The sequence below is a fragment of the Triticum dicoccoides genome, chromosome 6A (genome assembly GCF_002162155.2).
Source record: "Triticum dicoccoides isolate Atlit2015 ecotype Zavitan chromosome 6A, WEW_v2.0, whole genome shotgun sequence".
Lineage (NCBI taxonomy): Eukaryota > Viridiplantae > Streptophyta > Magnoliopsida > Poales > Poaceae > Triticum > Triticum dicoccoides.
In genome coordinates, this window is record NC_041390.1 from 188837276 (window position 1) to 188909364 (window position 72089).

Consider the following 72089-nt stretch of genomic DNA (forward strand, 5'->3'; position numbering starts at 1 on the left):
GCGGCCTCAGGGCCGTCAGTGCGATCGCCAGATCCCCCGCCAGCTTCCTCGGCGGCAACCTTGGCGGCCTCTTCACCGGCAGGCACATCGGCACCAGCTCCGTCTTCGGCGGCCGCGGCATCATCAGTGTTGCCGCGCGCTTCCTCTCCGCCGCCCGCCTCGGTCTCCATCGGATCCGCGGAGGGTGGACCTGATGACCGGAGAAGAATGAGAAGTCAAACAAGCACTCAAGAAGAAAAATCAGCAGAAGAATACAAAGAAAGTTTCGGGCAGGAAGGATTACCTGTGCTGGGATCCGCTGTCATAAGCTCCACCACCGACGGATCGTTAGCGCTGTCCCTTGCCGGAGACTCCTCCCTTGCCGGAGGCTCCTCCCTTACCGGAGAACGCTCCCTTGCCGGGGAGTCCGCCCTTGGCGGCGTAGTCGAAGCAGATGACGAGTCGGAGGTGATCACCACGCCCTCCTGATGAAGCTGTTCTGCTCCTGCACAAACAAACCAGTGATCAGATGTCAACAAAGGAAAAGAGCAACCACGCGCACCTAGAAGCAGAAAGTAAACCATATGCTTACGCTGGGGGCTGCGCTGGGGCTGCTCTGCGAAGTGATGGCCGGATCCGGCAAGGTGGTCTCGGGCGCGCCTCCTGTCGTCGCAGTGGGCTCGTCCTCGATGATCACCACCTCAGCCTTGGCCCTCTTCGCCGCCCTCTGGGCCAGAGTCCCAAAAAGGGAGAGTCCAGGGTGGGTCAGATCAGATGCAAGACAGGAATGGCAAGTTGAAGAACTACGAGAATAACAAGGGAATCTTACTCTTCTTCCTCTTCCTCGTCGGAGCTGAGCGCGGAGAGGTCGAAGTTCGGCCCACCTCCGGCGCGACGAGGTGGAGGGGTGGGATCCCTTGGCCGCTTGGCGGGGACTGCGGCGCCAGCCAGAGATGACCCCGCCCCAGTTGCCACTGCGGCGGGAGGCGCACCCGCAGCAACCGTACTTGCCGCGGCGGAGCGCGTCGTGCGGCGCTGCGGCTGTTGACCAGCTTGCCGCCCTGCTGCGTCCCCGATCCTGCGGAGGCGCCTTCTTGGCTGCGCTGGGGGCTGCATTCTGGGCCCTGTTCCCGGCAAGCTCCCCGGAGATGGCGGGCCACTCGCACCCTCGGCGGGCTCACTCAACTCGGCGTCGGGCACGGCAAGCTCTTCTTCGTTTTCGGGCCACTCCCGCTCAACAAGACTCATCGCTGATGCCGCGTCCGCTTCCTCCATCGTGAACCCAAATTCACCCGCGGCTGCGGCTGCCACCGCCTCTTCCTCCCTGGTGGCGATGCGTTCCATCTCTTGATCGGTGGTGTCGCGGGTGAGGAGCTTCTTGTCGTCAGCATTGACTGCTACTTCCACTAGGATGTCGAAGAACTGCTGCACAACGTCTCCGGCAGGCTCTTGCCAAGTTGGAGCGATCCCGTGCGAATCACACAACGGCATCATGGTGCAGATGCGGTCGCGCGAGGAGTTGTTGCACAGAGGAACGACGCCTGCCGGCAACCTGAACCACTCGGGATGCTGCGGGTCATGCTTGAATATCTCCTTGAGTATCCCGTCCAACTCTATGACGGTGAAATTGAAGTAGAGGCCTGGGCGCAACCTCATGATATCTGTCGGGCCTCCAAATTCCCAGGCGGGTCTCCCCCTCGCCTGCAGAGGGGCGATGCGCCGGCGAAGGAAATCTGCACCGACAGCTCCTACAGTCAGCCCAGCAAGCCTGAGATGCAAGATCCGAGTGGTGGCGATCTTCAGCTTGTCGTCGTCCATAGACAGAGCGCTCCAGCCATTGCCACACACTGCTGGGGCTTGGCGCAGGGCGGTGAATGGCTGCGGGCTCTCTTCTACAACCCAGCACCAATCTGCTCTCCACTCGTCCCACTTGCTGCGAAGCTCCCCCTCCAGATAGGTCTCCTTCTTGCAGGCCCGCGAGATCCAGGCGATCCCGCCAGCAAGAGGTTCCCCTCTCTCGACACGAGGCATAAAGAAATGGCGGAAGAGAGCTACGTTGGGGTGGACTCCGACAAAGTTTTCGCATAGATGGGCGAAAACTGCCATGGTCAGAACGGCGTTGGGGGTGAAGTCAAGGAGGTGGAGCCCATAGGTGTTCATGACGTCACAAAAGAAATCAGAGAATGGCGGGTAGAGCCTGCAGTAGAAGAACACGGCGAAGAAAGGATATCCGCCAACTGGAGCTGCTTGCGAGGCGACGGCGGAGAGTACCTTCGTGCGCGGATGCGCCCGCGTCTCCGTCGACCAGAAGAGATAGTACCACTCCCTCAGCTCCTTCGCGGAGATCTCGGGGGGGAAAGTGGCCCGCTCCTTCCGCAGCGCCTCAAGCCGCTGCGCTTCGATCGACTTCACAGCTTTCGCGGCCGCGGCCTTCGTGGCCTTCCCCTTCCCGGGCTTCAGAGGCATGGCGGAGGCGGTGGGGGAGATCGACGGTGCTGGTGGTGGCGGCAGCGACGGGGGCGGAGCGCTGCCCTCTTTCAACTCTGCAAGCGGAGGAGGGCGGCGGAGATTTCTGAGATTGCAGCAGCGAAGGGCGAAGGTGGGGGAAATGCCCCTGTTTCCCCTGCTTATAAAGAGGGACGGGGCGGACATTTCGGCCTTCCAAATAAACAACCACCCACGATCTCTCCCACGACTCCGCGATTGACGCGTGCTGTTACGGGGGGCACGGTGGATACGGAGTTAGATTCGGCATAACCCAGGCTCCGCGCGTGCCCGTGCCCTGTTTTGGGCCTGGCCCAACAGCGCTCGGCACCGTGTGTGGCCCAGGCCCGGGGGCTCCTGTCGGTGTACTAGAGTAGGGGTACCCTAGTATCCCGAACTTGTGCACGGGTAGTTGCAGCGCCGCGCGGCAAGGCTTGCCGGACGACCGCCAGAGTCCTCCGTGGGTTCCTTTGGAGCCATTCAAGAACAAAGCATTCAAGATGAAGAGACAAGGCCCCGGCAAGAGGATCTTGCCGGGAAGAGACAAGACCCCGGCAAGAGGAGCTTGCCGGGAAGGCCAACCACGGCACTTCAAGAAACTTGCCGCGATGCACCGCACGTCCCGGCAAGGTCCGGTGAGCGACAAGCTTCTGGACTCGACAAGACGATGACCCCGACAAGGTACTCGCCGGGGCCCACTGCCACTCTGTACCCACGCTCCAGCACACCCACCCGCGTGTCGCCATGAGGCTTCCTCAGGGGCGCGTGGCGGGAGCCTGTGCAGCCAGGGTTATGCGGTGGCAAGCGGAGATGAAGAGAAGGCCATCGTGGCAAATGGTGGCGCTCCTAACGGTCACTTTTTGCACTGTTTAGGCAACTCAGACGGGCATTCAATGACCTTGTCCCCTGCCGTCAGAGTTAGGTAGGGTGCACTGTGTCCACAGTGGCGGTAGCTGCACCTACCGCATCCTTTTCCATTTTTACCCTTCTAGTCTACGTTGCCACCTATCGGTGACCCCTTGAAAGTATAAAAGGAGGCCCAAGCGCAACGTAGAAGTGGTTCGGCTCATTCGAAACATCAGGAACACTCTCACGCTCGGTCTGGCAGCGTCCATCGCTCCTGAGCAAGAATTCAATACACACAAACAAGCAGCAGTAGGGTTTTACGCATCCGTGCGGCCCGAAGCTGGGTAAAACTGCTCGCGTGTACCGCCTCGATCCGCTCTTTGCGCGGCCTCCGCCCCCCTCCGAACCGAAAGGGGCCCGGTCCCCATAGGTGTTGGTGGATCAGTTTCCCCGACACCGCCGCACCGATACATCGGCCCCAACGGTTCATCGAGGGGACGCACGACGATCTGCTCGCTCCCACAGTACGCTCTCGTAGACTGCCGTCCTCGAGCCGCGTCGCCACCGCTGGCGACGTTCTTGTGGAGGCGCACGGTTGTCAGCACAACCACCGCTGGCGATGTTTGTGTGGAGACGCACGGTGGTCAGCTTCTCCCATGATACGCGCATTCTAGACCGAGGCCCTGTGCATGTTGGTGTAGCATTGAATGTTAGCTGATAGACGCTGTTAATCTCACTGTTTGCCGAAGTAGTTTACAGTCAATATGCTCTGCTTAAGAAGCTTCCTTGCCCTGTTCTGCACTCAATCTGCTTAGCTGAGATGGCATGCCAAGCCCGATTAGTTGCTAAAATATCCTGCCATATATTTATTGTGACATAGATTGCCATGGTCTAGTAGCCAATCTGTTAGGTGAAATAGCTCTACACCGTTTTATACTCGATCTTTGTTGCTACGATGGCCTCCGATAGTTCGATGGCCGTGTGCTCGGCCTCATTGACTGTTGAAACAGCCTCCCATAATTTAGCACTCAAATCTGTTTGCTGAATTAGCTTTAAATATATTTCGTTACTTAGATCTGCTCGTCCAAATATCTTGCCATAGCTTTAGACATCGACCTAGATATTTTTTCTAGACTTCATAAAAAAGCATAAATGTTTTTCCTGTAATATCTAGTAGAAGAACTAATTTGTATGTCTAACAGATGGACATGACTTGGATAACTTCTGCTCGAAGATTCTCAACTGCATATGTCGAGGGGGTTGAAAACTTCATGAACTTTATTAGAGATGAGTACAGTGGTCCGAACTTAGATGTGCTCTGCCCGTGTAGCAGTTGTATGAATTCAGTTACAAGACCCTAGTCAACTGTGCAAAATCATCTACACTTGTATGGGATGTCGGTCACATATACTAGGTGGGTTCATCATGGTGAAGTTGTGAATGTGAATGTTACTGACTACGTGGAAGCAGCAGATCACCATCTTGATCTGTCTGATGCTCAGGTGGAAGAGGAGGAGGAAGAGGTGGTGGCGGAGCCAGTGAGTTTGACCAACATTGAAACAATGCTACGAAATGCTCGTGCATTTCGTGAACTTTCACCCGTAGAAGAAAAACGGTGGGCCCGCATGTTGGAACAATGCAACGTGGCTGTCACCCCGGGAAATATGATGTCAGTATTCTCAGCTATGGTCACCCTTCTTCAGGTGAAGACATCTGAGTGGATGACCAACAAATCATTCAATGCGATGTTCGCTGCTTTCCACAAAGCTTTCCCAGATGCGTCTGAGCTGCCACACATCTACAGTAAAATGAAGAATTTCCTTCGTGCAGTTGGAATTGCATATGATATGATCCATGTTTGTAAGAATAATTGTGTTTTGTTCCTGAAGGATTATGCCAACTTAAGTGAATGCCCGAAATACAAATCATCAAGATGGAAAGATGGCGATGCTGTGAAGAGGATTCCTCATAATGTTCTGAGACATTTTCCAGTTACACCAAGATTGTAGAGGTTGTTTCATGATGTTGAAACAAGAGAGGATGTACTGTGGCATTCTAGGAACCAGGAGTACAGAGATCAGAATGCAATGAGCCATCCATCACATGGTAGTGAGTAGAAAAGCTTCAATCAGAAGCACGAAAAGTTTCCTGCTGACCCGAGAAACATTAGACTTGGCTTAGCTTCAGATGGATTTAACCCATTTGGCCACCAGAGCACCACATATAGCATGTGGCCAGTGCTTGTTATCCCTTACAACATGCCTCCAAATGTCTGCACCAAAGAATCAAACTACATGATGGCCTTGCTCATCCCAGGTCCAAAAAGTCCTGGAAAGGATTTTGATTTATTCATGGAGCCTCTTGTGGAGGAACTTCAACAGCTATGGAGGGGTGTTCTCACTCAAGACCTATATAGCAGCCCACGAGCTGATTTCTTTCTGCGTGCTGTTATAATTTGGTGCTTCCATGATTTTCCGGCTTTGGGCACTATGTCAGGGAAAACGACACATGGTTACAATGCATGTGTTCGCCGTGACAGGAATCCGCTGTCATACACAATACTAAGCAAGATCTGTTACATTGGACACCGCCGTTTCCTTGCCAAGGACAAGCTGTTGTTGACACACGAACACGTCACGTGTACCCTCCACGCCGGGGGTGATGCACCGCATCTCACGTCGAAGGAGACCCGACCGACAGCGCGATACGCAAGACAGTCGATGGGCGCTTTTGCAGACCCGAAAACCCTACACCCCCGGGAGGACCCCGTCAGGGAGTGCGGCGGCTATGGGCTGCCCTAGGTCGATTCGCTTGCCCCTAGAGCCATGGGATTCGCAGTTCTCAAACACGAAGAACAGCGAAGAACGAGAGAGAAAAACGGTGGAGAGATAAAACGTAGATGAAAAAGTAGTATATTGATTTGTTCGATTGTGTGTTGTTCAATCGGCCATCACCACCAACATATATAAGAGGCGGCTGGACATCCCGTACAAGCAAAGGATTCATCTAGGCTTTCCTTACAAAAAATTACATCAATTCACGTCCTAGAGTCCTAGTTCTATTCCAACTCGGATTCAGTCTGAATCTGGCCCAACTTCTGTCTTCCTCCTTGCGCGGGCCGCCGAGCTTGCATATGACCTCCGATCAAGACGACCCAAACATGAAACTTGTGCGCCTCAACGAGACGAACAATCCTTATGTTGAACACTTTTCTAAATAAGACCATCTTGAATATTCTACGAAGCCATCTTTAATATCCAGTCGGACTCGGTCATGTAACGAACTGGATTGTCCGAGTCTCATAGTGAACTTACAGGCCATATACTATCTCATATGATAATGACTCCAAAACCAAAGTTCACCGTTTTGACGATGCGCATGACTTCCGTGTTGATCACTTTTCCATCCGAGGTCATCTGGATTACCTTTCGGGCACATCTTCAGTTTCACTCGGATCCGAGCTCATCCACTCGGATATTAGAGTTTTTCGTCTGACTGGACCTTTTCACTCGGATGTTAGAGTATTTCACTCGGAAGACAATCTTTCACTCGGACGACTATAATTTCACTCGGAAGACAATCTTTCACTCGGATGACTATATTTCGCTCAGAAGGCAATATCTTACTCGAACGTCAAGTTTTCATTCCGATGGTAATCTTTTCACTCGGAATAACTTCACTCAGATGATAATTTCACTCGGATTACTATATTTTCACTCGGAAGCCAATCTTTTACTCGATTGATAAGTTTTTCACTCGACCTTTTACTCGATCGGTAGGTTTTCACTCGAATGGTAAACTTTTCACTCGGATTTCCCGACTGAAAACACAGCCTGATCTTGATTTGCCTCTCCAGGTTGCATACGACCTTGGATTGAGACAAATTTTATATGAAAGACGATCCGCTCGACGAGACAAAACTTTTTCGTGTTGAAGGTTTTTCGATTCAAGGTCGTCTTGAAGGCCGAATTACTCGTGCAACCTATCAGACAAGTGTCTGGCACCTCATGCCATATTTCCGTTGAGGTTCGGTCTGCAGTGTATTGCTTCTAACTTTTGCATATGAACTCGGATTGAGATGATTTATCTATCACAATCGATTGCCTCGACGAGACGAAGACAATTCCTTAAGAGTGCTCCTTCATCCGAGGTAATCTTGAAGACGTGATTGGCCAAAAACCACTCGGAACATTGAATTATGCCACTCGGAGTATAGTTTCGGTCCGTAAGATAAAGTCGAATGAATATAGCCGAAACATCAAAGTGGTTCCACTCGGTGACATGAATCTTTTCATGCTGAAAACCCGTTCACTCGAGACCATCTTCATTGCAATCTGTATCTTGCGAAAATCAGGTGTCAACATATGCATAGTGTTTGTTATAAGAACGATATCAACACTCCATCGGCCATTTATTTTTCTCAGGGCAATAATTATGTATCGGCCATGTTTGTGCTAAGGGCGATAATCGTATATCGGCCATTGTCTACTTAGGCATCCTGCAACACACTCGGGTGGTACTTCTTCTAATATTTGCCATTGAGAGCTCAAGGTAACAACGCCCCTTGTATTGATTCCACCAAATATGAATTTCCGGGAACAACTCTTGTAATTCTAAAAGGACCTTCCTAACTTGGAGACCACTTCCAGAATTTTCTATCTCTTGAACCAATCGGCAGAATCACTTTCCAGACGAGATGACCAACTTGAAAATTCTTCAACTTAACTTTCTTATTGTAAGCTCTTGCAACCCTCAACTTGTCTCTCTCTATGGACTTCAAAGCAACCAAACGTTTATCGGCAACCTCATCAATATTATCCATCATCAAGTTATATAAGTCTACTGCCGACAAATCATTTTGTTTGGCTATTCTCAAAGCATTCAAATTTACTTCCACTGGTAAAACGGCCTCTTGACCATATACTAGCTCATATGGGGTCACCATCGTAGCATCATGCCTTGAAATTCTATGTGCCCACAAAGCTTCAGACAACAACTCATGCCATCTCCTTGGATTATCTTCAATCTTTTTCTTGATGAGTTTGATTAAAATTTTATTGCTAGACTCAGCTTGTCCATTAGCTTGGGCATAATATGGAGAGGAATTGAGGAACTTTATGTTATAAGATCCGGCAAACTCTCTGACTTGGTGTGACATGAAAGATGAACCTTGATCTGTTGTTAACATTTGAGGAATACCGAATCTATGAATAATGTGCTCGGTTATGAATTGAATTACCTTTGTATGTGTCATGTTCTTGAGAGGTACTGCTTCAGAACATTTAGTGAAATAATCAGTTTCCACCAATATGAACCGATGCCCCTTTGAGGAAGATGGATGAATTTGCCCAATAAAGTCTAAACCCCATCCTCTGAAAGGCCACGGCTTGATAATAGGATGCAACATAGCAGCAGGAGCCAATTGGATATCACCAAATTTTTGACAAGCTTCGCACCCTTTATAATGTCTGAAGCAATCATTAATCATAGTCGGCCAATAAAACCCAGCACGTCGCAATAACCATTTCATCTTGGGAGCCGACTGGTGAGTGCCACAAATGCCTTCATGTACCTCTCCCATAGCAACTCTTGCCTGGTCCTCATCCAAACACTTTAGAAGAACATCATCGACTGTTCGGCGATAAAGACCATCATCTCTCATTGTATACTTGAAAGCCATACGCCGAACAGCCATGTCCACCCTTTCACTAGGATTGCACAAGTAATCAACAATGGGCTTCCTCCAGTCGGGATTGTCACCTGCACTAGACTTTTTGTTAATGGCCGAATCAGTGGGTTCAGGTTCGGCCTCTCCCATATTGGCAAGACAAGACATTGGTCTTTGAGAGATATGAAACATGCCATGATCAACATGATATCCGGATGCTTGTTGTGCCAATTTATTTGCTTTCCAATTGTCATGTCTAGATATATGAGCAATGCTAAAGCAATCCAAAGTAGAAATTATATCTAGACATTTATCAAGATAAACATTAAGTGATTCGTCCAAACACTGAAAGACTTTGGATATTTGCTGCACCACTAGTAACGAATCACCATAAGCCTCAATATGTGTAACACCTATAGCAAGTAACATCTCTAGGCTGAATAATAATGCTTCATATTCAGCTTGATTGTTTGTACAAAAATATTCTAAGCGGCATGAGGCTTCAAAAACAGCACCATGAGGAGATATGTAAACAATACCAACACCTTGGCCATTGGTACAAATTGAACCATCAAAATATAATCTCCATGGTACTATTGAGACAAGGTTTATATCAACATCATGTTTGTCATCAATCCGATGTTCAACAATAAAATTAGCAACGATTTGGCCTTTCATGGATTTTAGAGATTCATAGGCCAAATCATATTCAATCAGAGCATAAGCCCACTTGCCAATTCTACCACTAAGAATTGCTCTATGCAACATGTATTTAATGACATTGGTCTGACAAGCTACTATGCAAGCACTCGGTACTAAATAATATCTCAATTTTGTGCAAGCATAATATAAACATAGACATAATTTTTCAATAAATGTATATCTTGTCTCTGCGTCCAATAGGCGGCGGCTCAAATAAGTGATGGCATGCTCTTTTCCTTCGGTCTCTTGACTTAGAACAACACCAATAACTCCTTCCTCTGCTGCAATGTAAAGTCTAAAGGGTTCCCTATGCTTGGGTGCTTTCATCACCGGAGGAGTGCACAAATAATTCTTGATCATATCAAATGCTTCTTGCTATTTTTCCCCCAAGTGAAATCAGCATCATTCTTTAACCGAAGGATAGGGGTAAATGCATCAACTTTCCCTGATAGATTAGCTATGAACCTTCTCAAATAATTGACCTTGCCAAGAAACTTTTGCATATCTCTCTTGCATGTTGGAGACTCCACTTTATGTATGGCCTCTATCTTTTTGGGATCAATCTCTATGCTATGTTCATGAATAATAAAACCCAAAAACTTGCCAGCTGATACACCGAATGCACACTTTAAAGGATTCATCTTCAGTCCATACTTTTTCATTCTTTCGAAAGCTAAACGCAAATCGGCCAAGTGAGATTCAAAAGCATCCGATTTGACAACAATATCATCAATATAAACTTCAAGTATGACACTGAGTAAATCATGAAAAATTAAATTCATAGCCCTTTCATACGTGGCTCCAGCATTTTTTAATCCGAATGTCATCACTATCCACTCGAATAAATCAAGGAAACCAGGACATCGGAAAGCCGTTTTGTACATGTCCTCCTCGGCCATAAAAATTGGATTGTATCCGGCATTACCATCTAGAAAGCTAATAACCTTATGTCCAGAAGCATCATTAATAAGCATATCGGCTATTGGCATAGGATACTCATCTTTGGGTGTAGCCCTATTCAAATCTCTGAAATCAATGCACACCCTCAACTTGCCAGATCCTTTCTTCTCTACTTGGACAATGTTAGAAATCCACTCGGCATACCTGCAAGGTCGAATGAAATTAGCTTCAAGTAGTCGACCGATCTCTTCCTTGATCCGGTCATATGTTTTCGGATTAAATTTTCTGGTCGACTGTTTATAAGGTCTAAAACCGGCCTTTATAGGCAGCCGATGTTCCACTAGCTCTCGGCTTAACCCTGGCATCTCATGATATTCCCATGCAAAGCCACAAACATATTCTTTCAATAGCTCGATTAACTTAGCCTTATAATCGGCTTTCAAAATTTTGTTTATAAATGTCGGTTGAGTGATTGAACCATCTCTAATATCTACCTCTTCTAACGGATCGGCTGATGTAAAACCTTGTCCAAGTTTATCCATGTCATCCAACTCCTCTATAGACTCATATATATCGGTCTCATTGGACCGATACTTTACAAGACGTTTTTGTAACCACTCAGAATTAGGATCCATTTAAACATATCATACCTTGGAGCCGATTGCATTCATTCGGCTTTAAAGAGACGGGCACAAAACCATTCTTGGTCGCGCTGAGAACAAATTCTGATAAGTCACGTCCCGTCAAGCAAGTAGCATTGGGATGTTGCCAATCCACCGATGCATCGGCCAAAGCAACATAGGCCGAGTTATCCACATGAATAACTTCTACTTCATCATCAACCCATTGAATCAAAAACTGGTGCATAGTGGATGGCACGCACTAGTTTGCATGAACCCAACCGCGGCCTAGTATGACGTTGTACTTACCTTGCACCTCAGCGACAAAGAATGCAGTAGCCAAAGTTTTGCTTCCGACTGTAAGCTCCACATACATCACACCTTTGGCTTCAGTTTTCTCTCTGCCTTCAAATCCGTTGAGCACCATATTGGTCTTGATCAATTCTTCATCAGGCAAACCCAATTTCTTGAAGACCGAATAGGGCATAAGATTTACCACAGCACCACCATCAACAAGCATCCGAGTGAGCGGCGACCCAATGATATGACCTCTGAGATATAATGGTTTGAGATGCGTTACTAGTTCTTTTGGCTTCTCGAATATTGCGTTTTAGGGCCAAAATCCAGCCGAGCCACCTCCCCTTCTTCATCTACAGCACGAAACTCAGCAGGTAAGTAATACACCATATTGATATCCATACCTTCATGAACTGGCATAGACTCATAGTCCAACATATCAGCCTCCTCCTCGAGTGTATCCACAGATTCCGAAATTTGTCCGAGTGAAGGAGAAGCAAGAATTGTCGCAGACGATGTCATATATGTTGCACCGTCCTCCTTTGGTGATGTAGGTATTGCTGTGATAGATGTAGAAGTTGATGTATCTTGTATTTGTTTAGGCCTCCACACTTGTTTTGGCGGAACCATGGGTTGAGTGTCATTGAACAACTTATCCCTTTGTTTCTTGGCCTCCTGTTCTGCCATCTCTTGACTCCTTAACCTCTGTAGTTTCCTCTTTTGTGTCTTTGTTAGCCCTGGAGGACACCACTTTGGCTGAGTGTATTTAGGATCTCTCGTTTTTACCTGGCTGGTGCTTGCCTCATGGTCATTAGCCGAGTGCTTTGGCGCGATAGCAAGTATCGGCTCACTCGGATTGCTATGCACAATCGGCTGCTGTATGGCGAATGTTTCGGTGCCCAAGATAAGTGAGTCGACATCCATTTTCTCCTTGTCTTTTCCCGACTCAACTACTGCAACACTTGGTGATTTAACACGCCATTCTTTTCGACTTTCCAGATGCATGAAATTTCCACTCGGGCGCACCTTTTTACTCTGATGGAATCCACTCGGATGGATATCACTCGGATGGGATTTAGTCGGATGGAATCTACTCGGCCACATTTTTTCACTCGGATAGCTTCCATCTGGGTGCATTCTTACACTCGGATAATTTCCATCCGGTCGCATGTTTTGACCAGCCGACCGATAGTTACCAATGTTCAGTCGGCCATTATATGAGTATTCAAGTCGACCCCAAATAGTTTGCCTTTGCTCTTCTGGAAACAACGCCTTTGGTCCACTCAGTTTCATATACTGACTGAACATATCATCTGATGGTGACCTTGGTCGCTTCAAGTATGATGGCTGGTTAGAGGTGGGACCAGCCGACTGATTAACATATTTGGATAGCAACATATCAAAAGTTGGCTTGATCCTCTTGCGTTGCACTTTGGCTTCATTCTTCTTCCACTTGCCAACTTCTGGACTCTTGGGTTTGACAAATTTAACTCGAGTATTTTCTTGCACTTGCGGTTGCCCCCCGAGTGTAGGATTCTTGATGGTGATTTCGATTACTTCGTTGCCAGCGGGCTGCTTATCAAGCACAACATGTCTCCCCAAGATCGTGCTACCTTCCTTGTCTTTCCTGGCTCACCAATAATGATATTAGCTTTATTAGAAGATTCGGCTACCTTAGGCCGAATGAGTAGCTTCTTCCCTCCAAATCCATGGTATTCATTGGAAAAGGTTGTTTATCAACTTGCATCTCAGAAAAGTTCAATCGTCCGTCATTAATGGCCGATTGTATCTGTCGTCGAAAAACATTGCAATCGTTAGTAGCATGAGAAAAAGAATTATGATACTTGCAATAAGCACGCTGTTTTAGCTCTTTAAACGGCGGTAAAGTATGAGATATTCTAATAATCTTAGCCTGGAGCAAAGCATCAAATATTCTATCACACTTAGCAATGTTAAAAGTAAACTTCATATCTTCATCATGATTCTTATGAATCGGTTTCAGATCATTGCAAGTAAAGGGTTTGGCCTTAGATGGCCAAACAAATTCAGTAGCAAAAACATCACCCTCATCGTCCGAGTGATCACTATCATATTCCACCATATTCATCTTTGGACGACCGGCTTTGTATCTATGCACTTCATTGAGATCTTTGCTTCGGCTTTCCTGAGCCAAAGCCCTTTGTAAGACTTGGTTGATATTTAAGAACTCATAACCTTCTAGATTTTCTCTAATGGGAGTTCTCAAACCACTCAGCACTAGGTCTGCCAAGTCTCTCTCGGTTATCACCAAACTAAAACACCGGTTTTTTGTTTCTCTGAATCTCTAAAACACCGATGTTAGATGTGATAACTTGCGTTCATTGTCACCGCTATAAAAGTGATTATGAAATTTATGCTCTAGCTGCAACCAAACCCGAATAAAACCATGTGGTAAAGAAGAAAACCATGAAAATGCAGTACCAGTTAAATATAAAGGAAACAAACACACTTTCAACTCATTTAGTGAGCCTGCTTCACCTAGTTGTGCTAAGTATTGACTAACATGCTACCATGTGCTTTTTGTGCCCTCTCCATTGAACTTAACAAAATCTGGAATGTTATATCCCGGAGGGCACTGGATGGCATCAAAGTACTCGGGGTACGGCTTTTGGTAAATCCGATTCTGAGGTAACTCAATTCCAAAATTCTCTCTAAGAATCTTAGCCATCTCCTCTCTAAGATTAGCTAGACCATCATCCATAGTGGACGATGAAGCTTGTGGCAGTGACATAGGAAGAGTATGGTTACTAGCTGTAGGTAGGAATTGTGGCATGTATGTCGACCCATAATTTGGTAGTGGTCGAGTGGTTGTAGCTGTAGGTAGAGTTTGGTTCGGCGTTGCCACCGAACCTGTCATGCTCATAGTAGGATTAATGGGTGTAGCCACAATCTGATTTGTTTGGGTACGATAATAAGTCATCAGCACAGGAGGCGCCGATGCAATAGGTAAAGCCATATTAGGGTTTTGCACACTAGCAGCTATACCATTATTACCACTAGACGATTGAGATATATTCTTCTGAGCATTAGTATTTTCTATAAAAGTTTGATAGACTAGATTGTTACCATTAGCAATACGACTTTCAATCTCAGCCCACTGCTTAGGAGAAAAGGCAGTACTTACAGAGGGTTTAACCTGTTCAGTTTGAAGAGGAGGGAACTTGATTTCTTCAATCGGAGTGATGTTGCCTTGGCGATCTTACTTGAATTTTGCAAGGAACTCGTGCAGGTCCTTCTCCTCGCGCGCCTTCTTGTCCTCCTCATAGACTTGGCGATGATCGGTCGATATCTCATCAAGGCTGGGCTTAATGATGTTATCGGCGTCTACCTCAGATGGCTTGGGAAGATCGGACATGGTGGATGATGATGATTGATCTTCGATGCCCAACGGAGTCACCAAAAAGTGTGTTGACACATGAACACGTCACGTGTACCCTCGACGCTGGGGGTGATGCACCGCAGCTCACGTCGAAGGAGACCCGACCGACAGCGCAATACGGAAGATAGTCGACGGACGTTTTTGCAGACCCAAAAATCCTACACCCCCGGGAGGGACCCCGTCAGGGAGTGCGGTGGCTATGGGCTGCCCTAGGTCGATTCGCTCACCCCTAGAGCCTCGGGATTCGCAGTTCTCAAACACAAAGAACAGCGAAGAATGAGAGAGAAAAACGGTGGAGAGATAAAACGTAGATGAAAAAGTAGTATATTGATTTGTTCGATTGTGTGTTGTTCAATCGGCCATCACCCCCAACATATATCAGAGGTGGCTGGACTTACCGTACAAGCAAAGGATTCATCTAGGCTTTCCTTACAAAAAATTGCATCAATTCACGTCCTAGAGTCCTAGTTCTATTCCAACTCGGATTCAGTCTGAATCTGGCCCAACTTTTGTCTTCCTCCTTGTGCGGGCCGCCGAGCTTGCATATGACCTCCGATCAAGACGGCCCAAACATGAAACTTGTGCGCCTCGACGAGACGAACAATCCTTATGTTGAACACTTTTCCAAATAAGACCATCTTGAATATTCTACGAAGCCATCTTTAATATCCAGTCGGACTCGGTCATGTAACGGACGGGATTGTCCGAGTATCGTAGTGAACTTACAGGACGTATACAATCTCATATGATAGTGACTCCAAAACCAAAGTTCACCGTTTTGACGATGCGCACAACTTCCCTGTTGATCACTGTTGGAAATATGCCCTAGAGGCAATAATAAAAGTGTTATTATTATATTTCTTTGTTCATGATAATAGTCTTTTATTCATGCTATAACTGTATTATCCGGAAATCATAATACACGTGTGAATACATAGACCACAATATGTCCCTAGTGAGCCTCTAGTTGACTAGCTCGTTGTGATCAACAGATAGTCATGGTTTCCTGGCTATGGACATTGGATGTCGTTGATAACAGGATCACATCATTAGGAGAATGATGTGATGGACAAGACCCAATCCTAAGCCTAGCACAAAGATCGTGTAGTTCGTATGCTAAAGCTTTTCTAATGTCAAGTATTTTTTCCTTAGACCATGAGATTGTGCAACTCCCGGATACCGTAGGAATGCTTTGGGTGTACCAAACGTCACAACGTAACTGGGTGGCTATAAAGGTGCATTACAGGTATCTCCGAAAGTGTCTGTTGGGTTGGCACGAATCGAGACTGGGATTTGTCACTCCGTGTAAGCGGAGAGGTATCTCTGGGCCCACTCGGTAGGACATCATCATAATGTGCACAATGTGACCAAGGGGTTGATCACGGGATGATGTGTTACGGAACGAGTAAAGAGACTTGCCGGTAACGAGATTGAACAAGGTATCGGTATACCGACGATCGAATCTCGGGCAAGTAAAATACCGCTAGACAAAGGGAATTGAATACGGGATTGATTAAGTCCTTGACATCGTGGTTCATCCGATGAGATCATCGTGGAACATGTGGGAGCCAACATGGGTATCCAGATCCCGCTGTTGGTTATTGACCGGAGAACGTCTCGGTCATGTCTGCATGTCTCCCGAACCCGTAGGGTCTACACACTTAAGGTTCGATGACGCTAGGGTTATAAAGGAAGTTTGTATGTGGTTACCGAATGTTGTTCGGAGTCTCGGATGAGATCTCGGACGTCACGAGGAGTTTCAGAATGGTCCGGAGGTAAAGATTTATATATGGGAAGTCCTGTTCTGGTCACCGGAAAAGTTTCGGGCGATATCGGTAATGTACCGGGACCACCGGGAGGGTCCCGGGGGTCCACCAAGTGGGGCCACCTGCCCCAGAAGGTTGCGTGGGCCAAGTGTGGGAGGGGACCAGCCCCTAGGAGGGCTGGTGCGCCCCCCACAAGGGTGCAAGGTGCAAGGGGGAGTGGGAGGGGGCAAACCCTAGTCCAGATGGGCCTTAAGGCCCATATTGGTGCGCCTCCCTCTCCTCTCCCCCCTTGGCCGCGTCCCCTTTGCCATCTAGGGCTGGTCGCACCCCTTGGGGGTGGGAAACCCTAAAGGGGGCGCAGCCCCCCCTTCCCCCTATATATAGATGAGGTTTGGGGCTACCATACACATGAGTTCTCTTCCTCTTGGTGCAGCCCTGCCTCTCCTCCTCCTCCTCTCCCATGGTGCTTGGCGAAGCCCTGCGGGATTGCCACGCTCCTCCACCACCACCACGCCGTTGTGCTGCTGCTGGATGGAGTCTTCCTCAACCTCTCCCTCTCTCCTTGCTGGATCAAGGCGTGGGAGACGTCACCGGGCTGTACGTGTGTTGAACGCGGAGGTGCCGTGCGTTCGGCACTTGATCATCGGTGATTTGAATCACGACGAGTACGACTTCATCAACCTCGTTCACTTGAACGCTTCCGCTTAGCGATCTACAAGGGTATGTAGATGCACTCTCCTTCCCCTCGTTGCTGGTTTCTCCATAGATAGATCTTGGTGACACGTAGGAAAATTTTGAATTTCTGCTACGTTCCCCAACAGTGGTATCATGAGCTAGGTCTATTGCGTAGATTCTTTGCATGAGTAGAACACAATGTAGTTGTGGGCGTTGATGTTGTTCAATATGCTTACCGTTACTAGTCCAATCTTGTTTCGACGGTATTGTGGGATGAAGCGGCCCGGACCGACCTTACACGTACTCTTACGTGAGACAGGTTCCACCGATTGACATGCACTTGGTGCATAAGGTGGCTAGCGGGTGCCAGTCTCTCCCACTTTATTCGGAACGGATTTGATGAAAAGGGTCCTTATGAAGGGTAAATATCAATTGGCATATCACGTTGTGGTCTTGCGTAGGTAAGAAACGTTCTTGCTAGAAACCCATAGCAGCCACGTAAAACATGCAACAACAATTAGAGGACGTCTAACTTGTTTTTGCAGGGTATGCTATGTGATGTGATATGGCCAAAAGGATGTGATGAATGATATATGTGATGTATGAGATTGATCATGTTCTTGTAATAGGATTCACGACTTGCATGTCGATGAGTATGACAACCGGCAGGAGCCATAGGAGTTGTCTTTATTTATTATTATGACCTACGTGTCATTGAAGAACGCCATGTAAACTACTTTACTTTATTGCTAAACGCGTTAGTCATAGAAGTAGAAGTAGTCATTGGCGTGACAACTTCATGAAGACACGATGATAGAGATCATGATGATGGAGATCATGGTGTCAAGCCGGTGACAAGATGATCATGGAGCCCCGGAGATGGAGATCAATGGAGCTATATGATATTGGCCATATCATGTCACAACTATATAATTGCATGTGATGTTTATTATGATTATGCATCTTGTTTACTTAGGACGACGGTAGTAAATAAGATGATCCCTTACAAAATTTCAAGAAGTGTTCTCCCCTAACTGTGCACCGTTGCTACAGTTTGTCGCTTCTAAGCACCACGTGATGATCGGGTGTGATGGATTCTTACGTTCACATACAACGGGTGTAAGACAGTTTTACACAGCGAAAACACTTAGGGTTAACTTGACGAGCCTAGCATGTGCAGACATGGCCTCGGAACACGGAGACCGAAAGGTCGAGCATGAGTCGTATAGCAGATACGATCAACATGAAGATGTTCACCGATGATGACTAGTCCGTCTCACGTGATGATCAGACACGGCCTAGTTGACTCGGATCATGTAATCACTTAGATGACCAGAGGGATGTCTATCTGAATGGGAGTTCATAAGATGAACTTAATTATCTTGAACATAGTCAAAAGACCTTTTTGCAAATTATGTCGTAGCTCGCGCTTTAGTTCTACTGTTTTAGATATGTTCCTAGAGAAAATATAGTTGAAAGTTGACAGTAGCGATTATGCGATCAGTAGAAAGCTTATGTCCTTAATGCACCGCTTAGTGTGCTGAACCCCAAACATCGTTTGTGGATGTTTCGAACATCGAACATACACGTTTTGATAACTACGTGATAGTTCAGTTAAATGGTTTAAGTAGAGGCACCAAAGACGTTTTTGAAACGTCACGGAACATATGAGATGTTTCGAGGGCTGAAATTGGGATTTCAGGCTCGTGCCCACGTCAAGAGGTATAAGACCTCCGACGATTTTCTTAGCCTGCAAACTAAGGAGAGAAGCTCAATTGTTGAGCTTGTGCTCAGATTGTCTGAGTGCAACAATCACTTGAATCAAGTGGGAGTTGATCTTCCAGATGAAATAGTGATAGTTCGTCCGAAGTCATTACCACCAAGCTGCTAGAGCTTCGTGATGAACTATAATATATTAAGGACATATATGATGATCCTTGAGATATTCACAATGTTTGACTCCGCGAAAGTAGAAATCAAAAGGGAGCATCAATCGTTGATGGTTAGTAAAACCACTAGTTTCAAGAAGGGCAAGGGCAAGAAGGGATACTTCATGAAACGGCAAATCAGCTGCTGCTCTAATGAAGAAACCCGAGGTTAAACCCAAACCCGAGACTAAGTGCTTCTGTAATAAGGGGAACAACCACTGGAGCTAGATTACCCTAGATACTTGGTGGATGAGAAGGCTGGCAAGGTCGATAGAAGTATATTGGATATACATTATGTTAATGTGTACTTTACTAGTACTCCTAGTAGCACCAGGGTATTAAGATACCGGTTCAGTTGCTAAGTGTTAGTAACTCGAAATAAAAAAGGCTACGAAATAAAAGGAGACTAGCTAAAGGTGAGCTGACGATATGTGTTGGAAGTGTTTCCAAGGTTGATGTGATCAAGCATCGCACGCTCCCTCTACCACCGAGATTGGTGTTTGCGTTGAGCATAGACATGATTGGATTATGTCTATCGCAATACGGTTATTCATTTAAGGAGAATAATGGTTACTCTATTTATTTGAATAATACCTTCGATGGTCTTGCACCTAAATAAATGGTTTATTGAATCTCGATCGTAGTGATACACATTTTCATGCCAAAAGATATAAGATAGTAATGATAGTACCACTTACTTGTGGCACTGCCATGTAAGTCATATTGGTGTAAAACGCATGAAGAAGCTCCATGTTGATGGATCTTTGGACTCACTCGTTTTTGAAAAGTTTGAGACATGCAAACCATGTCCATTGGTGTATACGCATGAAGAAACTCCATATAGATGGATCATTTGGACTCACTTGATTTTGAACCACTTGAGATATGCAAATCATACCACATGGGCAAGATGACTGAAAAGCCTCGTTTTCAGTAAGATGGAACAAGATAGCAACTTGTTGGAAGTAACACATTTTGATGTGTCCAGTCCAATGAGTGCTGAGGTATGCAGTGAATATCATTATGTTCTTACTTCACAGATGATTCGAGTAGATGTTGAGAATATTTACTTGATGAAACACAAGTCTGAATTATTGAATGGTTCAAGTAATTTCAGAGTGAAGTAGCAGATCATTGTGACAAGAGGATAAAATGTCTATGATATGATCATAGAGATGAATATCTGAGTTACGAGTTTTGGCACACAATTAAGACATTGTGGAAATTGTTTCGCAATTAATACCGCCTGGAACACCATAATGTGATGGTGTGTCCGAACATCATAGTTGCACCCTATTGGATATGGTGCGTACCATGATGTCTCTTATCGAATTACCACTATCGTTCATGGGTTAGGCATTAGAGACAACCACATTCACTTTAAATAGGGCACCACGTAATTCTGATGAGATGACACCGTATGAATTATGGTTTAGAGAAACCTAAGTTGTCGTTTCTTAAAAGTTTGGGGCTGCGACACTTATATGAAAAAGTTTCAGGTTGATAAGCTCGAACCCAAAGCGGATAAAATGCATCTTCATAGGAAACCCAAAACAGTTGGGTATACCTCCTAATTCAGATCCGAAAGCAATATGGATTGTTTCTAGAATCGGGTCCTTTCTCGAGGAAAAGTTTCTCTCGAAAGAATTGAGTGGGAGGATGGTGGAGACTTGATGAGGTTATTGAACCGTCTCTTCAACTAGTGTGTGACAAGGCACAGGGAGTTGTTCCTGTGGCACCTACACCAATTGAAGTGGAAGCTTATGATATTGATCATGAAACTTCGGATCAAGTCACTCCCAAACCTCGTAGGATGACAAGGATGCGTACTACTTCAGAGTGGTACGTAATCCTGTCTTGAAGGTCATGTTGCTAGACAACAATGAACCTACGAGCTATGGAGAAGCGATGGTGGGCCCGGATTCCGATAAATGGCTTGAGGCCATAAAATCCGAGAGAGGATCCATGTATGAAAACAGAGTGTAGACTTTGGCAGAACGGCTCGATGGTCGTAAGGCTAATGAGTACAGATGGATTTCAAAAGGAAGACGGACAATGATGGTAAATGTCACCATTAAGAAAGCTCGACTTGTCGTTAAGATGTTTTCCGACAAGTTCAAGGAGTTGACTACGATGAGATTTTCTCACTCATAGCGATGCTAAGAGTCTGTTGGAATTATATTAGCGATTACTGCATTATTTATGAAATCTTGCAGATAGGATGTCAAAACATTGTTTCCTCGACGATTTTATTGAGGAAAGGTTGTATGTGATACAACCGGAAGGTTTTGTCAATCCCGAAAGATGCTAATAAGTATGCAAAGCTCCAGCAATCCTTCTAAGGACTGGAGTAAGCATCTCGGAGTTGGAATGTGCGCTTTGATGAGATGATCAAAGATTTTGGTGTATACAAAGTTTATGAGAAACTTGTATTTCCAAAGAAGTGAGTGGGAGCACTATAGAATTTCTGATGAGTATATGTTTTTGACATATTGTTGATCAGAAATGACGTAGAATTTCTAGAAAGCATATAGGGTTATTTTGAAAGTGTTTTTCAATGGAAAGCCTGGATTAAGCTACTTGAACATTGAGCATCAAGATCTATAAGGATAGATCAAAATGCTTAATAATACTTTCAAATGAGCACATACCTTGACATGATCTTGAAGGTGTTCAAGATGGACCAGTCAAAGAAGGAGTTCTTCCCTGAGTTGTAAGGTACGAAGTTAGGACTTAAAGCTCGACCACGGCAGAAAAGAGAGAAAGGATGAAGGTCGTCCCCTATACTTTAGACGTAGGCTCTACAGTATGCCATGCTGAGTACCGCACCTGAAGTGTGCCTTGCCATGAGTCAGTCAAGGGGTACAAGAGTGATCCAAGAATGGATCACAGGATAGCGGTCAAAGTTATCCTTAGAAATTAGTGGACTAAGGAATTTTTCTCTATTATGGAGGTGGTAAAAGACTTCGTCGTAAAGGGTTACGTCGATGCAAGCTTAACACCTATCCGGATAGCTCTGGGTAGAGATACCGGATACTTATAATGGAGCAACAATTTAGAATAGCTCCAAGTAGAACAGTTATTTGGAATAGCTCCAAATAGAACGTGGGAGCTACATCTAGGAGATGACATAGAGATTTGTAAAGCACACACGAATCTGAAAGGTTCAGACCCATTGACTAAAACCTCTCTCACAAGCAGAACATGACCAAACCCCAGATCTCATTGAGTCTTGATCACATGATGATGTGAACTAGTTTAGTGACACTAGTAAACTCTTTGGATGTTGGTCACATGGTGATGTGACCTGTCAGTGTTAATCACATGGTGATGTGAACTAGATTATTGACTCTAGTGCAAGTGGGAGACTGTTGGAAATATACCCTAGAGGCAATAATAAAAGTGTTATTATTATATTTCATTGTTCATGATAATAGTCTTTTATTCATGCTATAACTGTATTATCTGGAAATCGTAATACACGTGTGAATACATAGACCACAATATGTCCCTAGTGAGCCTCTAGTTGACTAGCTCGTTGTGATCAACAGATAGTCATGGTTTCCTGGCTATGGACATTGGATGTCGTTGATAACAGGATCACATCATTAGGAGAATGATGTGATGGACAAGACCCAATCCTAAGCCTAGCACAAAGATCGTGTAGTTCGTATGCTAAAGCTTTTCTAATGTCAAGTATTTTTTCCTTAGACCATGAGATTGTGCAACTCCCGGATACCGTAGGAATGCTTTGGGTGTACCAAACGTCACAACGTAACTGGGTGGCTATAAAGGTGCATTACAGGTATCTCCGAAAGTGTCTGTTGGGTTGGCACGAATCGAGACTGGGATTTGTCACTCCGTGTAAGCGGAGAGGTACCTCTGGGCCCACTCGGTAGGACATCATCATAATGTGCACAATGTGACCAAGGGGTTGATCACGGGATGATGTGTTACGGAACGAGTAAAGAGACTTGCCGGTAACGAGATTGAACAAGGTATCGGTATACCGACGATCGAATCTCGGGCAAGTAAAATACCGCTAGACAAAGGGAATTGAATACGGGATTGATTAAGTCCTTGACATCATGGTTCATCCGATGAGATCATCGTGGAACATGTGGGAGCCAACATGGGTATCCAGATCCCGCTGTTGGTTATTGACCGGAGAACGTCTCGGTCATGTCTGCATGTCTCCCGAACCCGTAGGGTCTACACACTTAAGGTTCGATGACGCTAGGGTTATAAAGGAAGTTTGTATGTGGTTACGGAATGTTGTTTGGAGTCCCGGATGAGATCCCGGACGTCACGAGGAGTTCCGGAATGGTCCGGAGGTAAAGATTTATATATGGGAAGTCCTGTTTTGGTCACCGGAAAAGTTTCGGGCGATATCGGTAATGTACCGGGACCACCGGGAGGGTCCCGGGGGTCCACCAAGTGGGGCCACCTGCCCCAGAAGGTTGCGTGGGCCAAGTGTGGGAGGGGACCAGCCCCTAGGAGGGCTGGTGCGCCCCCCACAAGGGTGCAAGGTGCAAGGGAGAGTGGGAGGGGGCAAACCCTAGTCCAGATGGGCCTTAAGGCCCATATTGGTGCGCCTCCCTCTCCTCTCCCCCCTTGGCCGCCTCCCCTTTGCCATCTAGGGCTGGCCGCACCCCTTGGGGGTGGGAAACCCTAAAGGGGGCGCAGCCCCCCCTTCCCCCTATATATAGATGAGGTTTGGGGCTACCATACACATGAGTTCTCTTCCTCTTGGTGCAGCCCTGCCTCTCCTCCTCCTCCTCTCCCATGGTGCTTGGCGAAGCCCTGCGGGATTGCCACGCTCCTCCACCACCACCACGCCGTTGTGCTGCTGCTGGATGGAGTCTTCCTCAACCTCTACCTCTCTCCTTGCTGGATCAAGGCGTGGGAGACGTCACCGGGCTGTACGTGTGTTGAACGCGGAGGTGTCGTGCGTTCGGCACTTGATCATCGGTGATTTGAATCACGATGAGTACGACTTCATCAACCTCGTTCACTTGAACGCTTCTGCTTAGCGATCTACAAGGGTATGTAGATGCACTCTCCTTCCCCTCGTTGCTGGTTTCTCCATAGATAGATCTTGGTGACACGTAGGAAAATTTTGAATTTCTGCTACGTTCCCCAACAATCACTTCTCCAACCGAGGTCATCTAGATTACCTTTCGGGCACATCTTCAGTTTCACTCGGATCCGAGCTCATCCACTCGGATATTAGAGTTTTTCGTTCGATTGGACCTTTTCACTCGGATGTTAGAGTCTTTCACTCGGAAGACAATCTTTCACTCGGATGACTATAATTTCACTCGCAAGACAATCTTTCACTCGGATGACTATATTTCGCTCGGAAGGCAATATCTTACTCGAACGTCAAGTTTTCATTCTGATGGTAATCTTTTCACTCGGAATAACTTCACTCGGATGATAATTTCACTCGAATTACTATATTTTCACTCGGAAGCCAATCTTTTACTCGATCAATAAGTTTTTCACTTGACCTTTTACTCGATCGGTAGGTTTTCACTCGGATGGTAAACTTTCCACTCGGATTTCCCTACTGAAAACACAGCCTGATCTTGATTTGCCTCTCCAGGTTGCATAAGACCTCGGATTGAGACAAATTTTATATGAAAAACTATCGGCTCGACGAGAAAAAACTTTTTCGTGTTGAAGGTTTTTTGATTCAAGGCCGTCTTGATGGCCGAATTACTCGCGCAACCTATCAGACAAGTGTCTCGCACCTCGCGCCATATTTCCGTTGAGGTTCGGTCTGTAGTGTATTGCTTCTAATTTTTGCATATGAACTCGGATTGAGATGATTTATCTATCACAATCGATTGCCTCGACGAGACGAAGACAATTCCTTAAGAGTGCTCCTTCATCCGAGGTCATCTTGAAGACGTGATTGGCCAAAACCAGTCGGAACATTGAATTATGCCACTCGGAGTATAGTTTCGGTCCATAAGATAAAGTCGAATGAATATAACCGAAACATCAAAGTGGTTCCACTCGGCGACGTGAATCTTTTCATGCTGAAAACCCGTTCACTCGAGACCATCTTCATTGCAATCTGTATCTTGCCAAAATCAGGTGTCAACAACTATGTCCTACAAAATACTGAAGACATGTGTTCAATGCAAAGCATGAAAACCGCGATGCGCCAAAGAGGCTCACCGCCGATGAGTTGCAAGTGGAATTGAGAAGGTCAGGCATATTATACTAGGAAACCATCCTGATAATGGTAGCAGGAAAAGGAAGCATGGCAAGGCAGAAGAGAGATTATTGTTTACCCGCTGGTCCACTTTGCGGGACTTGGAGTATCGGAAAGATTTGAATCTGCCGCATAATCTTGATGTGATGCACATCGAGAAAAATATATGTGACAACATTATCGACACACTTCTTAATATTGAAGGCATGACAAAAGATACCTTAAAATCTAGGATTGATTTGACACACCTGGGTATCAAAAAGGATTTGCAGGTGCAAGATGAAGGTAAACCACGGGATATGGCACCAGCTGTGTATGTCTTGGACAAGGCAAAAAGAAAAGAATTCTGCGAGGTCCTGTCACGTGTGAGATTCCCACATGGATTTGCTTCCAACCCTGAAAGGAGAGTCAGTGCAGATGGAAACAAGGTACAAGGGTTGAAAACTCATGACTGCCACGTCCTACTTCAAAGGGTTTTACGTGTTATCCTTAGAGGATTGGGCCGCCCTGACTTATATAGAGCAGTTGCAGAGTTGGGACAATTCTTCAGGGAACTCTGCAGTAGAAATATCAGGGTAGATGCTTTGGAGCGTCTTAGGGACAAGATACCAACTATCCTATGCGACCTTGAGAAGATATATCCTCCAACCTTCTTTGATGTGATGGTGCATTTGGCTGTTCATCTACCTGATGAGGCACTACTTAGAGGTCCAGTACAGTATGGCTGGATGTACCCTATTGAAAGGCGGCTCGGCACTTTCAAGGGCTATGTTAGGAACAAAGCTAGACCCAAGGGTTCCATTGCAGAGGCCTACATTGCTACAGAAGCGTTGACATTCTGCTCAAAATACATTGAAACAGCTGATCAACTTAGCAAAGAGGTGGGTGAAGACAATCCCGGGCTCAATGTTTTAGATTATTCTATTCGAGTTACAGGGAAGAGTCGACAAGAGGACAAACCTAAAGATTTGGACAAAATGGTTTGGTATGTGTTGAATAACTGTCCTGAGTTACTACCTTATATCAAGTAAGTGCTAAATACTATAGCTTATACATCCTAATCTACTAAACTTGCAGCACATTCTTATATATTTACATGTTTGGCGTGATCACTATGTTGTGCGGCATCTACAAAAAGGAGTTACTGCCACAAAATCCAAGAAACATTTACAAACTGGTTATGGCAGGATTTGCGAAATGGTTCAAGAGCCATGTAAGCTTTTGAATTGTACTGTCAGTTTTTTTAATATATTGAGTACATAAGATGATCAGCTTGTCTATTTTCTAACCATAGGTTAAGAAGATGTGGGAGGATGGGCAGGCAGTTGATGATGCCCTTTACGCACTAGCAATGGGTCCTGATACTCGGGTAAGACATTATGAATCTTGTGTTGTTGGAGATGTGCGCTACAACACCCTTGCACGCGACGAAGGCAGGAAGACACAAAACAGTGCCATCATGAGCACGGATACATATGGCATAGAGACAACTGAAATGTATGCTAACATAACAGACTGTTCAGTTGCAGTATATCTCCAGTTTCGAGGATCATCGGTGTGTGGTTCTGTTGTGCTGTCGTTGGTATAACCTGTTTTCCAGGATCGCAAAACCCAGAGCTGATGATTATTTCAAATCCATCAATGTCAAGGCGGCGTACCAGACCAACGAGCCTTTTATTTTGGAAAATCAAGCAACACAGATATTTTTCTTGGAAGACACATTTGCATGTAGCGATGACTCGAGAGTATTGCAAAGATTTGAGCAGAGGAATTCGTTTAATGAAGTTGCACGACAAGATGATGCTTACACTTCTCCTAATGTACAAGATTCCACAGATATTCCTAATATCTTTGAGAACCATCATGTCAATGACGCTGGTGAAAAGATTGCGTGTCATGCTGTGGACATACAAGAGTTGATCAAGAAGAAGCCAATGTTCAAGGACATTGAGGATGAAGAAGAAGATGACACTCTGGGCAATTACGATTTAGACTGCTACACATGGCGAATATGTTGACGCTGCTGCTGCGGATGATGATTAGATTGCTTTTGTCATATTTGCCTATCAGAAGACGTTTTTTTATCTACTATGTGAAATTGTGTTTGCTATGACAACTGAAACCTGATGAACGTGTTGTTTAGTATTTTGCTATGAGAACATCACTTGTTATGTATGTTCATTTGTGTTTGGTGATTGTATGATGACTAAAACATGATGACATTGTTGTTTAGTTTTACTCATATTTGGCTGTGAAACTTGAATTTGATGACATAGTTTTCTGTTGGACTGCAATTTGCTCGACGTCTTCGAATGGGAACAAAGCTGACCCGACAGGGCCTCTGCTAATTTATTTATTTATTACCAAAAGGGCCTATGTTATTTATTTATGAGCAAAAGGGGATACCCCCGATTTCTGTTAATAGAAATCATTATATGTTCACAACACTATTCCCAGCCCGCTACACATGTTTTATTCATTACTAGTTTCAGCAAAGTGCTCATGTCATAGCTACTGAATACATCACGAGTGCTACATACACTACAATTAAAGAGACAATCATCCTACAGAGCACATCGATTTTGCCCATTATCTTCACAGGTTCTTTCATCTCCTCGTTGCTATCAAGGCCATTCATCAGCTGTTGCTTGGCCATGATCAGAGGAACTACATCTTTATCCTTCTACTTTGCATCTTCCTCTTCTGTCGTTCCTTCAGTTACTTGTCCAACACCCCAACCTGCTAGTATTGGGATTCCTCGGCTAACCAAATAATCAGCATAGTTGCGTTCCCCCACATCAGCAACTTCCCAGAAATACAAATCACATAAATCTTCCCTTTTCTGCATGAATCAAATTGGAAGATCATCAACCAAACTATTAACAAGATCAACAACTGAAAGAAGCAGAACAACACTTAAACATATTATTACCCCATGATTCAGGCATTTGTAGAAGACTCGGCCAGGGTTGAGGATTGTGGTTGAGACGCGACGGATGACTCTGCGTGATTTGTAGCAGTGGCACCACACCAACATCAGGGGTTGCGATGAGCAACTGGCTGCGGTGCATGTGCCGGTGGGGGTGTGATGAGACCCACAGGCGATGGTATGGGTGGAAACTTGGCACATATTTGGTTGTTGCCTGCTGAAGAGCAGGTGGACGAGCAGCTAGCGGACATGGTTGCTGCGGCCAGAGCTTCTGATGCTAGGCAGACTAAGTAGAGAAGAGGAGAAGTGATTGTTGGATATGTCAGTTTCATTATTTGCAGAGTAGCATAGCACCGTATATAGTCATAGTCTAAGTTTGGATTCGAACCAGCTACAGGAGCACGTCTCTCTTTTTTCGAAAACTCAGCAACGTATCTTTACTGGTACACTAGCTTGTTCTGTACGCCTTCTCAAGTCTTTGATTTTCTTTCTTTTTTTGCGAGGAAGGAAGGAGGACAAAATTGAGATTTCCTGGGACTCGAACCCAAACCTCTCGGTTGAAAACCAAGGGTGCTAGTCACTTATGTGGCGAACATTCACTAGAAGGAGGATGGTAGACGAACGCATTTTCCTCACAGTTTTAGTTGCGACGCAAGATCGAACGGTTGCAGTTTTGGGAATGTTATCAGGCGAACGAGCCCAATTTTTCTTTTCTTCCTATATATAAAAAGTATGCTACTTGGTGTCAGCTTAGTCAACAAACGATTGTGTCAACCAGCGCTGGCGGGACCGCCTGCTCGCGCCTCGCACGACTAGTTGTGCTGCCATGACGCATCGTGGCCACAGCGCATCCTAAAACTCTATGCATCTTCCGCGGCTCTAGTTCGTTCCCGTCTGAGGTCTCACCATCGTCCTCTGCCTTGGTTCGCTTGCCGCGGCGCCGCCCTCCGGTGTTGTCAACATGGTTAACAACCAAGAGGAATACGGATATGACTGTACATGGTGAGGATGACAGTAGGGACCCAACAGCGCGCGCAGTAATTTTGTTTTTTCGGGACGGAGAAGGGTATCAACTGGGTTGTTCGGGAGCTGTGGCCCGTCTAGCACATGACCAACCCAGTTTTTTTTTGTTTTTGAAAATGGCTAGCCCAACTATTTTGTTTTTTTGCGGAATAACCAACGTAGGCCTAATTGTTTTTCTACGCCCTGTTGGGCCAGAAATCTTTCAAGACGAGGAGGGATGCATTTTTGCCCAGAAAATGGGCTATAAGTAATAAAAAAATGGGCTATAAGTAATATTAAATGGGTTGTAAAATAAAAAAATATAGCAAACAGGCAATTAGTCCCAAAATACTTTTTTCTTTCGGATTTTGATATTTTAAATTTCATTGTTTTTGTGCGGGTAAAATTTCATTGGATTTAAATTAAGGTATGTTTAGTTTTTAAATTAATTTGAATCTCGCTAGAAATTTCGGGTTGTATGCTGTTTGGGACAGATTTGGAGGCTGACTTGTGGGTCCACTAGGTTGACGTGTACAAAAGGCTTTGTCAACTTAGTCCACAAACAATTCTAGCAGCAGTGACCGTTGGATGTTAATCCAACGGCCGTGCTACTTCTTCAATATCTAATCTTCTTGCTTCAGTCGCCCAAACCAGCGCCGGTGGGACTGCCTGCTCCCGCGTCCCATGGCCGGCTGTGCTACCGCACAGGCCCCACCACCCCACCCTACTCCATTGCTGGCCAGGCCATTCCTCTACTCACCCACGCCTTCTGCTATTTTCCAGCGACGGCAGTCGACCAGTAAACCCTCGTACTCCCCATCGCATGGGCAACCACTACCGAGTCTTCCCTGGTTTCGTGTCGTTCCCTTCCTAGGCATCACCGTCGTCCACCGCCCTGGTGCTCTCGGCGCGCCATGGTCAACATGGTCAATGAACGACATCCATCGGACATGGACTGTATGTGGAGAGGCTGACAGCTGGGTCCACGGCCACACACAAGGAAATGCCTCCTTACACGCAAAATAATGATTCCTCCACCTGACATCTGGGACACATTGTAAGGGCCTCTGTATTTCACGAAAAAAAGTTCCCCCCGCTGACAGGTCGGACCCACCAGCTATATCTTCGCACGCAAGGAAGTGCCTCCTTATTATGCACAAAAAATGAATACTCCCCCTGCTAGCTGGGACCCCGCATAGTGGGAGGCTGACATGTGGGCCTACTAAGTTGACGGGGACGGAGGGCTTTGTCAACTTAGTCAATATGAACGATTCTAGCTCCAGTGACCGTACGATGTCCATCCGACGGCCGTAGTGCTTCTTCAACCTCTGGTCTTCTTGCTCCAGCCGCCCAAAGCAGCGCCGGTCGTGCCGCCTGCTCTTGCCTCCTGTGGCCGGCTGTGCTGCCGCAGAGGCCTCACCGCCCCTACTACTCCCACCGCTGGCCAGGCCCTGCGGCAACGGTAGCCTCACACCGCAGCCGAACCAGTGAACCCTCGTACTCCTCTTCGTGTGGGCATCCACTCTCTCGTCTTCCCCGGCTCCGCGTTATCCCCTTCCTAGGCCTCGCCGTCGTCCACCGCCTTGGTGCTCTCGGCGCGGCGTGGTCAATGTGGTCAACCAACTACTTCCATCGGAAGAGTACTTTACGTGGAGAGCTTGACAGCTGGGTCCATGGCCGTAGCAATGAAGTGCCTCCTTATTATGCGCAAAATAATGATTCCTCCACCTGAAAGTAGGGACCCACCGGACGGGCCACCGTATATCACAAAAACAATGTTTCCCCCCTGACTGCTAGGACCCACCAGCTACATCTTCGCACACAAGGAAGTGTCTGACAGTCGGGACCCACCCGGTCGAAGCGTACGTAGCGTTGTCATTCTGGCCGCGAACGTGTACATACATACGATTGGTCTGTCCACAGGCTGTAGCGAAGAACCGTGGCCGTGCAAGGAAGGGCACACGTGTCGTAGTAGAGGCGCACACATGTCGTAGTAGAGGTGCGCACGTAGCATGTACACGTATGTACAACGGCCAGGGTGCAAGAAAGTAAATACGGCCACATAAGTACATACGGGCGGGGTCTCGAACGCCTACTCGCGCATACGTACGGCCAGGGCTCATGTACATGGCTGGGTCGAAACGGAGAAACGGCGTCGTCGTCGTGTTCATGGGGAGCCAACCGGCTGGGTCCAAACAGAATGCATCGTCGTGTTCATCGGGAGCCAACCGGCTTGGATGGAACAACCAATGGAAGGCCTGGTGTACAGCAGAACGGAGGAAACGGCCTTGTCTTCGACCGGCCACGGTCGAAACAGGATCCTATTCATCGGGAGGGGTCTGGCATACCGGAAAGCGGAGGAAACGGACTTCTCTTGGACCTCCTACGGTCGAAACGGGGTCCTGTTAACCGGGAGGGGTGTGGCGTACCGCAAAACAGAGAAAACGGACTTCTGTTGGAGTGCTAGAGTCGAAACAGGGGTCGTGTTCATCAGGAGGCGTGTGGCGTACCGCAAAACGGGACTCCATGGAGTATTGTTCATCTCCACCGTCGACCTCCTCCAGTCTCCACGGGCTACTGTTCATCCACCGCTGACCTCCTCCAGCCTCCACCTGCGACTATTCATCCACGGGCTCCTGTTCATCCAGCCTCCATCGCACGCTCCTCCACCGGCTACTATTCAACCAGCCCTCTCCACGGTGGTCCTGTTCAACCACCCCTCCATTGGCTACTATTCATCTAGCCCTCCACCGGCTACTATTCAACCAGCCCTCCACCGGCTACTGTTCATCCAGCCCTCCACGGGGTCCTGTTCATCCACCGATTCGATCGATCGGGGTACTGTTCATCCAGCGGCAACGGCCTCTACTACCACTGGTTCCTGTTCATCCAACCCCCACTGGGAACTGTTCATCCAAACCCCCCAACAACACTCACTGTTCATCCAGAGGCAGCATCGATCGGCTTCAATTAGCAGCAGTAGCAAAGAAATCGTTCGATCGGGTTCAGTTAACAGCCATCGATCGACCGCTCGGGTTCAATAACGAGTAGCCTGTAGTGCAATCTCTCGGGTTCAATTAGAGCCCAACGCCTTGCTCGGGTTCAGTTAGAGCCCAACGCCTCGCACACACACGCATACGTATGAGAGAAACGCGCATTGCTTGGCCCCCAACGAGCCACTGTAACTGGGAACTCCCCGATATTTTCCTCGCCCGCACTGCTACCATGGTTTTTTACGTCATGGATGGCCCAAAGAATGTCATGCAGCTGCGTCTCTGGCCCTCCCAGGACGAAAAGCCCATTTACTGTCATGATTTTTTTCATATAAGTAGGACCCCACCACATCTATGATGATATCGGGTTTTGTTAGAAGTGTCATAAGCATGACATAATTTTTTCCGTTCGGCCCAAAATGTCACAGATGTGTCTTTTTTTGTAGTGCTTTTGGATCCAACAGCCTAAGAACTCGGTTTTCCTAGTGCGTATATTCATGTCATCCGCCTCATAGCGAGTGACATGTACAACCACACAATCCTTGTCTGCATCAGGGCTCTAATTGAAACAGAAACAAATTCTGAATTACTTTCCAGTATAAGAGACACAAGTTATTTAAACCACTATGTATAGCATGGCATCGAAGCTAATAGAATTTTGCATTATTCATCACCACATACTTAGATGAAAAACCACAATCGAGATCGGCAAAGAAGAAAATCACCTTGGGCAGCTCGGCAGGGGGGCACATCCTCGAAGGGGGAAAACTGCTCCTGCAGTACCACAGGGGCTGTAACCTCAGACTCGGTGGTTGGCTCCATCTTCTTTGAGCTCTCTGTCTCGTGGGGATCAACCTCCTGCGTCTGCTCCAATATTGGCACATCTTTGCCTGGTGCTCCTTGGTCCATCATGAAACTGACGAATACTAGGACACCACTGAAAGGAAAACACAATCGCAATGACAATGAAACAAAAAAAAAGTGAGGATCGGTTACTGCTTTGCAAAAGTTCTTTTTTTCTCTGAACGAAAATATACCAATATCACAGATCCGCTTACCTTCGCTTCGTTGGGAGAGGAGAACAGTGGCAGATGCGAGTGTTGGCTTTCTTGAAGACGGTGAGGGAGAAAGGGGGTCAACGAAGAGTGAAATGATGGTTGCTTTGTCCATAAAACTTAGACTGCGAGGAGGTGGGATTTTGTGATACGACGACTTGTTACTGTCGTGCTACGACTGGGGTGACTCTCCGCTTGCATATTGCCTTCTAATTTGGTGGATGGCATTTAGGCCCGTGCACGGCATGGCCCACATGTCGGTGAACAAAAGTAAATGACATTCAGTAGAGGGAGACGTTTCGATGACCTAGGAGGAGCCAGAAGCGGTAGCGTATCCACTGTACTAGTAGTAATTGTTTTTCTGGTAGCTGTAGAGTGTCTCCACTATACTAGTAGTAATTGTTTCTCTGGGCCCAAGACAAAACAACCCATCCACCCTAGTAAATAATAAAATCAATTCAAAAGCCCATATATTTACTTAATGAGAGGCGCTACCCACACCCAGCACACCGCCCCCCAAAAAAACCTAGGTGCTCTTCTTCCTGCTCACTCCCACCCACCTCACGTCAGCTCGCTCCACTCATACACCCAAATTCCTCACCTCACTCCTATAGAAAACCCCAGCTCCCCTTCTTCCTCACTAATATAGAAAAAACCCCAGCTCCCCTTCTTGTTCACTCGCACTACAACTAGGCTCGTCATTCGTTACTCTGCTCAAATCCATGAGCGCGACGTGACGCCATCGAGGAAAACAGAGTCGGCTGACCCCAGCGCCAAGAAGATGAGGCTCCCGCCAGTGGTGACACCTGTTGTAGATCCCACACCCGGCAGCGCGGTTAGAAGCGGTGACCCCACCCCCACCGGATCCTAGGAACCCGTATAATCTTGGGTGGACCGCATCAGTGATCTCCCGGACGCCCTCCTTGGGGAGATGATCTCGCTTCTCCCCACCAAGGATTGCTGCCGCACCCAAGTCCTCACAATTCGATGGCACCCTCTATGGCGCGTCGTGCCCCTTAATCTCAACTATCGTCAGCTATCATCTTCAATGATTTTGAAATCCCCAGAGCCATCATCTCCTCCCACCAGGGCTCCGTTCAAAGCCTCTACATGCCGTCATGCTACCTGAGCAAGCATACCATGCCCTGCATGGTGGACGCCTGGCTGAAATCCCCTGAATTCACAAAACTACAGCTGCTTGAGTTCTACTATTCCCCTGGAAATCACCTACCAGATACCGAACGCCATCTACCTGTGCCCTCAGCACCGATGTCCATCTCGTTGTTTTCCTCCTCTCTCCACACCGCCACCTTTGCGTTGTGTGACCTACCAGACAATCTGGTACTAAACCTTCGACCCCCATTTCTCAAGAAACTTTCACTTGTGCGGGTTCGTATATTGGAGGCCTCATTGCATAGCATCATCCACTCCAGTTGCCCTGCCCTGGAGTGCTTGGTGCTTGTTTTCACAGTTACAATCGGTTGTCTCCAAATAAAGTCACCTAACCTTGTAAGAATTGGAATTTCTTTTGACGAAAGGCACCTCATCATCCAAGATGCCACTTCACTTCAAAGCTTGATCCTTGATTCTAGTTATTCATCGTCACAAATAACCATCATCTCTGCGCCTAAACTGGAGACCTTGGGTGTAATACATGATCTCTGTGCTCATTTCAAGATGGTGTTTGGCTCCATAGTTCTTCAGGTACTTTATATTATCATCTACACTTGTAACCATAAGCTGCATTTTAAATTTCTGCGCATAAGTTATATATCATCTCAGAGTACACATTTTGTACTAATATTATATTCTATGCTCAATGAAGAGTTTCTCCATGGATAGCCTATGAATGGTGTTGGGGATATAACTATTAGGTATGACCTGCCCAGGAGGGGCCGGGTCATCCCTATGGCAATTAATCTCAATGAAGCCCAAGAGCATATGGCGGTTCATAGAGGGCCCAAACCTGAAGGCGGCTTAAAGCCCACGAATATAAACCGCCATGTATGTAGACTTGTTTTGTAAGGTAGGAAAGAAAGGTCACCGAGCCGGATACATTGTATAAGTCGGTCGGGAAACTATAGGCCACACGGCGTCAACCCGTGTATATAAGGGGACAACCCAGTGGTGGCTTAGGACAAGAAAGAAGAGATCGAGAGCCGGGTCAAGCGTATTTTCTCCCTGCTCATCGAAACCCTAACAATACCACCTACAACTGGATTAGACTTTTACCTTCACCATAAGGGGCCGAACCAGTATAAACTCCTCGTGTCCTTTGTCCCGATTAACCCCTTTAAGCTAACCTCATCGCGATGGCTCCACGACTAAGTACTCACACTAGGACATCTGCCGTGACAATTCCATGACAGTTGGCGCCCACCGTGGGGCTATCGCATGATGGTTTCAAGTTCTTAGAGGGCAACTTTGAAGGGGTCAAGGGAGACACTGTGGGCCGGATGACCAAGAGGCATCACGGCAAGCTCTACATCGACCACACAGGCTGGGGCCCCGAGGCCGGTTCAATTGAGTATGGGTACCGGGTCCCCTTCGGCGGAATTCACGTCTTCATCGGCAAGATCGGCGAACCAGGCCCTCAGCCGGACATCTGCACCGACATCATCGAGATGGCTCAGCGTGCGAGACCCGCCCGGGTTCAGCCCACCATGAATCGTGCCTTCATGGGATTTATCCATGCAGCGGAATCTGAGGATAGATCGGCATCTGGAGGCGAGACCGTCGATGGCGAGTCATCCACCGGTGAGACCGAGTCATTGTACCAACTGCAAGACGGCCGGCTTGGGGGCTATTCCGATGGCGACAGTATTTCGGACCCCTGTGAGCCGCCGAACCGGGTTGCAATCTTCATGTCCGGTACACAGCCCATGCAACACTCATCAACAGCGACAGAGCTGATTTCTGGGTCAGCAGCAGCAGTGGCTGTCGGGGCAGGAGGCCCTGAGCGCCGCCGGCTTAGGTTTTAATCGACTTACTCGACAAGATGACCGCGCTGTTAACAGCGGTGGTTAACCCGATGGATCAAGATCAGCATAACGCGGCGGTCGTGAAGTTGCGTGACGAGATAGCACAGGCCAAAGACGAGTTAAACACAGAGATCACCATGGCCGAGGAACGGGCTGCTTTGGATGCTCAGGCGAAACAAATTCGGTCACAGTCTTACCGGCTCATGTTAGATCAGAATGCTTCAAATGAAGTTATGAGGAGGAGACATCAGACTCGTCTGCCGTTGGTTTATGAGGCAAGAAATCTCTTTAACACGCCAGGAGCAGGAACCAGTGACCCGGCAGTAGTAAACCGGGTCGAAGCACCTGGGACGGGTATGCCGGTTAAACCACGCACAATAGACCTGCCTTGTCAGAACAATAACCCGCCGCAGCACGTGCCAACGCCACCGGGTCATTATTTTAACCCTTTGGATAACATGATCGCTGCGGTGTCACGTTTGGCGGCTGTCCCGGTTGATGGTGAGTCACCAACGACGGTTGAGACACGGAGGGCTAGAGAGCTTCTTCAGACAGCACTGACTTAGCAGCAGGCTTATTATTACAGTCGTGACAGGATTCATTCCACCCCTCGCCCGAGTCAGAGTTACAACAGATGTATTGGTGAGCCGACGATGTCAAGCAGTGGACGGAACCATAACCCGCCCCGCGGACATAACCCGGCGGGCGGTGGCACTGATGCTCAGAATGTGGTGGATCAGGGAAGAGCCCGTCGAGAGGCCAAGTTAGTGGCACATTATGCGGCCCGTCAATCTACTCCGGTTCGTCCAACCACCTCTGTGGAGCCAGGTGTAACCTTTAGAAATTTGGGTTTGCCATGCTTAGTACTGGATCTACGTAATGAGCGCCCGCCCAAGGATTTCAAAGGTCCTTGCAAGGTGCCTAACTATACAACCGATTTAAGTCCTGAGGCATGGATTGAGAGTTATGAGATGGCCATGGAATTGTTAGATGCCAGTGAGGCTGCATGTGCTAAATATTTCCCCCTGATGTTGGAGGGAACGGCCCGTACTTGGTTGAAGGGGCTCCCTGCTAATTCCATCGGGTCATGGGCCGAGTTAAAGGCCCGATTCATCCAGAACTTCCAGGATACATGTAAACAACCCATGTCAATTGTGGATCTAGCCTCCTGTGTTCAAGAAGAAGGTGAGTCAACAACCCATTGGGTGCACCGGGTCTCAACAATCTTGCACTCATCGGATCGCATCAATGCCGACTCAACAGTGTTGATGTTGGAGAACAATTGTCGTTTCATGCCCTTAAAGCGGAAACTAGGGCGGCTCAAACGCCATTGCAATGACATGGGGACGCTCATGGCGGCTCTGGTTAAGTATGCTGACTCTAATAGTACTAAGGACCCCGAGTCTGATGATGAAAAGCTGGGGAAGGGAAGGAAGAGCAACAACGCCAAGGGGCAGCGGCATAACCCAGCGAACCAGGGAGGCAACGGTAAGCGCAAGGCTGATAATAGTTTTGACTTTGTGGCTAACACCAATGCATAGAATAATGGTCAGCGTCGTAAGGGTAAACTGCCCCCACAGGTCGAAGGATCCGGTATTAATCTTGAACAGATGTTAAATCTGCCCTGCCCAAGACATGGTACGCGAGAAAGACCATCCGGGAACCTCTGGAAGGATTGTCACATTATGAAAGAGTACAAGAATTCCAATCTTTATCAAGACAGTCATGGGCCAGGTGGCGGTTCTGGATCCGGCTTTCACGGTCCGGGTTATGGCGGTGGCGGTTCTAACTCTGGATTCCAGGGAAATCAAGGTAATCACAGCAATCAAGGTGGTTACAACCAGCAGAGTAATTAGGGGGGTCAACAGCAGCAACAGTCTGGTTATCAGAGCAACCCAAAGTAGTTGAATAGTGGGCAGTATCATGTCTTTATCACTGGCTTGTGTAAGCATGACCAGAAGCTTCATAGGAGGTCAGTCAATGCTGTTGAGCCGATGGTTCCTCGTTATCTGCATTGGTCTGAGCAGCCCATCGTGTGGAGTCAGGAAGATCACCCGCCCCGGGTTGATAATCCGGGTCATTTTGCTTGGGTGGTCGCACCTCAGGTCGGAGGGTATAAGTTTGCCAAAGTACTCATGGATGGAGGGAGCAACATCAATATCCTTTATTATGAAACTTTCTGTTGCATGGGATTGACTGGTAAAAATCTTAAGTCGTCAAACACTGTTTTCCATGGCGTGGTGCCTGGTAAGTCAGCATATCCAGTTGGTAAGATAGCTCTGGAAGTTGTTTTTGGAGATGATGATGTCTCTAGGTCAGATACGGTGACCTTTGAAGTGGTCAAGATCCACAGCCCATATCATGCTCTGTTTGGACAGCCGGCTTATGCCAAGTTTATGGTGCGGCCGTGTTATGTGTATCTATATCTCAAGATGCCGGGTCACAAGGGAACCATCATAGTGCATGGGAGCCGTAAGGTAGCTCTAGAATGCGAAGAACGGGATGCGGCTTATGCTAAGTCGGTTTGTGCAACGAAGGAGTTAAAATTTTACAAGGACAATGTTGATCTGGCAGATATGACATCATTGAAAAAGCCAACTACAGAGCATGAACTGGTTTTAAAGTTTAAATCAACAGATGATACCAAGATGGTTGATTTTGTTCCTGGTGATTCATCCAAGCAGTTCGGCATCAGTGTTAATCTGGATCCAAAATAGGAAAGCACGCTCATCGAGTTCATCCATGAGAACCGGGACATCTTTGCATGGAAGCCTTCAGACATGCCGGGTGTATCGAGAGAACTCGCTGAGCACATGCTTAACATTGATCCAAAGTTTAAGCCGGTCAAACAATTTCTTTGCCGTTTTAATGAGGAGAGACGGAAGGCCATCGGAGAGGAAGTAGCCCGGCTCTTGGCAGCTGGGTTTATCGTTGAAGTTTTCCATCCTGAGTGGTTGGCTAACCCGGTGCTGGTACTTAAGAAGAATGGCACTTGGCGTATGTGTGTGGACTACACGGATTTAAACAAGGCTTGTCCAGCTGATCTTTTTTCTCTCCCTCGTATTGATCAGATTATTGATGCTACAGCGGGTTGTGCGCATTTGAGTTTTTTGGATGCTTATTCTGGTTATCATCAGATCAAGATGGCAGTTAAGGACTAGGAGAAGACAGCTTTCATAACTTCCTTTGGAGCCTTCTGCTATGTGTCTATGCCTTTTGGGCTCAAGAGTGCCCATGCGACTTATCAGAGATGTGTGAATTGCCTTCATAATCAAATTGGGCGTAATGTTTATGCTTAGGTGGATGATATTGTGGTGAAACCTAGAGAGAAAGAGACATTGATAGATGATTTGGAGGAAACCTTTGATAATCTCTGGGTTTATAAAATGATGCTTAACCCGGCCAAGTGTGTTTTTGGTGTACCGGCAGGCAAGCTCTTGGGTTTTTTGGTGTCGAACAGAGGCATTGAAGCTAATCCGGAGAAGATCAAAGCCATCACTTCTCTAACTAACCCGGCGTGTGTCAATGATGTGCAACATCTGGCGGGTCATATTGCGGCTTTAAGCCGGTTCATAAGCCAGTTACGAGAGAAGGCCATCCCTCTGTATCAGATGATGAAAAAGACAGATAATTTTGTCTGGAGTGGTGCCGCTAATGCAGCGTTTGAGGATTTAAAGAAACAACTGGTTGAGCCACCTGTGCTTGCTGCCCCTTTTGATAAGGAGCCTTTGTTGTTATATGTGGCTGTGAATAGCCGGGCTGTCAGTATAGCCATTGTGGTAGAAAGGAAGGAGGCAGTCAAGGAATATCCAGTTCAAAGGCCGATTTACTATTATCAGTGAGGTGCTTATTGAGTCCAATCAGAGGTATTTGCACGGGCAGAAGCTTGTATATGGGGTGTTCTTGGCCAGCCGGAAGCTTAAACACTATTTTGGGTCATCCCATCACTATGGTTAGATCTGCTCCTTTGGGGGATATCTTCCAAAATAGGGAAGCAACTGGCCAGGTTGCTAATGGGCTATTGAGCTTGGACCTCACGGGTTAAAATATGTGCCTCGCACGGCCATTAAGTCTCAGGCGCTGGTGATTTCATCAATGATTGGACAGAGCTGTAGATGCCCGAGGAAAAGCTAGATAACACGTATTGGACTATTCACTTTGATGGGTCTAGGCAGTTGGAGGGCTCGGGGGCTGTAGTTGTTCTAGCTTCCCCTCGAGGTGATAAATTCTGTTATGTTCTCCGTTTGATGTTCCCTTGCACTAACAATGCAGCTGAGTATGAGGCCTTGCTCCATGGTCTTCGGATGGCTAAGGAGATGAATTTAAGCCGGGTTAGGTGCTTCGGCGACTCAGACTTGCTGGCTCAGCAAGTCTCTGGTACTTGGGATTCTAAGGGTCCACTCATGGAAGCTTATTGACAAGAGGTGGACGTTATTGCTGGTCACTTCAATGGATATCAAGTTGAGCACGTTGATCGGAGGAAAAATGAAGCGGCGGATGCTTTAAGCCGGTTGGGTTCTCAATGTAAACCGGTGCCGCCTAATGTTTTTCTTGATGTTTTGCATAACCCGTCGGTCAAGTTACCTACATAGGCGGATTTGGCTATCCCTGACCCGGAGGCTCAGTTGGTGGCAGCTCTTCATGTAATTCCATACTAGACAGTTCCTTATTTGGCTTATATGACCCAGGGTGAGTTACCTAAGGATGATACCTTAGCCAGGCAGATAACTCGGCGGTCTAAGTCAATGACAATTGTTAATGGAGAGTTACATCATCGCAGTGTCACAGGAGCATTTCAACGTTGTGTTTCTCCAGAGGAGGGCTGTGAGATCCTGCATGAGATTCGTGAAGGAGACTGTGGTCATCAGGCCGGTTCAAAATCTCTTGTGGCTAAAGTTTTTCGTCATGGGTTTTATTGGCTAACAGCTCATGCTGATGCAGAGGACCTGGTCAGAAGGTGTGATGGATGTCAGAAATTTTCATGACGAGCTCATGTGCTGGCTCAAGAATTGAGGATGATTCCAATTACTTGGCCTTTTGAAGTTTGGGGGATTGAGATGGTTGGGCCTTTCAAAATATCTAAGGATAAGAAGACCCACCTTTTGGTGGCAGTCGATAAGTTCACTAAGTGGGTAGAGGCAGAGCCAGTCCATAAGTGTGATGTGACAATGACGGTTCAATTCATGAAGAAGGTGATCTTCTGTTTTGGCTTTCCACATAGCATCATAACAGACAATGTCACTAATCTCTCTAAAGGTGCCATGGAAGAATTTTGTCAATGTGAGCACATCCGGCTTGATGTGTCGTCAATGGCTCACCCCCAATCTAATGGTCAAGCTGAGAGAGCAAACCAAGAGATCCTGAAAGGCATCAAGCCCCGGCTTATAGTTCCCCTACAGAGAACGCCGGGTTGTTAGGTGGAGGAGTTACCTTCCGTATTATGGAGCATCAATACCACCCCTACAGATCTACGGGATACATGCCTTTCTTCATGGTTTACAGAGCAGAGGCAATTCTCCCTAGTGACATCCGTCATGACTCACCTCGTGTGGCGGCTTATGTTGAAGTTGACAATGAAAAAGCACGTCAGGAAGCACTTGGCCTATTGGATGAGGAGCATGACATCGCGGCGGCTCATTCAGCGATTTACCAGCAAGATCTACGCTGTTACCATAGCCGCCGGGTTAAAACCAGAACTCTCCAAGAAGGCGATCTAGTGCTCCGGCTTATCCAGGATCAGACTGATATGCACAAGTTATCCCCACCTTGGGAAGGACCCTTTGTGGTTAGCAAGAATCTGAACAATGGGTCATATTACCTTAACGATGTTCGAGACCACAAGGACTCATGCACGTCGGAGGAAGAGACCCGCCAGTCGTGGAATATTGCTCATCTTCGGCCTTACTACACTTGAGCCACTCGCTCTTCCAATGTACATATTTTGACATTGTATATATTATGATCAATATAATAAAGCCAGCATCCCTGTTAAAGCAGGGCCTCTGTCGTTGTTTCTCTTTAAATAATGAGTTTTTGGTCACATAGGGGCTTCTTCTTTATACAAGCAAAGTTATTATTACCCTTTGATCCGGCTTATAGGCCACAAGAAAACTTGGGGGCTTGCTACCCAGGTTAAAGGGATCGAAGAGAGTCTGTTGCAAAAGCACAACTCAAACATAGGTGCCTCTTGAGCACAACTCAAAATATTGCTTGGGGGCTCTTTTGTTCTAAAGAACAAGAGTTGCTATAACCATTGTAATGGGCTTAAACGCCAGGCTTGGAAGCCAGGTGTATTCACCTAAAACCCCGGGTTATCCTGCCTTTTTAAGTATGTCACTCCGCCCAGGTAATCCTAGAAAGACCCGCCGAACGTCTGACAAGTCAATCTTATGCAGACCCTGAACTTGTCAAAGTTAAAACGACGATTGGTTAATGTGAGGTCCATCTTATAAGGTTTGTAAAACAGTTTAACTCAGTGGCCTAGCAGCCCATGAAAAGCCTCGTTTTGGGCCTGGCAGCCCATGAAAAGCCTCGCTTCTCGTTTGTTTTTTATTCAACAGATTCTTTATTTTTGAGGGTTATTTGACAAGATTTATAAAGCTTGATTGTAAATCACCGGTGTTTATTAACCCGGTCTGGCTTTTGACTATAAGTCGCCAATATGAGATAACATCCGGTGTTTATTAACCCGGCCTGGTCTTCGACTATAAGTTGCCAGTATGAAATAAAGATAATATCCGGTGTTTATTAACCCGGTCCAGCTTTGTTCATAAGCCGGCAATCTCTGATAATTACCAGTGTCCAAAATCTTGGGTTATCGCCCTTACTGCACTTGCTTAGTAAACCAACAAGTGTGATCAAATATCACAGGTATGACATATTTTTAATCATATATGGTTATTATTCAGTCCAGGCTTGGTTATCAATTATGATAATTTCTATTGGGGCATTATAACCTGTCCAGCGATAAACCGCCAGGACACTTTTCATCTGTTGTATGCAGGAACAGACTCAAAATTGATAATATCATAATGCGTATGTGGCATATTTTCGCATAACGGATAAATAGTATCATGAACAGCAAAATATGCATGATGGCATAGCAGCATAAGTGTTTAAAGCTAGCCTATTACAAGGCGCTTGGTGCCCACAAGGATAATTGTTTTTAAGTCTTGTAATCAGCAGATGATAAACCAGCCCCGGTTCATGAATCTTAGCCTGGCTGACTCGAGGGTTGTGACTCATCCCTTGCCGGTTCGTCTTCCTCCTCCACTGTCTGGAAGTTGGGTTTGGACCAGTCAAAGCCACGCAAGGCGATGAATTCAGCTTCATCGTCAATCAGATCAGACGGATCAATATCGGGGGCGAAAATGTGCTTATGAATGGGCGGAATTAAGTCCATCACTTTATATGAAAAAGTCTGCATATTCTGATTATCTGCATCATAATTCGGCTGGTACTTGGTGAGGTTGGTCTCTTCAGCAATGATTGTGGCATGCAGATGAATCTCTTTGACACATGTGGCAAAGTCATTTTGGTCAACAGCGGTTCCATCTTCCTTGAGACTAGGATACCGACTAGCTACGTCTGTCGGGTCTAGTTCTAGTACCCAGGCTTTGGCATGACATAAGGCTATTACAGCTCTGGTTCTAGCACAAGACCATTTGATTCCTTGAAATCTGGTGGGTAAGATGGACAACTTCTTCAAGACATCACTTAAAATATTTGGTCCTTGATTCATTGGCGAAATAGTAGCAAGCGTCTGCTGAGCTCCAGTGTATAATTGCTTAACCAAAGTATAAACCGCCTTGAGTTTCACCAATGTGTCTCGGCTAAGGTTGCTGGTCCTGGGACATGAAACAAAAAGTGCAAAGATTGGTTAAGTGGCGACTTATGGTATGATGACAAATACTTATTCTGAATAAATAACAAGGCGACTTACCAAAGATTGCAGAAACCATCTAAGACACACGGTTCTTTAAACCGGTGAATTCAGTGGTAACTTCTTCCAGAGACGCCTCTGCTTTCTCAGCACGTTGAATCAGGGCAGTCTTTTCATTCGCCCAAGCTTCTTTGTCCACAGTAAAATCGATCTTCAATTTTTCAGCTTCAGACACACTAAACTGAAATTTTGATTCAGCCTTTTTTGTCTTAGTCTCCTGAGCCGCTAGCTGGGCCTTGGCTTCGGACAATTTAGTTTCCAATTCTCTGGTAGCAGGCTGCATACAGGACAAGTTTGTTAAGTTTCATGGCGGATTACAATAATACAAGTCCCAAGTTCTTTGCAAGTAACAACACTAGGCACTTGGGGGCTAATGTCTGTCAACGCAATTTTTCAAAAGAATCGGTTCTTTCTAAAGTCCCAAGTGCTTTGCAGGAAACAACACTTGACACTTTGGGGCTAATGCACATTGCTTGTTTTCTTTCTAAGGATGAGCCAGTTGTGCTCTTGACAGTCCCAACCGACTCATGGGGGCTATGCAGTTAAGTTCTGTTCTTTTACACAATGATTAATAGGACCGGCTCATTCATACTGATTAAGCCAGCCCTTGGGGATTACAGATGCAAAGTTATGCCATCATCAGAACCTGGTTTAAAGTTTTTAAACCGGACTTGGAGGGAGTCTAGAACATAAGCTTGTAAATATTTCAAGTCTACAAATTATTCAAGTTTCTCATAATTACAAGACTTGGGGGCTGGCAGGATATATATATGTGTATATATACATGTATGTATAGTGTTACTATTCATCACCCAATGTGCAGAATAAGTTATTCTTCACCCGAGGAAATCTTACGATCATTTCATAATTAAATTACGTTTGTAATTTAAATAGTTACATTTTTATTGATTCACTACATAAAATTTGGCATAAGAAAATAAAAATATAGGTCATAAGACAAGAAAGTTTACAGTTTATGTGTATTTTACACTATGTTTTTACGTTTGTAATTTTAGATAACATAAAATGTTTTTTACAACGATTATATATTTTCTTACGGTCTCTTTTTACGTCGGAAATAAGACAAAACTTACGGAACGTAAAATTACGAGGCATTGATGGTAAAATAGAGGGGGGTGAAGAATAACTATTCCTCACCCAGGGTGACGAATAGCGCGACCCTATATATATATATATATATATATATATATATATATATATATATATATATATATATATATATAAACCGGATGACGTACCTCATACTTATGGTACATTTGTTTAACCATTTCAATCTCCAAGTCACGGCTGGAATGCACTTGACTGGACATAGCCAGATAATACTTCACTAGTACTCAGTTGAGCATAGTGGGAGACATCAAACCTTACTTTCTGTCTTTCCATGACTTCTTGTTTGGCCGAATGTCTCACTAGTATCGTTGGATTCCCAGGCTCAGTAAATGCGGTGCCAGTGATTACAACATCATCAGCCTGAATCTCCGATGGGTTAACTAATCTTGACGGTTCAATACTCGATGAATCAATAGTGGTTTCATCAACAGACGGCTCAGGTATTTCAGGTTGAGCATTGAGAGGAGGATCTTCTAGCTTTTCAGGATGTTCTAATGCAATGGTTGGCTGTTCTGGTTCAGTAGCTTTCGGACCCTCGGCCGGCTATGTGGTTTTTGCTTTCTTGTTGGGTTTTGCTTGACCGCTAAAAAGAATTTGGACAAGTCAGTATAATGATAAAGATATAAAGGTACAAAAGAAAGATATTTATTATTACCCAGGGGCAGTCTTGAAAGCTGGCAGTTGAGTCTGCGATGAGTCGCCAGAGGAGGAATGGGAAATCTCCTGCAAGGATGGAATCAAATTTGAGTGATTAATGAAAGTAACTCGCTGGTAAATACAAGGGTTAAGGTTAAAAAGAACCTCATTTTGGCGTTTCCGAAGAGTGTTCGGTAAGACGGAGGATAAATCGTCATCTCCACCAGTCTGGGTCTGGCGGCGGCTCTCATGTTGTTGTCGTTTTATGAGAAAATGAGGATCTAAATAAGCCAAGGGGTGTGAAAACCTTACTTTCCGGGTTACCCGCCGAAGTTTCTGCCTTGGTAAAGGTTCTGAGTCAGAGGAAATAGTAGTTACCTCTTCTTCGACTGCTTCGACTGTAAAGGTTCCGAGTCAGTGTCAATAAGGTTGTTAAAAAACAAGCCAAGAGAATCAAGGGCTATCTCCGACTCAGAGGCATCATCCAGCTTTAGCAATTTAGAGGCGCTTGGTTTCTTTCTAGACCTCCTATTGGTCTTTTTGGCGACTCTCGCAGCAGCTTTAGCCTTTTTGGCGGCCTCATGGTCATATTTGGCCTTCCAAAAGTCAGATTTAGCGTGTGGAAGGATAACATATTTTGAGTTCATGCAATGTTTAAGTGCCGAAGGAAAAGAAATCAAAAGATTTACCTCTAGCGCCAGGTTAAGCTTGCCGAAAGGATTCAAACCTACTTTGTTGTAGTCTTCATATTTGCTATTTACAAGCGTGGTTGCCATCTCAATGATGCATTCTCCAGTCAGTCGAAGAGAGCTATGGCATAAGGGATCATCTATTCCTCAGGTATATGTACACATCAAGCCAGTCGGCGGCTTAAGGGTATGATCCGCCATGCGACCCAGCAATGGATTAAGTCGACTCCAGTTAAGCCGTTTCCTAGCAAGGCTTGAACTTTTCTGATTGTAGGGACAAGTTTCTTGCGTTTGGCGACGGAAAGTTTATCAGGGAGTTGGTACTTTGAGTCAAGACGCTCAGGTCGATAACCCGGCAACGGATTTTCATCAGACGACGAGATATCTTTGCAGTAGAACCATGTTTCGTTCCAGTCTTTGGGATGGCTTGGCAGAGCTACTTGAGGGAAGATGGCATCTCGTCTGCGTTGAATTGAGATCCCGCCAAGCTCCAAGCTGGGCCCATTTGTGAACTCGTTCTGCCGGTTCAGGTAGAAATACTCTCTGAAAAGCTCAACACTAGGCTCTTCTTGAAGGTATACCTCACAAAAGACTTGGAAGTTACAAATGTTTGATATGGAATTGGGTCGAATGTCTTGCGGATGGAGTTTGAAGAAGTGTAGGATATCTCTAAAGAATTTAGAGCCGGGTGGCGAGAAACACCAGTTCATATGATCAGTAAATACGATAACTTCACCGTCCTTAGGCTGAGGTTTCTTTTCGCCTGGGTCAGGAATACGGTAATGCATCACTCTTTTATCTGGCAAATATCCAACGGTGACAAAATCCTTCAAGGTGCTCTCAGTGACGATGGAGGGAACCCAGTTGCAGGTCGTGATTGTTTTGAGCGGCATGGTGAAAGAACAACCTAAAAGACAGGAAATAATTTGCCGGCTCAAGATGGTTGATAAAATTGCAAGTTAACAAGTACAATGCATGTTCAGAATGGCAGCTTAAGCAAGGGCTAATGATATATGAAGTAACAATAAGCCGGCAGAATAAGTTGCCATGACTAAAGACATTCAAGATCTACCAAGGCTATAATTTGCTAAGTGTTAGGACAAACAGGTTCCACAGGTTGAGGCTACAAATTCAGATCTACCATTGTTCAGAAAAGAAAATAAACTCGAAACCTATAGAGGCGACAGTGGAAAGGTAGAGGTGCCCTAGAAAAGATCTGTTGTGATGAGGATATATTCTAGTATCAGAAACAGGTGCTAAAACTACTACCGCGCAAAGATTCATGTGTTTTTCGGATCTAATCCATGGATTAAAACAAAGAGAAAGAAGAGCGGCGACGAACACTGACGAACACCGATGAGACCTAGTGGCAGATATATGGCGAAAGAAGGAATGGATGATGTTTGCGCAGCGGAGTGGCACCGCAGTTCTCTGGTCTGATCAGGGTGATGCAGTTGCCGGAGTTGAGGTCGAGGACGAAGGTTGACGGCAGTAGAGCTCGTGCGAGTCGATGCATCGCGAGGAGGAAGAAGGCGAGAAGGAAAAGGAGAAGAATGGAAGGTGACTCCATGGCCCTATTTATAGGCCTGGAAGTACAAACGACGGACGTGGGAATTGAGGAACGGTAAAATGGATATGTGTTGGCACGGGCGCCTCGATCTTCAGAGAGTCAGTAAAGAAAAAGATTTATTAAGATTTGGATTCTATATAATATTAATTGCAGGTGACGTCACGTTGGATTATCGCAACTTTCGGACGTGACGTCATGGCGGGTTACAATACTTCGCAATAAGAGGAGGAAGGATTTTTCTAAGTGTTGAAGATTGACATGAACAAGTTCAAATCAACCTGGGGCCTAATGTTGGGGATATAACTATTAGGTATGACCCGCCCAGGAGGGGCCGGGTCATCCCTATGGCGATTCATCTCAATGAATGAGGGAGTCCTGGACTAAGGGGTCCTCGGGCATCCGGCCTGTTATCTATGGGCCGGACTGATGGGGTGTGAAGACATGAATGCCGAAGACTATACCCGTGTCCAGATTGGACTCTACTTGGCGTGGAATACAAGCTTGGCGACCGACTATGAAGATTCCTTCTCATGTAACCGACTCTATGTAAACCCTAGTTCCTCCCGGTGTCTATATAAACCGGAGGGGTTAGTCCGAAAGGCATATATACTCATTACCCTAGTCATTCAGGTTAGACTTCCAGGGTTTAGCCATTACGATCTCGTGGTAGGTCAACTCTTGTAATACTCATATTCATCAAGATCAATCAAGCAGGAAGTAGGGTATTACCTCCATAGAGAGGGCCCGAACCTGGGTAAACATCATGTCCCCCGTCTCATGTTACCATCGATCCTAGACGCACAGTTTGGGACCCCCTACCCGGGATCCACCGGTTTCGACACCGACATTGGTGCTTTAATTGAGAGTCCCATTGTGTCGTCAACGAGAGGTTCGATGGCCCCTCCAATCATCTATAGTGACGCTGTCCAAGGAGAAACCTTCCTCCCTAGACAAATTTTCGTATTCGGCGGCTTCGTACTGCAGGCCAACTCGCTTGGCCATCTGGAGCAGATTGATAGCTACGCCCCTGGCCACCAGGTCAGATTTGGAAGCTTGAACTACGTCGCGGACATCCGTGGAGACTTGATCTTCAGCGGATTTGAGACCGCAGCGATCGCTCCCCTTTGCCCCGATGAACATGACTTAAATCTGTCATCAGATCACGTCCAGGAGATGGTTCCTGTTACTGCAACGGCCTTAGAACTAAAGCTGATCGTGCCATCCGAGGCCACATAATTCCCGGCGTTGGGGCCGCACACGGACCCGACACCCCGCGATATTGCGTCCATGGAACCCCGGACTCGTCTCCGGCTATAAGTTCCGGACCGGGTGCGCCAGCGGACACCGAGCTGGATCGGCTATTGATTTCCGAATTTAGCGCCACAGACATCTTCCAGCACTCACCTTTGGGTGATGTGCTAAACTCTCTAAAGAACTTGTCCTTGGAGAAGGACTCACAACCGGACTATGTTTGGTTCGAGCTAGAGGCAGATGACGGGGAATTTTGCTTCCCACCCGCCACCCACTTCATAGCCACGGTCAATGACTTAACCGACGTGCTTGATTATGGCTCCGAAGACATCGACGGTATGGATGATGATGCTGACAAGGAGCAAGGCCAGGACCCACCATTTACTAGACGTTGGACAGCCACCTCTTCGTACGATGTGTACATGGTCGACACACCTAAAAAAGCTAGCGACGATGAAAAGGGGGATCCGGTTGCAGATAAACCTTCTGAGACACAGTCCAAGCGCTGGCGCACTAAACGCCGTTCTAAGCCTCATCGCTCAAAAGATGGCAACACTGGCACCGGAGAAAATAGTACTCCGGGCGCCGCTAAAAACAATGAAGACCTTGTTGGAACTGCATCTGAACAGGAGGAACAAGACAACGAGCAAGATGACCCTGATAAATAGGCCATGCCCAATGACCCGAATGATGATAGTTATCGTCCAGTCTTCGAAGAAGAGGAGAGCCTCGGCAGCGAGGATTTCATCGTGCCTGAGGCACCCCTAGAGCAGGCGCGCTTCAAGCGCTAGCTAATAGCTACTGCTAGAAGCCTAAAGAAAAGCAGCAGCAGCTCCAAGTCGATCAAGACCTACTCATCGACAGATGGACCGATGTCCTGGCAGCCGAAGAATACGACCTCAAGCGCCCAGCCAAGAGTTACCCAAAGCGCAGACTGCTACCTCAGTTTGATGAGGAGGCACCAGATTCCATACCTCCCTCGCGTAACGAGGACCGACCACCATGTGGCCTGGATAGTGCGGCGGACCGACCACCCCGCGGTCGCGATAAAACGGCAACTCGGGCCGAACAATAGCCCGCCCCACCACCTCGTAAAAACAGGGACAAAACAACTCGGGACCATACATACGACCTTCGACAAGACCTGGACAAAAGAGCAGGACACACAAGATCAATCTACGGATCGCGAGGACGCTTCCCTACTCGGGATGACATCTACCTATTCGGACGGAACAAACTTAATCACACCCGGGCCGATGACCGCAGACGGACTTCATCGGAGGTGCGCCGTGACGTGGCCTGCTATGGAGGCGCCGGACACCATCTCTGCTTCACAAATAAGGTGCTGGATCATGAATTCCCCGAGGGGTTCAAGCCCGTCAGTATTGAATCATACGACGGAACAACCGATCCCACAGTGATCGAAGATTTTATTCTCCACATCCACATGGACCGAGGAGATGACCTCCACGCTATCAAATACCTCCCACTAAAGCTCAAAAGGCCAGCTCGACACTATCTAAATAGCCTGCCCGAAAACTCCATCGACAGCTGGGAGGACTTGGAAGAAGCCTTCCTTGACAACTTCCAAGGTACATATGTCCGGCCACCCGATGTCGATGACTTAAGCCACATAGTTCAACAACCTGGAGAATCAGCTAGAAAATTCTTGACTAGGTTCCTAACCAAAAAGAACCAGATCGTTGACTGTCCAAATGCCGAAGCCCTAGCAGCCTTTAAACACATCATCAGTGACGAATGGCTAGCACGCCACCATGGCCAAGAAAAGCCAAAATCCATGGCAGCCCTCACAGCACTCATGACCCGCTTTTGCGCGGGCGAGGACAACTGGCTGGCTCATAGCAAAAACACAGCTAGCGAGGCAGGCCCCTCCAAGGCCAAGAACAGCACCGGCAAGCTCCGGCGCAATAGGCACAAACATCGAAACAATGGTGATAACACCGATGACACCACCGTTAACGCCGGATTCAGTGGCTCCAAGTCCGGCCAACGGAAGTAGCCCTATAAAAGCAATAGTGAGGGGCCATGCATTCTGGACCGCATACTCGATCGTCCATGCCAGATACATGGCACTCCAGATAAACAAGCCAATCATACCAACAGAGATTGTTGGGTTTTCAAATAGGCTGGAAAGTTGAATGCCAAGAACAAAGAAAAGGGATCACAAAGCGAGGACGAGGACAAAGATCCCCGGCAGCCAAACACTGGGGGGCAGAAGAAATTCCCCCCTCAAGTCAAAACGGTGAACATGATATACGCTACACACATCCCCAAAAGGGAGCGCAAGCGAGCACTCCGGGACGTCTACGCGGTAGAGCCAGTCGCCCCAAAATTCAATCTGTGGTCATCATTCCTGATCACCTTCCATCGTGGTGATTACCCAACCAGTATCTGCCATGGCGATTCGGCCGCACTGGTCCTCGACCCAATCATCGACGGATTCCACCTAACATGAGTCCTGATGGACGGTGGAAGCAGCCTCAACCTGCTCTATCAGGATACAGTGACGAAGATGGGCATTAATCCATCACGAATCAAACCCACAAGAACTACCTTAAAAGGAGTCATACCAGGCGTAGAGGCCCGTTGTACGGGCTCAATCACGCTGGAGGTGGTCTTCGGTTCTCCGTACAACTTCTGAAGCGAAGAGTTAATCTTCGATATCGTCCCCTTCCGCAGCGGCCACCACACACTGCTCGGACGAACCGCGTTTGCTAGATTCAACGCAGTGCCACACTATGCTTATCTCAAGCTCAAGATGCCCGGTCCACGCAGCATCATAACAGTCAATGGCAACACTGAATGCACCCTCTGAATAGAGGAGCACACAACCACCCTTGCAGTAGAGCTACAAAGTGGCCTTCTCAAGCAGAACCGTAATCCGGCTGCCGAGCTCCTGGACATCACCAAGAGGGTCCAGACCACATCGCAACAGGACAGCACGGCTCCTCAAGAGCTCGATTAGCAACTCGGCCTCCGTCCCAGTCCCGATGAGGTAGTGGCATTCGTACCACGCGTACATAACTACGCACTCAAAATTCCATGGGCATTGACGGAGGCACAAGCTAGGCCGGGATCTACAGTTCAGCTAGACCGCCCCCGGACACACATATAACTTCACTATTTCCTTTTCCTTTTTTTTCTCAGGTTTGTCTTATGCGGGCCTCCTTCGACGGCCTGATTAATGGTCATGTCAAAGGATAAACACACCGTATTGACATGGAGCACATGCGTACATGGGAAGCCCTAGAGGCTAACTCAGCGATTACTCTATCCGTTTTCAGGACCCACACGCAGCTCACCTTTGGTTGTGGCATGGCAAATAGTCGGTTGCTTATTGCACTATTTTGTATCAATGCGCTTGGATGCATTAACCCAACTATAATGGAAACAGTTCATGATCCAAGTTCAAGGGCCCCAGATCCTACCTCTGTTTTCCCTCTGTTTTCCTTTAAATTACTTATTTCTTAGCAACCGTACACTCTGGTACATTTCATATTTACCAGGGGCTCCCCATCGCCCCACGATACGGTAACAAAGTCCGAACAATCCTTAAAGATAAGTTCGGCACCCTGAATTTAGCATTATATGCATTGGCTCCGAATCATGTCTTTGGTCAATAGTTGCATTGCCCAGCTCCTGTGCTTGCTACCCTACGTTCTGCTAAATCGGCTAGGGTAGTAAAGGGAGAACTACTGCGATTGTGCCCTGGCCTTGACCAGATGAGCACCTCGGTAGAGAAAGCCGAAAACTGGCTGTCATGATACGGCGAGAGCCAGTCAGCTATTCGAGGGGTACAAATCGTTGGAGACTTTTCCGCATTATGAGAAAGATCGGCACTTCCCGATCAGATGCTGACAGCACTCTGGCTTGAACCAGGGGCTGCGCACATGCTTTATTAGGAAACTCCTATGGCTAAGTGAGGGTGTTTAAGCCGTATAGTCGAATTTCCTTGTTCGTTGCGCTGAACAACTCCTTCAAGGACCATGTAATTGGATCAAGATTGTTTAGATTCCATCCCGAACACCTCCTTACTACCTATGTGAGGGCAGAAGCCGATGACTGGCCAACCCTCAGATTACATGCAACACGGCTGCACAGGAGGAAACAATTAAAGCATAGCAAAATTAAATTACAAAACAGGCTTTGTTTTCATAATACAAGGCAAAAGCAACATGAACACATTCATTCAAACACAATGTCCTGTGAACATTGTGCTGCCGCAAGGCGAGACCCCTCCAGGACATCCACAAAATACCGTTCGGGTGTGCGGTGCTCCTTGCCCTCCGGTGGCCCTCTGGTCACCTCGACGGCGTCCATCTTCGCCCACCACATCTTGCAACGGGCGAAGGCCATGCGCGCACCTTCAATACAGGCCGAGCGCTTGACGACATCTAGTCGAGGACAAGCCTTCACCATCCGCCTCACGAGTCCGAAGTAGCTTCCTGGCATAGCTTTGGCTGGCCATAGCAGGATTATCGAATCCTTAATGGCTAGTTCGGCCACCCTATGCAGCTCCACCAGCTGTTTCAGCTGATCGGTGAAGGACACAGGATGCTCCGGCGCCGCATACTGCATCCATAATAGCTTCTCCATAGAACCCCCTCCTTCAGCTCGATAGAACTCCACAGTGTCTGTTACACTACGTGGCAAATCGACAAAAGCCCCTAGGGAACTCCGAACCCGGGTCAGTAAATGGTACCGCTTCTCAGCATACTTGCTTTGCATTTTAAATGCCTTACCCGCCGTGATCTTCTTGGCCTCCTGGATCTCCTGGAGGGCGGCCAGGGCCTCATTCCGTGCGGTCTCCGTGCTCTGACGAGCCTTGGCGAGTTCGGCCCCTTGAACCGACGCATCATGCTCCAAGGCCTCGCATTTTTTCACCGCATCCTGGAGCTCCTGCTGGACTTATTTGACCTGGGCCTTGAGCTTCTTACGTGTGGCTTGCCGCTGGACAGCCTTCTCCTCGGCCTCGCCTAGGGCCTTCCTCAGGGCCTCGACCTCGGTCGCGTCTCCTGCATAGATTACGACACCGTTGAAAATATACAACGCCTACTCCTTCCAAACACACAGCAAGTTGTCACTCACCTTGCTTCTGCTGGAGCCGAACCTTAACCTCGCCGAGCTCGCTCTCGGTCCGCTCTAGCCTCTGCCTCAGTTCAGAGACTTTGGCAGCATGCGAGGTTGCGGCCAACAACGACGCCTTCTTATTCATACATATTACGTTAGTCCCCTACAATAAGAGATTGATCCTCTGTCCAGTTTTTCTCGCCGAACACCGGACAGTGTCTCAGGGGCTACTGACTACATGGGGTTTTTCTCTTCCTATGTCACTTACCTCGAAACCTGTCAACAGGTTGCTGCAGGCTTCGTTCGGTCCACTCTTGGCGGACTAAACCTTCTTGATCACCGCACCCATAAGGACACGGTGCTCGTCCACAACGGAGGCCCCTCATAGCGGCTCCATCAGGTTATCTGGCGCCCCTGGATGGACAGGGGCCACCGGTGGAATCGGCGCACCCCCCTCCTTAAAAGGGGGCTGCTCGCCTGATTCCGGAGCCAGATGGGTCACCGGAATCGTATCCGGCTGAGGGCCGAACTGAATACGGCCCTCTTCGCCAGTCTTCATGGGGATCTGTTCCCCCATGTGTCCGACAGTGGAGGTCTCGCCTTGTGGCGCCTCCCAGACAGCGTCCTGGGCTCCTCCCCGGCTCGGAGCGGCCCTCCGGGATAACACTTCGGTGTCGTCCCTGGCCCCGAGGGAATAAGCAGGCGGTGGCGACATGCTCGCCATCTCCGACGGAGCCAACGAACCTCCAGATGAGGATCGCTGGATAAGGTCGCGGGCCGGACTGCAATAGTACAGTTAACTATGTCAAGATAATGAAAAGAAAGGGTCGGATGTGCGCATGAGCAAGCTGTGTCACTTATGATGCGGCCTGGGGCTTAGTGCGGGGGCGTCATTCCGGACTGCTGTCAATGTCCCACACGGTGTTGACCGCTGGGATGCCCTTCCCCTTCTTGGGCGTTTCCGCCTCCAGACGCGCCGAAGCCGCCCTCTTCTTCTTCCTCTCCTCAGGGGGAGGGTTGTTTTCCTCCTCCTCCTCCTCTTCCTCGTCACTGTTGATGTCTACTACACAACCTTCTTCTTGTAGACGTTGTTGGGCCTCCAAGTGCAGAGGTTTGTAGAGTAGCAAATTTCCCTCAAGTGGATGACCTAAGGTTTATCAATCTGTAGGAGGCGTAGGATGAAGATGGTCTCTCTCAAGCAACCCTGCAACCAAATAACAAAGAGTCTCTTGTGTCCCCAACACACCCAATACAATGGTAAATTGTATAGGTGCACTAGTTCGGCGAAGAGATGGTGATACAAGTGGTATATGGATAGTAGATAAAGGTATTTGTAATATAAAATTATAAAAACAGCAAGGTAACAAGAGATAAAAGTGAGCATAAACGGTATTGCAATGCTAGGAAACAAGGCCTAGGGTTCATACTTTCGCTAGTGTAAGTTCCCTCAACAATAATAACATAATTGGATCACATAACTATCCCTCAACATGCAACAAGGAGTCACTCCAAAGTCACTAATAGCGCAAAACGAACGAAGAGATTATGGTAGGGTACGAAACCACCTCAAAGTTATTCTTTCCAATCAATCCATTGGGCTATTCCTATAAGTGTCACAAACAGCCCTAGAGTTCGTACTAGAATAACACCTTAAGATACAAATCAACCAAAACCCTAATGTCACCTAGATACTCCAATGTCACCTCAAGTATCCGTGGGCATGATTATACGATATGCATCACACAATCTCAATTCATCTATTCAACCAAGACAAAGGACCTCAAAGAGTGCCCCAAAGTTTCTATCGGAGAATCACGACGAAAACGTGTGCCAACCCCTATGTATAGGTTCCCAATGTCACGAAACCCGCAAGTTGGTCACCTTAACATACATCAAGTGGCACGTGGTATCCCATTGTCACCATAGATATCCACGGTAAGACATACATCAAGTGATCTCAAGTCTTTAAAGACTCAATCCGATAAGATTACTTCAAAGGGGAAACTCGATTCATTACAAGAGAGTAGAGGGGGGGGGGGAAGAAACATCATAGGATCCAAATATAATAGCAAAGCTCGCGATACATCAAGATTGTATCATCTCAAGAACACGAGAGAGAGAGAGAGAGAGAGAGATCAAACACATAGCTACTGGTACATACCCTCAGCACCGAGGGAGAACTACTCCCTCCTCGTCATGGAGAGCACTGGGATGATGAAGATGGCCACCGGTGAGGGTTCCCCCCTCCGGCAGGGTGCCGGAACAGGGTCCCGATTGGTTTTTGGTGGCTACGGAGGCTTCTGGCGGCGGAACTCCCCATGTATGTTGCGTTCTGGAAGTTTTAGGTCACGTGGGTATATATGGGTGCAGGGAGGACGTCGGAGGAGCCACGGGGGTCCCAAGAGACAGGGGGCGCACCCTAGGGGGGGGGCGCCCCCCACCCTCGTGAGCACCTCGTGTCTCCCCTGACGTGGGGTCCAAGTTCATCAGGTGTGTTTCCTTCCAAAAATAACTTCTCCAGTTGATTTCGTTCCGTTTCGACTCCGTCTGATATTCCTTTTCTTCGAAACACTGAAATAGGCATAAAACAGCAAATCTGGGCTGGGCCTCCGGTTAATAGGTTAGTCCCAAAAGTAATATAAAAGTGGATAATAAAGCCCAATATTGCCAAAAATAGTAGATAATATAGCATGGAGCAATCAAAAATTATAGATACGTTGGAGACGTATCAGGCATCCCCAAGCTTAATTCCTACTCGTCCTCGAGTGGGTAAATGATAAAAAAGAATTTTTGATGCGGAGTGCTACTTGGCATAATTTCAATGTATTTTTTCTTAATTGTGGTATTAATATTCAGATCCGAAAGATTCAAAACAAAAGTTTAATATTGACATAAAAATAATAATACTTCAAGCATACTAACTAAGCAATCATGTCTTCTCAAAATAACATGGCCAAAGAGAGCTATCCCTACAAAATCATATAGTCTGGCTGTGCTCCATCTTCACCACACAAAGTATTTAAATCATGCACAACCCCGATGACAAGCCAAGCAATTGTTTCATACTTTTGATTTTCTCAATCTTTTTCAATCTTCACGCAATACATGAGCGTGAGCCATGGACATAGCACTATAGGTGGAATAGAATGGTGGTTGTGGAGAAGACAAAAAGGGAGAAGGTAGTCTCACATCGACTAGGCGTATCAACGGGCTATGGAGATGCCCATCAATAGATATCAATGTGAGTGAGTAGGGATTGCCATGCAACGGATGCACTAGAGCTATAAATGTATGAAAGCTCAACAAAAGAAACTAGTGTGTGTGCATCCAACTTGCTTGCTCACGAAGACCTACGGCAATTGAGGAGGCCCATCATTGGAATATACAAGCCAAGTTCTATAATGTAAAATTCCCACTAGTATATGAAAGTGACAACATATGAGACTCTCTATATGAAGAACATGGTGCTACTTTGAAGCACAATATATGAGACTCGCTATATCATGGTTCTACTTTGAAGAACAAGTGTGGTAAAAGGATAGTAGCATTGCCCCTTTTTATTTATTTTCTTTTTTTATTTAGCCTTTCCCTTTTTTTATTTGGCCTTTCTTTTTTTGGCCTTTCCTTTTTTGGCCTTTCTTTTTTATTGGGACAATGCTCTATTGAATGATGATCATCACACTTCTATTTATTCATAACTCGATGATACAACTCGATACTAGAACAAAGATGACTCTATATGAATGCCTCCGGCGGTGTACCGGGATATGCAATGAATCAAGAGTGACAAGTATGAAAGAATTATGAACGGTGGCTTTGCCACAAATACAATGTCAACTACATGATCATGCTAAGCAATATGACAATGATGGAGTGTGTCATAATAAACTAGATGGTGGAAAGTTGCATGGCAATATATCTCGGAATGGCTATGGAAATGCCATAATAGGTAGGTATGGTGGCTGTTTTGAGGAAGGTATATGGTGGTTTTATGGTACCGGCGAAAGTTGCGCGGTACTAGAGAAGCCAGGAAAGGTGGAAGGGTGAGAGTGCGTATAATCCATGGACTCAACATTAGTCATAAAGAACTCACATACTTATTGCAAAAATCTAGAAGTTATCAAAGCAAAGTACTACGCGCATGATCCTAGGGGGATAGATTGGTAGGAAAAGACCATCGCTCGTCCTTGACCGCCACTCATAAGGAAGACAATCAATAATTAAATCATGCTCCGACTTCGTCACATAACGGTTCACCATATGTGCATGCTACGGGAATCACAAACTTCGACACAAGTATTTCTCAAATTCATAACCACTCAACTAGCATGACTCTAATATCACCATCTCCATATCCCAAAACAATTATCAAGTATCAAACTTCTCATAGTATTCAACACACTCATAAGAGAATTCTATTATTCTTGAATACCTAGCATATTAGGATTTTAAGCAATTTACCATGCTATTTAAGACTCTAAAAATAATCTAAGTGAAGAATGAGAGTTCATATATTTCTTCATAATAAAACTACCACCATGCTCTAAAATATATAAGTGAAGCACTAGAGCAAATGACAAACTACTCTGAAAGATATAAGTGAAGATCAATGAGTAGTCGAATAATTATGCAACTATGTGAAGACTCTCTAACATTTAATAATTTCAGATCTTGGTACTCTATTCAAACAGCAAGCAAAGCAAAATAAAATGACATCTAAGAATAGCAAACATCATGTGAAGAAGCAAAAACTTAGGATCAACCCATACTAACCGATAATTGTTGAAGAAGAAAGGTGGGATGCCAACCGGGGAATCCCCAAGCTTATATGCTTGAGACTTCTTGAAATATTATCTTGGGGTGCCTTGGGCATCCCCAATATTGAGCTTTTGTGTCTCCTTAATTTCTCTCATATCACGGTCTCCCTAAATCTCAAAAGCTTCATCTACACAAAACTCAACAAGGACTCGTGAGATAAGTTAGTATAAACAATTGCCAAAACCTTATCATACTCTACTGTAGAAAATCACTAAAATTATTATTCAACATTGCATACTAAATGCCTCTGCATATTTAATAGTCCTATCCTCAAATAGAATCATTAAATAAGCAACCATATGCAAACAATGCAAACATAACAGCAATCTGCCTAAACAGGATTGTCTGTAAAGAATGCTGAAACATCCATACTTCCCTAGCTCCAAAAATTATGAAATAAAATTCCCACTGTAGTAAATTTATCAGAGCTTAATATGCAAAAGGTTTCAACATTTTTTCAGATTCTGACTTTTCTAGGGAATTATTGCAACAGCGGTAAACTTTCTGTTTTCAAACAGCAACATGTATACTTGTAACATAGGCATAGTAAAGGATATCAATGCCACTTTTATTGAAATAAAAGATGCAAAACATTGTTCTAAATAACATCAAGAAAATCCTCACAAAATAAATTAACGCTCCAAGCAAAACACATATCATGTGGTAAATAAAAATATAGCTCCAAGTAAAGTTACCGATGAACGAAGACGAAAGAGGGGATGCCTTCCGGGGCATCCCCAAGCTTAGGCTCTTGGATATCCTTGAATATTACCTTGGGGTGACATGGGCATCCCCAATCTTAGGCTATTTCCACTCCTTATTCCATAGTCCATCGAATCCTTACCCAAAACTTGAAAACTTCACAACACAAAACTTAACAGAAAACTCGTAAGCTCCGTTAGTATAAGAAAATAAATCACCACTTCAAGGTACTGTAATGAACTCATTCTTTATTTATATTGGTGTTAAACCTACTGTATTCCAACTTCTCTATGGTTTATAAACTATTTTACTAGCCATAGATTCATCGAAATAGGTAAACAACACACGAAAAACAGAATCTGTCAAAAACAGAACAGTCTGTAGTAATATGAATCAAACGTATACTTATGGAACTCATAAAATTCTCAAATAAATTGCTGGACCTGAGGAATTTATATATTAATCATCTGAAAAAAGAATTAACTAAATATCACTCTCCAAATAAAAATTGCAGCAATTCTCGTGAGCGCTAAAGTTTCTGTTTTTTACAGCATGATCAACAAGACTTCCCCCAAGTCTTCCCAAAGGTTCTACTTGGCACAAAAACTAATTAAAAGCATAAAACAACATCTAAACAGAGGCTAGATGAATTATTTATTACTAAACAGGAAAAAAAAGCAAGGAACAAAAATAAAATTGGGTTGCCTCCCAACAAGCGCTATCGTTTAATGCCCCTAGCTAGGCACGATGATTTCAATGATGCTCACATAAAGGGTAAGAATTGAAACATAAAGAGAGCATCATGAACAATATGACTAGCACATTTAAGTCTAACAGGCTTCCTATGCATAGGGATTTTGTGAGCAAACAACTTATGAGAACAAGGATCAACTTGCATAGGAAGGTAAAACAAGCATAATTTCAAAACTTTAAGCACATAGAGAGGAAACTTGATATTATTGCAATTCCTACAAGCATATATTCCTCCCTCATAATAATTTTCAGTAGCATCATGAATAAATTCAACAACATAACCAGCACCTAAAGCATTCTTTTCAGGATCTACAAGCATAGAAAATTTACTACTCTCCACATAAGCAAAATTCTTCTCATTCGGGATAATGGGAGTATCATAAGACACTTGAATATTATAAATTGTTTCCACATTAAAAGAGTAATGTTCAGAAAAGGGGTAACCATAATCATGACAAGTTTTATAAATATAATCCTCACTACTTTTTATAGCATATGTATCATCACAATTATTATCATAAGTAGGAGGCATGTTATTATCATTATGAATTTGCATATCAAAACTTGGGAGACTAAAGATATAATCTTCATTAAGCATAGCATCCCCAAGCTTGGGACAAACATTAATTGCAGCAAATATATTCTCAAATATGTCATCCTCATCAAACATAGCTTCCCCAAGCTTGGGCCTTTTCGTATCATAAGCATAATCACTCTCATCATTAATAGCATGGATAGCACCAATAGTATAGCAATTATTATATTCTTCCAAGAAAGTGCCAAAAAGATTTTCAAGATCATAAGAAGTATCATTATCTTCCACAATTATATTTTCATGAGGCACAGTAGTAATAGGAGCAACATTATTTGGGAGAGATATCTTTTTACCTCTCTTCCTTTTTCTTTTCTTCTTCTTCACCACATCATGCGTGGGTTCAATCCTCTTTTGGAGCTCCTTATTAATGAGATTGGTTGAATAGGAGGCTCCTCCTCGTTACCTGATTCATCATAAGAAATAATACGAGGATATTGGGAAGTCTCTTCCCTTTCATTAGTATTCTCTTCATCTTCTAATTGTTTTCTTTTCTTTATGTAGTTGGCAATATAAGGATTTTCAATGCAATTCACCGCACAATACATATAAACCTTCTCTAGATCAATATCGAGGAATTTCTCAAGGTTATATTCTGGAATATGCTTAGTTTGACGTTTCAATTCTTCATAACCCAAAAGCAAACTTACTTCATTATAATGCGCAAGGGAAATCAAGCCATCACAATTTTTGGACACGATTCGGTCATGAAACAATTTGCATTTGATATTTAAATGACCATGTTCATTACAAAGTTCACAAGTACGGTAAAGATATTTAAAATTTTCAGCACTCTCATCAAGACTTTCTTGCAACAATTTAGTTTCTAAACACTTATGCCTCTTGCAATATCTATCTTCCCTATTTGGTGTGTACTTGCAAACCCAATCTACTCTGCAAAAATTGACATGTTTATAGGAGGCATTTTCATCATAACTAGTGCAATCATCATTAGCATCATGGATATTCAAAGAATTCATATTGCAATCATGCTCATCATTAAAATATTTAGTGCCAAACATTTTATGGATTTCTTCTTCTAGCACTTGAGAACAATTATCCTTTCCATCATACTCACGAAAGATATTAAAAAGGTGAAGCGTATGAGACAAACTTAATTCCGTGTTTTTGTTGTTTTCTTTTATAAACTAAACTAGTGATAAAACAAGAAACTAAAAGACTCGATTGCAAAATCTAAAGATATACCTTCAAGCACTCACCTCCCCAGCAACGGCGCCAGAAAAGAGCTTAGTTGACGGGGTGTGTTAGTGCCGCTTTCCTTGCCTCCCCGGCAACAGCACCAGAAAAGAGCTTGATGTCTACTACACAACCTTCTTCTTGTAGACATTGTTGGGCCTCCAAGTGCAGAGGTTTGTAGGACAGTAGAAAATTTCCCTCAAGTGGATGACCTAAGGTTTATCAATCCGTAGGAGGCGTAGGATGAAGATGGTCTCTCTCAAGCAACCCTGCAACCAAATAACAAAGAGTCTCTTGTGTCCCCAACACACCCAATACAATGGTAAATTGTATAGGTGCACTAGTTTGGCGAAGAGATGGTGATACAAGTGGTATATGGATAGTAGATAAAGGTTTTTGTAATCTGAAATTATAAAAACAGCAAGGTAACAAGTGATAAAGGTGAGTGTAAATGGTATTGCAATGCTAGGAAACAAGGCCTGGGGTTTATACTTTCGCTAGTGTGAGTTCCCTCAACAATAATAACATAATTGGATCACATAACTATCCCTCAACATGCAACAAAGAGTCACTCCAAAGTCACTAATAGCGGAGAACAAACGAAGAGATTATGGTAGGGTACGAAACCACCTCAAAGTTATTCTTTCCAATCAATCCATTGGGCTATTCCTATAAGTGTCACAAACAGCCCTAGAGTTCGTACTAGAATAACACCTTAAGATACAAATCAACCAAAACCCTAATGTCACCTAGATACTCCAATGTCACCTCAAGTATTCGTGGGCATGATTATACGATATGCATCACACAATCTCAATTCATCTATTCAACCAACACAAAGGACCTCAAAGAGTGCCCTAAAGTTTCTACCGGAGAATCACGACGAAAACGTGTGCCAACCCCTATGCATAGGTTCCCAATGTCACGAAACCCGCAAGTTGGTCACCTTAACATACATCAAGTGGCACGTGGTATCCCATTGTCACCACAGATATCCACGGCAAGACATACATCAAGTGTTCTCAAGTCTTTAAAGACTCAATCTGATAAGATTACTTCAAAGGGGAAACTCGATTCATTACAAGAGAGTAGAGGGGGGAAGAAACATCATAGGATCCAAATATAATAGCAAAGCTCGCGATACATCATGATCGTATCATCTCAAGAACACGAGAGAGAGAGAGAGAGAGAGAGAGAGAGAGATCAAACACATAGCTACTGGTACATACCCTCAGCCCCGAGGGAGAACTACTCCCTCCTCGTCATGGAGAGCGCCGGGATGATGAAGATGGCCACCAGTGAGGGTTCCCCCCTCCGGCAGGGTGCCGAAACAGTGTCCCGATTGGTTTTTGGTGGCTACGGAGGCTTCTGGCGGCGGAACTCCCGATCTATGTTGTGTTCTAGAAGTTTTAGGTCACATGGGTATATATCGGTGCAGGGAGGACGTTGGAGGAGCCACGGGGGTCCCACGAGACAGGGGGCGCGCCCTGGGGGGGGGGCGCCCCCCACCCTTGTGAGAACCTCGTGGCTCCCCTGACGTGGGGTCCAAGTTCATCAGGTGTGTTTCCTTCCAAAAATAACTTCTCTAGTTGATTTCGTTCCATTTTGACTCCGTCTGATATTCCTTTTCTTCGAAACACTGAAATAGGCATAAAACAGCAAATCTGGGCTGGGCCTCCTGTTAATAGGTTAGTCCCAAAAGTAATATAAAAGTGGATAATAAAGCCCAATATTGCCCAAAATAGTAGATAATATAGCATGGAGGAATCAAAAATTATATATACGTTGGAGACGTATCAACTGTCCTCAGGGACAGAGGAATGAGCTTCGTTGTCTTCGGACATCGCATCCGAAGTACCCTTGCGATGGGGGATACTCTTGGCCCCCTTGGCCTTCTTCTTGGCCTTCTTCTCTGGTGCCTTATATGGCGCCGACACCAGCATCTTCGCTAAACGCGGAGTCACCTATTCTTCAGGCAGTGGAGCCGTACACTGGATCCGCTTCGCCCTCTCCATCCAGTCCTAAAAAGGGCAATGATAAACTCAGACATCATCTTCAAAACAATTAAGTTGGGGATACGTCAGAAGTAACATACCTCGCTGGCGGGGCGTTTACAATCATGACCACGGTCTGAATCCGTGGCCGGTGGCTTCTCGTTGCCCTTAAAGAGCAACTTCCAGGCACCTTCGTGAGTAGTCTCGAAGAGCCTTATCACGGTCTGGTGCATCTTCGGATTGAACTCCCACAGAGGGCGGTTTCGGCGCTGGCACGGAAGAATCCGGCGAACTAGCATCACTTGGATTGCATGAACGAGCTTGACATTCTTGGTCACCAGGCTTTGAACGTGCGTCTGCAGCGCTATCAGCTCGTCAGGTGAACACCAGTCCGGACTTTTCTCGACCCAGGTGGTGAGTCGCATGGGAGCACCAGAGCGGAATTCGGCAGCTGCGGCCCAGGTGGTGCCACGAGGTACTGTGATGTAGAACCACTGCTTCTGCCACTCCTTTACTGTCTCCACAAAAGTGCCTTTGGGCCAGGAGATGTTGGACAACTTGCTCACCATGGCTCCTCCGCACTCCGCGTGCTAGCCACCCACCAACTTCGGCTTCACGTTGAAGACTTTGAGCCACAGCCCGGAGTGGGGGTGGATGCGGAGGAAGGCCTCACACATGACGATAAACTCCAAGATGTTGAGGAAGGAATTCGGGGACAGATCATGGAAATCTATCCCGTAATAATACATCAGCCCGCGGACGAAAGGGTGGAGTGGAAACTCTAGCCCACGGAAGAAATGGGGGATGAATACTATCCTCTCGGTGGGCTTCGGCGTGGGGACGACATGTCCCTCGGCTGGCAGACGGTGGGCGATCTCCTTCGCCAAATATCCGGCCGCCCGGAGCTCAGCAATGTCCTCCTCCTTGACAAAGTAGACCATTCACTTGACCTGACCTTCGGATCCGGACATGGTTGCTTGAGTGGAAAGGAGATGAGAACTTGGGCGCTGGAGCTCGAGATTGGAAAGGCGGAGATAGAGAGAGGGCGTGAGAAAGGAAGACGGAATCCTTATCCCCTTATAAAGGTAGCGAATATTAAACGCCTCCTCACTCGCCTTAAGATTCGCCTATTCCCAAGGGATGTATAAATGGCACGGTTGGGTTACCCATGCCGGCATTGATGAGAATCCCGTAATAAGGGGACACGATCTCTGCTTTGACAAGACGTGCCAATGGAAACCGCGCCTCGGGACGTGGGGCGTCGAACACAAAAGCGGTTTTGAATTATGAACGGTCAGATGTAATGTCGTGCTGCAAAAAAGTTGTCTGCGGATGGAACTCGTGTAAAAATATATTCTCTCTGCGGTTGCATATGGTGTGTGTGACAGGTCCGGATACTATCATCGCATCCGAAGACTATCTTGAAGTTCGGATAGGAGGGAACCTGCCTTGCAATGCCAAAGACAATCTGCGCGCCGGACTCCTCGTCATTGAAGCCAGGTTCAGGGGCTACTGAGGGAGTCCTGGACTAAGGGGTCCTCGGGCGTCCAGCCTATTATCTATGGGCCGGACTGATGGGCTATGAAGACATGAAGGCCGAAGACTGTACCCATGTCCGGATTGGACTCTACTTGGCGTGGAAGGCAAGCTTGGCGACCGACTATATATGAAGATTCCTTCTTATGTAACCAACTCTATGTAAACCCTAGATCCTCCCAGTGTCTATATAAATCGGAGGGGTTAGTCCGGAAGGCATAGATACTCATTACCATAGTCATTTAGGTTAGACTTCTAGGGTTTAGCCGTTACGATATCGTGGTAGGTCAACTCTTGTAATACTCATATTCATCAAAATCAATCAAGCAGGAAGTAGGGTATTACCTCCATAGAGAGGGCCCGAACCTAGGTAAACATCGTGTCCCCCGTCTCCTGTTACCATGGATCCTAGACGAACAACTCGGGACCCCCTACCCGAGTGTCGGAGTAAATAGCCATGGGTAGCCTAGCCGGCTTCCCCTGGCCCTTCTGAAAAAATTACGAGCCTGTCCGGCTCTCGAGAACCCAAGACATGGGGCCGCCTTCCCCTTGCTGGCTGTCATCCAGGCCAGCTTTCGGAAGGCGGCCCGACTTTAGCCCTCACGAAGAAAGCCGCGGGAGGGCCGACTTCGAGAAGCCGGCTGCGAGAAGGCCGACTCCAAGAAGCCGGCTCCCATAAAGCGGCCGAGACCGTACCCTCAAAGTTTGCATCCACCTAGCGGCGATGTGACGGGGCGTGGCTACAGTGGAGCCTGCCACCCCCGAATCCCGGAGCACGCCTGGCACAGTTTGCCGTACAGAGTGGGCATGACCCGTCCGGCGCGGCACTGTTGCCATGTTGACCCTGGTGTCACCCACGAAGGGCCGCCAGCGCGGCCCATAGACGGTGGGCCCCTTCGAGCAGGGAGACACCCGAAGGCGGCCACACCTCCCCCCAGTCGGCCCAAGACAGAGCCGGATCCCCGCAGCCGGCTTGCCACCTCCCTCAAAGGAGACGCCCCATTAAGGAGACAAGACGCGATGAGGCTACAGCGATCGCCCGACGGGCGGCGGCACTGTAGCCGCGCCTACCACGACGAAGCCCACGTCACCAAGATGGAGCCACAGTAACCAGCCGCCGACCAAGCCCTGGACAGTGGGGCCTGCCTGTCGACCAAGGGGCCGGCAGCTGGCGGGACCCACCAGTCGGCGGGCCCCAGCAGCCGGCGCAGTAGCTGGTGAGCGTAGTCACAGACGGCTGGGCCCCGCGCCCAGTCGGATTACCATTGTACCCCCCGGGGGGTAGGCCTATATAAACCCCTCGGGGCACCCATGCAAAGGGTTGGACCCCCAGCTAGTCTTAGACACCATACAAGGAGAAGGAGCAAGCTAGCCGAGCCCTTCTTCCTCCTCCCACCGAACAGCTCAAGGAGCGTTGTGTAGCTACTTGTCCATCTAGTGATCATGCGGAGACCCCGCAGAGCAGCAGTAGGGGTGTTATCTCCACGGAGAGCCCCGAAGTTGGGTAAGATTCGCCGGCGTGCATGTCTTCGCCTCATCCCGTTTCCAGGCACCGGCGATGTCTTACTGGCTCCCACAATGATAAGCCACCTGTTGGCATATGTCGCACCTACCACCCGACATTTGGCGCCCACCGTGGGGCTAGGTGCACCGTCGTCCGGAGACCTGTTCTGGACGGGAACCCTCTTCCTCCCCCGCGAGCGTAGCCAGCCCAGCACGCCCGATGGCGCTTGCCACAAAGCGCTGCAAGGCGTCACCAACGCCTGCGCAGCGAGCAGCCTCGCTGATCTCCTCGACAAGACCCTCATCTCCGACGAGCTCGCCTCCGATGCGGGCACCGACCACCTCGCCAACCTCCTCGGCCAGCTCCATGTCTCCGACGAGCCCGATGTGGATCTGGAGTCGGTTGGCTCCACCGATCCGATGCCTGTCGACTCCGACACGGCCTCCTACGACAACTTCCCCACCAACGTCTCGATCTACAACGACCCGCTTCCCCGAGCTAGTGGCTGTAGAGCTGTCACCACCGAAGTGATGGTTGTCGGCCACGGCGGCCCGGCCGACGAGAGCACCCACGACGCCCCGCACGCGGCGGCCCACGACTTGTCCACCCCCCTCCCGGCTAATGCCGACGACGAAGCACTGGAGGCACGCCGCCTCCCCCTCCTCGCAGAGGGCCGGAGGCTGGCTTCCGTAAGACGCCTCACTGAGGCCTACCACCGCGAAGCTGACCGCGCCACCTTCGGCACGCCGGCCCCGGGCGGGCCAAGCCGGGCCGGCCTTGTCAAGCAACGCGGCGCCGTCATCGCTGATACGCTAGGAGTCGACCGCCCGGTCTATGCCACTCCGCTCGAGAACTCGCGTGCCGCCCAGGCGGCCATAGACGAGTTGGACGGCTTGGAGGCCGAAGACCTCCCCCACATGACCCGGCGCATCCAGCAACTGATTGACACAGCCGCGCAGCGACATGAAGCCGACGGCCGCGCGGGAAGCCCTCCCCCGCGCTGAGATCATGGCGCGACGTCCCGAACACCGACTACGAGCAACACCCGCGCGCGGCGCGAGAAAGAGCCGGCTGCCAGCCACAGCCGGACCCGAATCTCCATCGAGCGAGATGCGGACGGCCATCCCCGAGCCATGGAATGGCGGGGCAACCTGCCTCCGCCTCCACCCCGTGGAGAGAGATATCCCACCCTGCCGCCAGTGGCGCACCCGACTCTCAGCGGCCGGCTAGGCCGCCGCGAAGGAGTTGGCGAGAATGACGCCCGCCATCGGATCGACCGCCTGGCGCGATCCCTGGCGTTGGAAGAAGAAGATGATGTTGGCCCGCCTTGTTTCGGCCCCTGCATCCGCGACGAGCCTTTCCCCAAAGGGTTCTCACTCCCAAGAGACACGCCCAAGTACAACGGCTCCGTGAAGCCGGAAGATTGGTTGATCGACTACTCCATGGCGGTTAGCATAGCCAACGGCAACCGGCGCGTTGCCGTGAAGTACGTGCCCCTCATGCTGCAAGGCACGGCGCGGACCTGGCTCAACAGCCTCAAGCCGTGCAGCATCAACAGCTGGCTAGATTTCACCGAAGCTTTCATCCGCAACTTCACCAGCACCTACAAGCGGGCTCCCAAGCCCAGACAGCTCTCCCTGTGCATACAGGGCCTAGCCGAGTCCACTCGCGACTACCTCACGCGTTGGGCCGAGCTCCGCAACTCTTGCGAGGGGGTGCACGAGGTGCAAGCCATCGAATACTTCACAGCCGGATGCCGAGAAGGCACCCTCCTCAAGCACAAGCTCCTTTGCGATGAGCCGACTACCCTCGACGAGCTTCTGGACATAGCCGACAAATACGCCACCGCCGACTCCTCGATGAAGACCAAGCTTCGGGTAGACGCGTCCGGAAAAGTACTCGACCTGGCACCCAAGACACCGGCTGGGGATTCCGGCCGACGCCCACACCCGAACGACCACAAGCGCAAGGGCCCCGCACCGCCTCCCGCCAGTCGGCAGGTGGCCACAGTTGAAGACACGCCGCCTGAAGGGCGACCAGCGCCCAAGAAGCCCAAGGGCGGCAGGCCGGCTTGGCAGCCGGCCTTCTCCTACGAGCAAACTCTCGACGCCCCGTGCAAGTTCCACAGCGGCGCGAAGCCGTCCAACCACACAACCCGGAAGTGCCATTGGCTCACCCGATTCTCTAAAGGCGAGGGGCTCGTGCCGCCTCCGCCTGCCGGCCCGCCGCCTCCGGCCCCGCCGCCTCCAGCCCGCAGTCGCAGCCGTGCACGACGAATTCCCGACGAGCAAGCAACCTACATCGTCTTTACAAGCCAGCCCGAAGACAGGCACAGCAAACGCCGAGAGCACCAGGAAGTCAGCGTGGTCGCTGCCAACCCCGTCGGACACATGCATTGGTCAGAAAAGCCCATCAGCTGGAGCCGGGCCGACCATCCAGAGGTGATGCCGTCTCCCGGCTCTTATGCCTTGGTCCTGGAAGCCACCCTCGCGACGGACAGGCGCGCCGCCCGCTTCTCCCATGTGTTGATAGACGGCGGGAGTAGCATCAACATCCTGTACCGTGACATCCTGGAGAAGCTAAATGTCAAGACAAAGCAGCTCATGCCGACTCGGACAGTGTTTCATGGCATCGTACCCGGCCTGTCCTGCGCCCCCATTGGCAAGATCAAGATTGATGTACTTTTTGGGGACAAGGAGCATTTCCGCCGGGAAGCGATCTGGTTTGAAGTGCTGGACCTGGAGAGCCCTTACCATGCATTGCTTGGCCGACCTGCCTTGGCCAAATTCATGGCAGTTCCCCACTATGCATACCTCAAGATGAAGATACCAAGCACCAAAGGCATCATCACCGTAGCCGGCGATTACAAGAAGTCCTCTGAGTGCGCGGCAGCCAGCAGCCGGCTGGCCGAGTCCCTTGTGATTGCCGAAGAAAAGAAGATGTTGGACCGAGTCGTGGCCATAGCCGGCAAGCAGTCGGCCGTGTCCCCCGACCCCAAGGAGCATGATGCTCAAGGGTCTTTCCAGCCGGCCAAGGAGACGAAGAAGATACCTCTTGACCCCGAGCATCCAGAGAGGTTTGCCGTCATCGGGGTAAACCTGAACAGCAAATAGGAAGGCGAGCTCGCCGATTTCCTCCGTGAGAATCGAGACATCTTTGCATGGTCCCCCAAGGACATGCCGGGTGTTCCGAGGAAATTCGCCGAGCACAAACTACACGTTCGAGAAGGCGCAAAGCCAGTCAAACAACCCCTTCGCCAACTGTCGGAGGAGAAACGCAGGATTATAGGGGAGGAGATAGCCCGGCTTCTGGCAGCCGGCTTTATTATGGAAGTTTTCTTTCCAGAGTGGCTCGCCAACCCGGTCCTCGTGCTGAAGAAGAACAACAAGTGGCGCATGTGCATAGACTACACAAGCCTCAACAAGGCCTGCCCCAAAGATCCCTTTGCCCTGCCAAGGATTGACCAAGTGATAGACTCCACAGCCGGATGCGAGCTGTTGAGCTTCTTGGATGCTTACTCAGGATATCACCAGATAAAGCTGGATCCGGACAACCGCCTGAAGACCGCCTTCATCACGCCATTTGGAGCCTTCTGCTACTTGACTATGACATTCGGCTTGAGAAATGCCGGTTCTACTTTTCAGCGTTGCATGCAGAAGTGCCTCCTCAAGCAACTCGGCAGAAACGCTCACGTATACATGGACGACATTGTGGTGAAGACGGAGAAGCGCGGCACCCTGCTGGAAGACCTCAAAGAAACATTTGAGAACCTACGTCAGTTCCAAATCAAGCTCAACCCCGAGAAATGCGTGTTCGGAGTGCCAGCCGGCCAGCTCCTAGGCTTCCTGGTCTCCGAACGCGGCATCAAATGCAACCCGGTGAAGATCAAGGCCATCGAGAGAATGGCGATCCCCACCAAGCTTAGAGACATCCAAAAGTTCACCGGATGCTTGGCCTCCTTGAACCGCTTCATCAGCCGGCTCGGAGAGAAAGCTCTCCCCCTCTACCGCCTCATGAAGAAGAGCATTCACTTCGAGTGGAACGACCAGGCCGACCAAGATTTTCACGAGCTGAAGAAGATGCTGGCCACGCTGCCCGTCCTGGCGGCGCTGACTGAGAAAGAGCCCATGCTCCTCTACATCGCCGCAACCAGCCGGGTGGTCAGCACCGTCATCGTAGTCCAACGCCTAGAAGAAGGACGAGCCCAGCCGGTC